The sequence below is a fragment of the Acomys minous genome (assembly GCF_964271855.1).
Source record: "Acomys minous genome assembly, chromosome: 6".
NCBI classification, from domain to species: Eukaryota; Metazoa; Chordata; class Mammalia; order Rodentia; family Muridae; genus Acomys; species Acomys minous.
In genome coordinates, this window is record NC_140487.1 from 111,293,305 (window position 1) to 111,348,879 (window position 55,575).

Genomic DNA, 55,575 nt, shown 5'->3' on the forward strand with positions numbered 1-55,575 from the left:
TTTTTGGCTTGGGTTGGTTTGGTTTTGTTCCCTTTGAGACAGGGTGCAGATCAGTGGAGAGAGCGCTTGCCTAGCGTGCTCCAAGCCTGAGCTCCATCTCTAGCACCATAGATACCAGCTGTGGTGGTTTGAGAGCACAACTCCAGCACTTGGGAGATGGAGACAGATGATCAGGAGTTCAAGGTCATCCTCAGCTACATAGTGAGTCTGAAGCCAGCACAGGCTACATGAGACTCTGGAGAGAGAGAGAGAGAGAGAGAGAGAGAGAGAGAGAGAGAGAGAGAGAGGAGAAAGGGTGTTTGTCAAGGGTCATGGCACACACTTGTAATCTCAACAGTTGGGAGTTTGAGGCACGAGAGTCCCTAAGTTTGAGTCTAGCCTGGACTACACAGTGACAGCCCATCTCGAAATAAAAGGATGAACAAAGGGACAGATAGAGCAAAGTTAATTTTAAAATTAAAAGGTAGGTTGCAGGGGCTGGGCTGTGGCTCAGTGGGTGAGGATTTACCTAGCCTGCTCCAGAGTGGAGGTCTGAACCTCGGCACCACCAAAGGAGTGTGACAAGTTATGAAAACAATGTGCACAGCAAAGCCCCATTTGATACCTATGTGCCCCTCCAAGATGTCCCCAGTGATGGTTTCCTCTCGCTCTGATCATTCGGTGGTAGCTAACTGTGCGTGCTCTCAGGGAAAAGAGACATTTGTATCAACATCAGTAGGAGCCACTACCCACCCTGGCTGACTCATGTGACATCCCCAGGCCATCGCGTGGGCTGACGCCAGGGCCGCCTTCTCTCCAACCACCAGGTGTGTCTCTGTGGTTTAGGACTGCTTTTCATGTTCTTCTTCTTTGTTCACACTGGCAGCAGATGACCTACCGGTGGCATCCCTGTGTCAGAGGCACATGCCAAGGAGTGTGGTTCCCACCCATAGGAGGCCGCAGGAGGGAGGCCAGACCTCCGGGAACTCTATACAACTTGGGCGGGGAGTGCAGCCCTCCCGGCCAAAGCTGAGACCAAAGACGCACCAGGCTTTGGGCACTAAACTAAGAAGGGGTTGGGGGGTCTGGAGGGAGGGGGAGGGACAAAAGAAGGAATTAGAGCTGTGTCCCCAAGTATCTGGCCCTCTGCCAGGGCTTTCCCACGAGGTCACATTTCAAGTGTGCTTGTGCATGTGCCTGTGCGTGCGTGTGTGCGTGCGTGCGTGCGTGTAGGAAAAAACTATATTTGACTAAGTGGGGGAGGCCATAGAGAATGTTGATTGATGGCGAATAATGGGTCCAAGATAGGCCTTTAAAAACTCGAGGCCAGGGCTGGGGTAACAGCACCTGCTGGGCAAACATGAAGACCTGATGTCGACCCCAAAACCCACATCAAAAAGCCAGGCATGGCTGCACATGTGCCTTTAACTCTCTAGCACTGGGGTTGTCAGAGACACGAGGATGCCCAAAGCTGACCGGGCCACCAGTCCAGCTGCAGGTTCAGTGAGAGACCTTGTCTCAAAGGACCATGGTGGAGTGTGAGAGAGCACACAGGAATAAATACATGTGCTAGTAGCCTGGGGGTGCACACCTGTGGTCCCGGCACCTGGGAGGCTAAAGCAGAAAGGTGGAAAGTTCGAGGCCAGCATGGGCTGCATAGCCAGACCCTATTTGAAAAAGAAGGTACATAAGCAACAGGCTCGCGTTTTGTTGAGGCTGTGGTTGCATGGGTCCACCACAAGGCATCCAGAAGTCAAGCTGTGACCGGTGGGCTGCTTGGATGTTCCTCTGTGCCTGGACAGACTGAAGAGCTACAAGGCCAGCCCCTTGTCTCACTCTAGTCACGGCTAGTCTAGGCCAGCACTGGGCAAGGCCCTGACAAGCAGGAGGTGACTGGGGAACGTCGGTGTCTGTAGGTCTCAGAAGACGGAGTGCTTACGGTAGGCTCCTCTCAGCTTGCCCGTACCCCCAGTCAGCACATGCAGGAGAACCCAGGGAAGGCCTCTGCGGAGCCGAGAGGGGAGAAGAACCCACTCTTCACAGGAAAGCAGGATATAGGTGACGTGCCAGATGACAGAGTTTGGGAGGCTGGACAGAAAGGCCAGGTGGGATGGACACCTTAGGGCTTGGCCAGAAGCTATTAGCAAAAAAGAGGCCAAGAGTAGCGTCTAAGAAGAGAGGACCTGGCCCACTGTGGGGGGGGGGGGGAATCCATAAGTTCGTACCCAGAAAGGTTGAGGCCTTAGCTGGGACCATCAACAGGCCCTTTCTCGAGGGAAAACCACCGCCCACTTCCTCGATGTCTGTGGGCAAAGGATGTTAAGAGCGCCTCCTTCTGGACATTCCTGGACTTACACTAACCATGTCGGAAAGGTCAGAAACAGCGGGCAATGGAGTTGATTCTAGAACATTCTGGCTGAACAAACTGCCGCGTTTTCTTTTGCTGATTAGGTGCTCCCGATGACCTCAGCACTGAACTGAGCAATGTTCTTAGATGGTCACGTTTAATCTTCATAACGGCCTGTGAGATAGGAGCTATTAGGTCAGAAGAAAGTGAGGGGGAGACACAATAGTCCCGAGTTCTCAAGTTATTTGGTAGCAATATTAGCCTCCAGCCAACATCTCTCTGACTCAAAAGTCCACTTTTAAACATGTTCTTAGACCTCTGTCAAGTCCAAGGAAAACTGAAAACCTCATCCTTGCCTCAGATCTTGGTAGCAGCTGCCTCGAAGGCTGGGTTGAGGGGGATCCTGAGTGTGGTGATGAATACGTGATGTCTTCCAGGAGAGCTGCAAGGGATTCAACCACAAATGGGTGGTGTTGGGCAGGGTGTGGTGGTTCTCACCTTTAATCCCAGCACTGGGGAGGCAGAGGCAAGTGGATCGCTTGTGAGTTCAAGGCCAGCCTGGTCTACAAAGCGAGTCCAGGACAGCCAAGGCTACGTAGAGAAACCTTGTCTCGAAAAACAAAACAAAACAAAAAGGGTGATGTCTTCCAGGAGAGCTGCAAGGGATTCAGCCACGAATGGGCAAGGAATTCAACCACAAATGTCCGATTGGTCTTAACATCTCACCTAGTCCAAACTATTGAGCCTTGTTATCTTCAGGAGACACTGAGGAAGGGATCAGGTCCAGTTCCCTCACCTCTTGTCTTTCTTCACCTGCTAAAAGACCTCAAAGGCACCTCAAATGTATTACCTTTAAATATGAACCCTTGATCTGTACCCCGAAATCCATCTCCCCCACTCAATAGATGGTCTCGATCCACTGAGGACACAGGCCTTGGTGTCGGACCCCCGCCCCCCCCCCGCCCCCCCCCCGTGCTTTCTTCTTGGGTTCCACACCTGAACTCTTAATCGCTCTCACTGGCTCTCCTTGTGAAGTAAGTTCCTAAATACAACCGCTTAGTCCCACCTCCATCCATAGCTGCTATCACCTGGAGCCGGCTACAGCCTGGCTTTCTCCACAGCTTTGCTACTTACGGCCTGCCCCTCAGCCTGAGGCCTCTTAGTATTCTCAGGGCACTTTTGCATAAAATAAACACAGGTGAGGGTGGGGGTGGTGGGGACACAGAGAGGGGAGGGGAGATCAGGGAATTGTCGCCCCTATCTCACTGATGAGAAAAATCAGTATTGTTGGCTCTAAACACACAACAGAGAAGCTGCCAGTGCTGTTACAGGCCATGGACCCTAGTGTGTCCCTCCGGCCCCCAGAGCCGTCCTATAGGCACATCCAAGTTTCAGGTCAGGTAGGAAGGATGTCAAAGAAGCAGGAAGTTACTCTGTTGGTCTTACTAGGGACCAGCCCAAAACTGACCACGTGATCCAATAGGCTTGCAGCATGGGTCACGTTCCTTTAGTGTATGGTGTCCCCTAGTGTTCACATTAGGAAGTACATACGATTATCAAAGCCGCTTCTGGGCAAAGGAGTGGGATTTGGAGGCTGTGGGAAACCTAGTCTAATCCACTTCCCAGGTGGCTCCCTCCTGGCTGGACTCGTCCATCCCTCAGTGAACAAAGCATGAGCTCAGGTATTTGAAGGGCAGGCTGCTCCAGCAAATTTGAGATTGACCTGGAAAGCAGTCTTTAGAAATGTGAAGTGTTCTTTATAAAAGGTTGAGTGGTATCCTAATGCTATATGCTCAGAGAAAATTCCACACAAAATGTACCTACTATCCATGAAACATGTCTTTGAAAATCACACCTACAAGCTGTAGCAGCCGTCCCTGAAGCCTGGCTTTGTTACTGCACTTGCTCAGCCTCGAAAGGGCTACACTGGCTGGCCATCCAGCGCTCCAATACATCTTTGTTGTTGTTGTTAGTGTGTGTGTGTGTGTGTGTGTGTGTGTGTGTGTGTGTTTGTGTGTGTTTTATTTTTTATTTATCTTTGCGGAGGGGAACAGGGAATATGTATGTGCACGTGTCCGTGTGCGTGTGTGTGCATGGGTGAGCTCAGATGCCCATCAAACTGGGCTTTGGGTAGCCATGAGCAGCCCAACATGGACACTGGGAGCTGAACTCAGATGCCCTGGCAGAACAATAAGTCCTCTTAACAGCTGAGCCTTCTCTCCAGCCCCATTTTCCTCTTCCTAAAGTAAAGTTTCATAAGTGTAAAAAAAACAATCACAAAGCCTCTTCTGCCGACCACCATGATGCACACCTATCGCCCCCGTACTGAGGAAGATGAGACTGTCACTCATTCACAGAGAGCTTGGGCTACTTTAGCAAGCCTCGGGCTAGCCTGGGCTACAGAGTGAGGCCTTGTCTCAAAAGAAAGCTTCCTTCCATCTGGTGTCTGGCCCGCCTGGTACCTGTTTCCATGCTGACAGATTATAAACAAGAACATTGCCGGGACCAGAGAGGTCACTGAATGTGCCTCAGGCCACACAGCAAATATTAATACAATTGGGTTTAGTGCTCAGGTCATCAAACCCTAATTTCCAAGTTCTCCTCTGATTCTAGCCACCCAGAGCCTCTGCAAAAAACTCCAACGGGAACACAAGTGAACAAAACCTTGAGGCGTAACTGTTGACAAGACATTTTAAATCTGGTGAGTTAGTTCCAGATTAGGCCTTGAAGTTGGGGAAAGGGTCTCGATGGTTCTGCCAGTGTCAGTTGGTGGGAACTAAGTTGGTAAAGCCACGGTGGAGAGCAGTTGGCCATGTTTGTTGAAATTTTAAATGTCCACATCCTGTGACCTAGCAGATCCATGTCGGGGCATTTTGTCTGAGCTGGAGGAACACACGCCCAGGTACACAGGGCTGAGTGGAAAGATCACTGGGGTGTAGGCCGTGGTTGGGGGGGGGGGGGAAACTAGACACAGTCAACTATTTATCCATGGGGATGGCTCAACTATGGCACACAGGAACCAGGGACGACCTCAGACTAGAAAGAGCCCTCTCTCGGTGTGAAGGGAGGAAAATTTGTGAGTCAGAGGTATTTTAGCGAGTCTGAAAGAAATTGCATTGGCACACCACTGGTGTAATTTAAATTTCATTTCAGGAAAACGTAGGGCTAAGGGATAGAGAAAGAAAGAATAAAAGAGGTGCAGAGAGGAGGTCCTCAGAAGGCTGGGCCACATCCTAGGTCCAAAACATCAGCCAAGGGCTCCGTCAAGGACGCCAGTGGGAAGTGGGTTTTGGAATAGACTCTGCTTTTCCAGAAGGTTCTGGCAGGCCTTTGAGCATTGAGCTGGATCTGGGCGTTCGAGTGTCTGCCCCTGCATGCCTTTCTTTGGCCTGCACACCTGGCAGCTTTGTCAAGAGCCCGGGAGGGACAGAGAAGGTTTGGAAGAGCTGCAGCTCTTACAGGAAAGAGACGGGAAGGAGGTTTCCGGTGAGAATGGCTCTCGCGGTCCCCTCCCACCATCTCTGCACCGATATCAGAGGCCTCCATATCCTGGGGCCCAGAATGCCTCAGCCCACCCCACCCCCCACCCCCCACCCCCCGCGACTGCACAGCAGGCTGAGGCCGGATGCTGGCCCAAGGTCACACTCGAGACAACATAAGGAGCCGCAGGCTCTTCCTCAAACAGCCACCATGCCCTGAAGCCCCCACTACTACTGTTCTCCAACTGTGGGCCCCCAGGAGTCCGTGATTAACAGAGGCTCCACCCACCCTTACATTTTTATTTACCTCTGCGTGTATGAGTGTTCTGCACTTGCCTGTGTCTACTCGTACCGTCTGTGTTCCCGGTGGCTGAGGAGCCAGAAGAGGGCATCCGATCCCCTGCAACTGGAGCTGCCATGTTGAGTGCTGGGAGCTGAACCCGGGTCCTCTGCAAGAATAGTGCTCTTAGCCACTGAGCCATCCCTCCAGCCCCGGAAGTCACCCTTTTAACAGGCACATCATTGGGCCTATCGACCCATCGCTACAGTCTTACTCAACCGCCCTTTCCTCACTCAGCCAGGAAGGCAACTGAGTACCCAGGGACAGCCACAGACTCGTTCCCTTCCCTGCCCCGGCTGCCTAGCAACAGATGATGGCATTCTTAGGATCTCCACGTTCTCCACGTCATACAAGAAAGCAGAACCCTGCACCATACAGCCTCCTTTTGTACTAGCTTTGATCCCTTGGCACAGTGCTCCCAAAGCTCACCCATGCCGTGGCTAAGTGTCAGGACGTCATTTGTTTGCTGCCGGATGGGAGTCCATTGAATGGACATACCACAACCTGCTTACCCGCTCATTCGTCAGCGAGAGTTTGGCTGTTTCCCCTTGTCAGCTGTGTAAAGAAGGAGACTATGAACATCCACACACGTGCTTTCAAATCTCTAGAACAGATCACAGCTAAGAATACGATGGCCAGGCTGGCTGGTAACTCTGCTCGGTTTTCAGAGAAGCGGACAAACCTGAAGCTGCACATCTCACACCCCTCTGAGCCTCAGCTGCCCTTTGGCAAAGCCTCGGTCTGCAGATTTACCTTCAGCCTGGCTGTGCGTGGCGAAATGAGGACATGGGGAAAGTAATGGATGTGCAGGAGCTACACCGGAAGCAGTGCGTGCATGCGCAGAAGCTACTCCGGAAGCTGAGGCGGGCATGCGCTAGAAATCGCTGAGTCTCTAGGACACCCAGTCTTCCTGCCCACTCCTTCACAGTCTGACAGAACCTACTCTTTCTGTTTCTCGTTTATTTGCCTAAACTTGAATGTCTCTAGATCGTTGCTACTTTTGAAACAAAATTCTGGATACACACACACACGTGCGCGCACACACACGCATGCACGCGCACACACACGCACACACTACACCATCACCCATAGTACATAACAGCAGAAATGCAGGAGTCAGAATCAAATACTAAGTGTTTTCCAAGTGTGAACTGGTCTAGCCTCAAGTTGCCGAGGGCTGAGCTCCTGAAGAAAATTCCCGAGAGAATGGCAAACTCCAAATATGGTGACACCAGTTCACTGGGGGAAACTTTGGGGTTATGAGATTGGTGTGGACAGAGTCGGAGGTCACATGTGAGATGGCCATTGTTTGTCTATACAGCGTCCCGCATCCCGTGCTGTGGCTACTTCCCCGACTGACCAATGAGGGCAGCCCATCCCTCTCTCCCGCAAAGCCTGGCAGGGACATGTGATCCAGGTCAGCCAATCAGAAACTTCTCTACTCCACAAACTCCCCAACCTCGACCTTAGCCACACCCACCTTTGAAGTTTCCAATGCGGTGGATTGTAGAATTTATGTTTTGCCTAAGCAGGTTTGGGGTACGCCCTTCTTCGTGTACCTCACTAGTTGACCCTTAAACTTGCTCTCCAAAACCCAAAGCCCTTGGCATGTGGGGTGTGTTCGGTATACGTGTTCATGTGTGTGCTGGTTTATGTGCTGGAGCGAGTGCGTACAGAGGCCAACTGTCAGCTCCAACGTCATCCTCAATTGTCCGCTTTATTTTTGGAGACAAGAGTCTCTTCACTGAATCTGGAGTTCACTGATTGGCTAGACCGGCCCAGAGACAGAGACCATTTAAGTAAAGACATTTTTATGACTGGTTATGAGGTGGGAGATTGTGTCGCGGGGTAAAGCAGTTCCCTTGCCCTCCCAAATCATAGCTGACCGGATCTTGCTGTTAGAGTGTGTGTCTTCCTGTTAGAGTGTGTATCTTCCTGTTAGAGTGTGTCTTCCCATGACCCTCTTGAAAACACACAGGCAGGAGGGGGCAGAAGAACAACGGAAGTGCTAGCTGGTTATCATAAAGTCTTTTGGCGACATAGTCCGCGGTGGCTGCTGTGGCTGTCAACTTGACCGAATCACCTAGGAGATGGTAGTGCTTCTGGGCATTCCTATAGAGGGTTATTTTGATTACAGTAACTGCCGTGGGAAGGCCCACCTATCCTCTGAGTGGGATGGCCCCTGGGTGGCGGGGGTGGGGTTGGGAGGAATCCTGGTATCTGTAAAATAGAGAAAGTAAACAGAGCGCTCACGCGGGTGCTTCTGCCTCTCTGTGCTTCCTGACTGCGGATGCAGAGTGTCCCGCTGCTGTAAGCCCCTTGACTTTCCTGCCGGAATGGACTTACCTGGAAGGGCGGAGTCAAAAATCAACTCTTTCGGGCCGGGCGTGGTGGCGCACGCACTCGGGAGGCAGAGGCAGGCGGATCGTTGTGAGTTCCTGGCCAGCCTGGTCTACAAAGTGAGTCCAGGACAGCCAAGGCTAACACAGAGAAACCCTGTCTTGAAAAAACAAAACAAAACAAACAAGCAAGCAAAAATCAACCCTTTCTCCTTTAAGCTGCTTTTGTCTGGGTTGTATCACAGAAACAGGGAGAGAAACTATGACGCTGACTCAGCGTAGGTGCATGCCTGTGGCTGCTGGGTAAACACCCTCGTGTCAATTTCTGATATGGCAGGGCAACCAAACCGCAGCTTCAAGGTTGTTTACCCCACCAAAGGGCAGTCTGGCCCCGCTGCACTTTCCTGGGTCTCTCACGTATAACTCCTTTACCTGCCTGATGTCTGATGAGAGCCTGTAAAATCGCAGCTGTGGAAGGAAGCACCACCATGAAGCCGTACTCTCAGACACTGAAGTCTATTAAGATTGAGTCATATGCCAAATTCAGCTCAGTAAACACTGAGTGGCTGTGCTGTGAGCCGGCTAGGAGCCAGGAGGGGCCTGAATCCTCTGCTGTGTGTGGAATGCTCCTGACCAAGCCCCAGACGTCTAAAATTTGCTTATTCACCACTCCCTGGACTGCTGCTATGTGCCAGGCCTTGCCATTGAAGCCGCATCAAGGAAGGGAGCTATTAAAAGCACACCCAAAAGGAATTTCTGTGAATTGTGGCCGAGTGCCACCAAAGGGGCTGTTAGAGTTTATCCCCCAGATCCATATAACCCTGAAGGCATCAGCTTTTGGAAATGAGACTGAATGGGGTGGGGTGGGCACATGGTATTCGGGTTGTGTGGGCTCAGCCCTCACAAATGGGTTTCTTTCTTTCTTTTTTTTTGTTTGTTTTTGTTTTTGTTTTTTGTTTTTTTGAGACAGGGTGTCTCTGTGTAGCCTTGGCTGTCTTAGACTCGCTTTCTAAACCAGGTTGGCCTCAAACTCACAGTGATCCACCTGCCTTTGCCTCCCGAGTGCTGGGATTAAAGGCGTGCGCCACCATGCCCGGCTCACAAATGGGTTTCTTGCCACCATAAAAATGGCTTCCATGAGGAGGGTTCTCCCTGCTCTTCTCCACCTAAGAACACGGTGTATCTTAAAGCATGATGCTGGCATACTGACCTTGGATTTCCCAGCCTCCAGAACAGAGAACCAAATCTCCGTGATTTAGACATTACCAGGTATTACAGTTTGAATATGAAATGTCCCCACGGCCCGACTTCACGGTGCTTTAGTTTGGTTTGGTAGCAGTTGTTGAGACATGGTTTCATGTAGCCCAGGCTGGCCTCCAACTCACAGTGTAGCCACAGATAAGCTTAGATTCTTGCCCCTTCTGCCTTCACCTCCTGATGTCTTGGGTTTCAGTCACAAGCCACTGTGTGTGTTTCATGCGTGCTGGAGAATCTAAGGCAGCGCTTCATGCATGCTAAGCGAGCGCTCTACTGCCCGAACCCCCATGCCAGGCTGCAGGCTCATGGTTTGAATGTTCAGCCCCCTGTTTGTGATGCTGTTTCTGGAGGGTGTGGGCTGGAAGAAATCGGTCAATGAGGATGGGCCCCTGGTTCCGACCCATTCGCTCTACTTCCTGGGATGCTACCATGTGGCCAGCCTCTAGCAGCCAGCATAAACTCTCACCCCCAGGAACAGGAGCCCACGTCACACTCTTGCTGCTATTCTACCATGCCCCCCTTTCCCCCCATCCCCCAATCCCCACCCCCATCCTCCCTACCCCCCCCTCCCCCGCTAGTGTCAAGTGAAGGCTTGGCTTAGGGAGTGTCATAAAATCTGAGACCCTGAGCAAGAATGGACAAAGGGACGGTAAACCAGGGAGGGAATTCTAGACACAGACACTAGTATTAGACAAGAGCAAAGACATGAGAGAGAGAAAGGGGAACTTTGTGACTGTGCCAGCGGGGAACTTGTGGGGTAGGCTGTAGCCTTTCGGCTACTAGGAAGTGACCCAGAATCTCTTTGTGGACTGGAGACTCCATGTAAGCCCCCAAGTCCTCAAGGTACAGGGTAGAGTCTGTGTTGGGGGGGGGGATGGTCTGATGTAGTTTTATGCTAATTACTGCTTGCTGTCTGTGTGACCTACTTTTTGTTTAATAAAAAGTCATCCCACCTGGGCAGGGAAAAGGAGATAGGTGGGGCTTAGAGAGAAAGGAATCCTGGGAAGAAGAAAAAGAGAAAGGAGAGAGACCTGAAGGGGAGAGAGGAAGGCCGCCATGGGTTAGATGGAGGAGAAGCACATGGCCGGCGTGGATGGAGAATCCGGCCCAGATGAAGAACATGAACAAGTATGTGGGATTATGGGTGGGAGGGAGCTTGACAGAAGTTATTGGAAGCAGATGGTATGGGATTGAGGCAGGGATCCCGTGCCCGAGGCCCTACTATGGAAAGCAGTTTAGAGGATTGAGATCTGCCCTGCCCCAGGTTAACTAAGGCTATTTTAAAATATAACAAGTGTCCGTGTCTTGATTGACTGCTAGCCAGACCTACAGGTAATACAGATAATTTTAAAAGCAATAGGCCTGTTCTATATGGATACGCTGAGATGGCGCTGCCACAGATGGAAAGTGCCCCTGTGACCCAGCAGCGGGAGTGGGGTGAGGGGTGGGGTGAGGGGTGACCCACATAAACCCTGGCGTGGCTTGTGCACACTGGCCTAGTGCTTCAAATAAGCCACAGGCTGGCTGTTCAGACTGGCTGTTCATACCCTGAGATTGGCTGACCCAGTCACACAGGCCTGCCAATGTCCCTGCCCCAGACAGCTGCCTAGGGCCCTGCTCTGTCAGACAGCTGGTATTGGTACCCACGGGGCAACGGGCCACAGCCAGGGGCTGTGATCTTTGCAAATCAGGAAGAGGTTAAAACTGAGGATTTTCCTTAACCGTCTAGAGAATGAATAGCAGAAGTCTAAAAAGCCACAGGTTTTGGGGGGGACAGACAGACAGGGTTCAAATGCAGCTGTCATTATAATTAGCTGTGCTACATATAAGCCATGGGTTTCACTGGGCAATGAGAAAATATCAACACTCCTCACTGTGTGGGGTCACAGGAGCAAACGTTAAAACATCTGTCTTGTGGCATTCTGCAGTGCCTCGGGGACAACAAGGACCAATAAAAAGTGCCACCAATGCTTATCAATAAAGTGACATCAGTAAAAAGGGCTGAGAATGTGGCTCGGTTTGTAGACCGCATGGCTGGCCACCCCCCACCTTCCCCTAAATCACATGCTTGTAACCCCAGCTTTCCCCAGAGGAGGAGGCAGGAGGATTGGAGGTACAAGATCACCAATCGGGTAAAATTCGCTTGTGCACTTTTAATGTATCCAAACTGTGGTCACAATAGTGTACTCTCAAAGACCAAGTGATACCTGGACACAGTTTCCTAACTGAAATGATGAGTTTCGGGCAGGGGATCATGGGAGAACACACAAGGCAGATTTGTGGGCAAAGAGCCAGAGGCAGACGCAGAGGCGGGGGAGGAAGACACCTCTGCCCCACAGCCACAGTGTCCTGGCTCAGTGGGCTTTCGGGTCTGAAAGAGTAAGACACTGAACGGCCCATGAGCCAATGTAAAGAAAGGCTGCTGAGACTGAAGACACAAAACTCATTTCTTTGTCTAAAACCTATAAAAGGCCCGTGCCTCTGCTTCTCAGGGTCTCCAACTCAAAAGAGCTTGGCAGACCCCACCGCGTCGGCTCAATAAATTTCTATGCATTTGCATCGACAACGGACTCCAACTCCGGAAATAGACTAGAAATTGCTCTAAAGGCCTCAGTCTTTTTTTTTTTTTTTTTTTTTTTTTTTAAGATTTATTTATTATGTACACAATGTTCTGTCTGCCAGAAGAGGGCGCCAAATCTCATTATAGATGGTTGGGAGCCACCATGTGGTTTCTTGGACTTGAACTCAGGACCTTTGGAAGAACAGCCAGTGCTCTTAACCTCTGAGCCATCTCTCTAGCCCCAAGGCCTCAGTCTTACACATGGTCTGCTGCCCTGGCCAAACTCAGGGCAACTTTTGGCTCCCACAAGTTCTGTGAAAATGCATCTCTCCCGGGAGCTGATGAGACACGGACTGAGAGCCAGGTGGGATCCAGGCTGAGAGCCAGCTCAGCGGCAGGACTGAGGCTCAGACCTTCCTCTCCTTAGCCTGGCCCTCTTTCATAGGCTTGGTCCCACCTGACCAGCTGCCACCAGTACCCAGGCAGGGGACTGAGTAGTGACCTGGGGCAGTGTGACCGTGGAATCGCAGGTTCTGAATGGGACTGAGTCTGAGTTTTATGCCTTCCAGCTGCATCAGCTCGCTGGGCACTCAGAAGGTAGTTTCCACATCCCGTAGAGGGGAAAGAGAAGAGAGGGACTAGGAGGAAAAGGAGGGGGAGAGAAAAGAAGGGGTAAGGGGTAAGGGGAGAAGGAAGGGGAAGAGAGGAAGGGGAGGGAACGAGATAGGGGAAGGAAGGGAAAATTCTGAATGCTCCATCATCAATCCTCCATCAAGGACCGTGTAATAAGAAGGAAGTGGCTCAGAACAGCTTCAGACAGAACCTTGGACAGATGTCCTGACCCGCCTTCTCTGAAGAGAACTAAGATGGGTTAATTAGGAACTTTCTAGACTTAACCTCATATACTGCAGAAGCTGCACTCCTCCCGTGGACTGTCCCATCCCAAAGCTTCGGCCCTCTTGTCTGTAGCTGCTTGGATTCACAGGAAGCAGCTTGTGCTTTTTCTAGCCAGCGCCCGGTTAGACTCAGTAAATAAAACTTTTCATTTCAGAAATCCCTCCACCTCAAGGGTTTGAGATTATCACAGCTTTGATTAATTTTAGAATTAAAACTGACTTCTCTCGTTGAAAATTGGGACCTGTTACTTTGTACACAGATTTAATTTTTTTTTTAAATCAAAAATTTTAAACTTGATCAGAGAGAAGAGGCCTTTAAAAGAAAACACCGGGAGCCAGTTGTGGTGGCGCACACCTTTAATCCCAGCATTTGGGAGGCAGAGACTGGCAGATCGCTGTGAGTTTGAGGCCAGCCTGGTCTACAAAGTGAGTCCAGGACAGCCCTACACAGGGAAACCCTGTCTCAAAAAATCAAAACCAACCAACCAACCAAGCAAACAAACAAAAAACACTGCATGGGGTGGTGACACAGACTAGCAATTGGAGCTATGTGTGGGGGGGGGCGGTGGGGTGTGTGTGAGACAAAAGCAAAGCCTGTCTGGGTGACAGAGTGAGTTCAAGGCATGAGACACGGCCTCAAAATAAAAGATAAAAAGAGCCCTGGATGTACATCTGGGTGGCACGATGCTTGCCTAGCATGCCTGGGGCCTTGGATTCAATCCTCAATACTGCCAAATAAATAATGTTTTAAAATCCTGTTAGGCGGGGCGGGGGGAAAAAAATCCTGTTAGGGCTGGAAAGATGGCTCAGGGGTTAAGAGCACTGGCTGCTTTCCCAAAGGACTTGGGGTTCAATTCCCAGCATGCACTTGGCTGCTCACAACCATCTCCGACTCCAATCCCAGGGGATCTGATACCTCCCTCTGGATTAAAATTCCTCTACAGGATGGCTAGCCCAGCGACCTAGGATAGAATCAAACACAACCAGGTTGAGGCTGGGGGTGGGGGATGGGGGAGTGAGTGTGTGTGTGTGTGTGAAGTCAATGAAATGATTCCTAATGCGCTATCACTGTAGCCCAGAACCTGGCACAATTGTCATCGTTGTGTTGGATGAAAAGAGGCACCTTCCAGCAACTGGTGGGAGCAGACGCAGAGACCCACAGCAAGGAGGATCCTGAGGAAGAGGGGAAGGGAGGATTGTAGGAGCCAGAGGCCACAGAATCCATTAACCGGGGCTCACAAGGGCTCGCAGAGGCTGGAGTGGGAAATCCGGGAGCCGTATGGATCTGATCTCAGTCCTCTGCATACATGTTATGTAGCTTAGTGTTTTTATGGGACTCCTAACAGCGGAAGCAGGGGCTGCCTCTGCCTCTGCCTCTTCTGCCTGCTTTTGGGACCCTTGTCCTACTCCTGGGCTGCCTTGTCCAGCCTTACTGTGAGGGGAGGCGCCTAGTCTTACTGCAGCAGTTTGATGTGCCATGTTTGGTTGCTATCCCTGGGAGGCCTGCCCTTTTCTGAAGGGAACCAGAGGAGGGGGGAGTGGATCTGGGAAAGAGGGAAGGCGGGAGGGAGGGGGAAGAGCTGGGAGGGGTGGAGGGAGGGGAAACTGCAGTAAGGATGTAATATATGGGAGAAGAATAAAAGATGGGTGGAAACCAATAAATTAGCCTTTGGAGTGAAATAGCTAACTACTGCCTTTAAGATGCTTCCTCTCTGGGGCATTGCTTGAGTTTCTGTGGAAGAACAAGCAAAAAGCCAAACCTGTAGCCGGGCATGGTGGCACACGCCTTTGATCCCAGCACTTGGGAGGCAGAGGCAGGCGGATCGCTGTGAGTTCAAGGCCAGCCTGGTCTACAAAGTGAGTCCAGGACAGCTAAGTTTACACAGAGAAACCCTGTCTTGAATAACAAAACAAACAAAAAGCCAAACTTGTTTTTTCTGAGTCGGAAGGGAACACATAAGGATGATGTTGAATACAGCCAGGAGCCAGAGCCCAAGTTTTGTAGGATTACAAGAAAAAAATTAACTGTGTTTCTTGTCTTTTTCAATTACTTCACCACTATCATGCTCATATTAAACAGTTACTACTTACTATGGTGGTAGCTAAGGTCCTCCCTGGGGTGTCTTCAAAGACACAGCTTGATCTAGGTTTTGTTTGTTTTGGTTTGGTGGAAACAAAGTCTTAAGTAGATCAGGCTAGATCAACTTAATGTAAAGCCGAGAGAAGCAATGATCTTCGCTTCATAATAAGAGTCCTGGAGACACAGCAGCACATCAGTTTGTTTTATGAACTTGCAAAGTAGACATCAGCCTTGAGAAAAGACAACTGTTTGGCGCACAAAATTTAACACCAAACTAGTCTTTATGCCCCAATCACATTTCTCTGCCCTTGTTTGTTCTTACTGACTGAATTCTTCAGATAGCTACAATGTTCCTGATGTCTAGAACTGCCCCCTCCCCAAATTCCTCATCCTAATGGTTCAGGATACAAACTCCTCCTTTTCTAATATGTGGGCTTGGTCAGGCGGGCAGGCTACCCCTAGTCTTTCAACCCTAGCATGCATTGAGGATGTCTAGGCAAGCAGGCATCAGCTGAGGAGACAGGAGCTTAGTGCCCCTGCTTGTCTCTGATGAACCCTAAGCACCTCATACTGAAAATGGACCATAAGGATGGATTGCTTACATTGTCTGGGTTGACCTTGAACTCCTGGCTCCTCTGCCTCTATCTAATCCCAGTGCTGGGATTACAGGTGTCCACCTTAAAGGGCTCATATTTTTAGGATATGTTTTTCTGCTTTGTAGGCTTTCTTTGATCTTTAAAAAAAACCTACTTTGGTCTCAGCTGAATAATAATAATAATAATAATAATAATAATAATAATAATAATAATAATAATAATAATAATAATAATAATATCCCCTCATTGGACAGAGCAGACTCAAAACAAAAAATAAAACCAAAAGAAGTCAAAATAGATCCACTCATGTTAAATTTTGGTCCCCAGACAGAAACTAAGCTGTTTATTGACCTCCCAGAAAACCAAGAGAATCCTGAGCTAATGCCTGGCTTTTGTCTTTTTTTTTTTTCTGTCCTGTACTTATTCTCCAACAATTCCATATACGTATCAATGTATCTTGGTGATATCTACCTCCCAATTCCCCACTCCCACTCCCCGAGAAAAAAGGCAGAAAATGAAGGTCCGCACCCTTAATCCTCACACACACAAAAGGACCCCATGATGGTGTCCTACCCTTGCCCCCACTGTGCAAACAGGAAGAGTAACTTTGAAAGAACCGGCTCTCCCTTCCGTGGTTCCGCGGTTTTCAGCCATTCTCTCTTTACAAAACCAGCCTCTCCCGCTTGCCTGGTTAAAACATTTTGAGTGATGGAATGAAGAAAACAAAGTCTTAAGGGACGTCCTTTCTTAGAAGGACAGTCTCCTCCGAGCCTCAAGATTAAAGTAGGCGGGCAGTAACCGGAATTCCTTCAGAAACTCGGCTAGGAGACTCGCGGGACGCTCTGGGTGCCTTCCTCCTCCTCCTGCAAAACAGGAGATTTGCCGGTGATCTCGAACTCTGCCCTGGGTGCTGATTATTTAGTTCTCGTCGGAACCCCAGAGTTGGATTTCTTGCCCGATTTACAGAAAATGTTACTGATGCCCCGCCCCCACCCACGGCGGGCGACGCGGGGCGGCCCTAGGTGAATTCCCTTGGGTGGCACCGCCCGAGGCTCCGCCTCCCTGGGCCGACGCCCTCGTCACCTGTCGCCGGTGGGCCTGGCGGCCGGCGCCGGGGCAACGGGCGCCCGGGACTCCCCCGGGATCGAGATGTGGCAGGCTGGCCGGTGGGCGCCCCTATTCCTGTGCCTGCTGCAGAGCGCCCCAGGTAAGCACGGGCCGCGGGGACGACGAGGGCGGGCCACCTACCCGAGGTCCTGAGAGGGGACGTGGTGCTGGGCCTCAGGGACCAAGTGCACCCTCGGCGGGTTTCCTTGGTCCCAGAAAGAAACAATCCTGAGCTGGGGCGGACGAAAGGATCTGGGTTACCTTACTCCAGGCAGCTCCAGATAGGCCTGGAGACAGAGGCGGGGACATCGGGAAGTGTTTACTGTATTTGTCGAATCCCACACTGCAAACCTGATTGACCCTTATAAGCGAGGGACATACCGGGAGCTGGCCTCCCTCTCCTGGGGACTCAGCTCTGGGTGATCTGGTCCCTGCTCTGAGACTCTTTAACCGGACGTTTTCTCTCTTCCTCTCTCACCTGGTTAAAAACAAAATAAAACAAACAAAAGACAGTGGGACACAAAATACCCGAGGCCAGGACCCCAGCACAGAACCCCAACTTTCCACGGATCAACTGCCCTGGAAGGAGAACCCCTCTAGGTAGCCATGAGCGTACCTCGTGAACTTAGCCTGGCAGTAGAAAGGGCTCCCGAAAGCCCATATTATCTTCGGTTGCTTCTTCGTATTGGTCATTGTGCTGTCATTAAGGTTTTCAGCCCAGTTGTCCCATGAGCCTGATAGTCAGCATTTCCAGCATTTCCAGGCGAGGGGAGCTGAGCACTGAAGAGGTTGCCTTAGAAGTACCCCCACAGTGGGACACACAGGGCAAAAGAGCAAGGCTGAGCAGTGTTTTGAGTTAATGAGGGTCCTGTTCTAGCCTCAACACAAACTGGCTTAGTTCACACACACACACACACACACACACACACACACACACACACACACACACTCTAAGGGTGTGAGTGACACCTGCCCCGAGGAGTGATCTGTCCTGGGGACTGAGTGACATTTTGTACAGCCCCACACCAATCTAAACTGTGACTTTTCCCTTGTGACTAAGCTCGAACTTTGGGCCTGTCCTGCTCACGGGTGGCTTAAAAGTAAGGGGCTTAGGCACCGACTGGCCTCCTGCTGGGTTCCTGCCCGGCAGACTGAGAGTTAGGTTTAAGGACAGTGGGAGCTTCTCAGTGAATCAGCTTCAGGGCGCAGGACAGGATAGAAATAGACACCCCCAGGCATGGGGTTGAGCTGAGAGACGTCGCGTAGAGGTTGGTTTATCCTGCATGGTGCCTAAAAATGTATGGGTCGGTCTCCATCACTGAGTCATGTGACTGAATTCCCCATGTGACTGTGAGCTCCTGGGGGAGGAGGGGACGCAGGAGAAGGAGCCGTTCCCTTCTGTTCCCTGACACGCTGAGGAACATGGGAAGCGTGGCCAATGGGCGTGGTTGCTCATGCTTCTCATTCTAGGACCCAAGGTGCTGAGTCAAGAGAACCATCACACAATCCCAGTGAGCCATGGTCTCTATCGTAGTCAAAGGGGGGCTGGCAAGGTGGCTCAGAGTAATGGTTCTTGACTGGAGTCTGCATGGTGGAAGGAAAGAATCAACTCCTGCAAGTTGTCCTTTACCTCCACATAGAAGCTTGTGCGTGTGAACACACACACACACACACACACACACACACACACACACACACACACACACACACAAACCATACATGTATAAAGCAGTCAAGCCGGGTGGTGGTGACAGCACTCTGGAGGCAGAGGCAGATGGATCTCTGAGTTCAAGGCCAACCTGGTCTACAGAACAAGTTCCAGGACTGCCAGGGTTACAAGAAGAAACCTTGTCTCAAAAAACAAAACAAAACAAGACTGTTTTTTTTTTTAAGTGATCACTAGACAGAATAAGACTGAGCCCCAGGAGAAACTGGAAGAGGAAGTTAGCCCAGAGCTCAGACCTGAGAGTCGCCTTGATCTAGACTTGAGTATCTGAGAAGGCCTTGGTTTCCCCATCTGTCCCGGGAAGCTCCTAGAATACTCAAAAGTGCTCGGCTCAGCTACCCGGAAGTTACAACCCAATACACAGGGGCTGTTGTTACTCTGTTGTCATCATCAGCATCTCCTCTTAGAGATGGCGAGGCAGGCCGCTGGAGGAAGTGGCATTTGAATAAAACCTTTCAAAGGTTAGATGGTGAACTCCAGGCAACCCAAGACACCAAGGTTCAAAGACATTCGAGCCAGAGGGTATCCTCAGCTGTGTGAGCCTGTGAGCCGGGGCCACCCAGACAAGTCCTCAGACACCCGGATGAGGAGTATGAACTTTATTCCGAAGGCAGAGGAAGGGCAGGAAGCCTGGGCAGGAAGCAATCCGCTGAGGTAATCAGTGGTATAGCTGGTTATCTGTGAAGGAGGAGGTAGGGAGAGGCCAATAAAAGGTAGCCAGGGAACATGTCACAGAGAGACGATGCTACCCTCCCCGTAGGAAGGGATGTGGCCACACCCGGACCTTGTCCCTGAAGGTGCTGCAAAGGGAGCCAGCCGGTCATGGTGCTTTTAATGTGGATTTCATGTGATTTAATTCCCTTTCCATTGGGACAAAACACCTGAAGGAAGTCACTTAGAGGAGAAAGAATATGCTGGAGCTCAGGGTTCTAGGAGGCCTAGGGCCATCGTGGTGAGGAAAGGCATGGCAGAGTGACTTTACTGTACGGCAGCCAGAGAGTGTGGTGAGGGCTGCTCTCTTGGGCTGGACGCAAAACAGAGAGAAAGGGACTGGAATAGGGCTGGATATAACGCTCACAGGCCGACGCCCTGGTTACCTATTCCACCAGCCAGCTCCCACCTCGTACAGGCACCGCAGCTTTCAAAATGACACTAAGAGCTGGGGACCAAACATTACAAATATAAGCCCTTGGGGGGCATTTCAGGATGAGACCCGGACACGTAGGATACTTCACGTACCTGCCAGAGCGCCTAGGACCTAGGAACCAGATGCCCCTCGCAGAAGAAATCCGTTTTCCCTGGCAAATCTTTCTGTGGCTCTCGCATGAGTGACGGGCTTTGGGCTCACAGGGCGACCCCCTACACGTGTGCCAATGGCACGCACACATCCACACCCACACAGACATGTCATGCAGGCACAAACACACATGCCCATACACACACACTAATAATAAATTAAAAGTTTAAAAACAGAACAACAAAAACAGAATGCCTGCTCCAAGAATCTTCTGGGGTCCCGGAGGGGTATGAGGTCATTCATTGGCTCCTGCCTCATGGCAATCAAGTGGAACCCACCCTCAGGTGTCAGAGGAGGTAGACTCTGCTCTCGTGGCACAGACGGGACACTGAGGGCTGGCCAAGGGAAGGGGCTGCAATACAGCAGCCGGCAGCTGCCGGGTCCGGTGCCAAGGAACCGAACCCCCTAACAGGCTTCTTTCTCTTTCTTCAGCTGTTTATACCTGTGCCAAGCACAGCCAAGAACGAGCTCCCAGGTTTCATGACCTCTTTCTCTCCCGCAGGAAGGCCCTGTCTAGCCCCACCCAGAAATGTGACCCTGCTCTCCCAGAACTTCTCTGTATACCTGACGTGGCTCCCAGGGCTTGGTAGCCCCCCAGACGTGACCTATTCCGTGACTTACCAAGGGTATAGGGGAGCCTCCACGCTGGTGGGTGGGGAGATGGAGACGGGGGGGGGGGGGGAGGGGGGCTTCCCCGGGCTAGCTGCACTCTATGTGGTCAGCGCTCAGAAGTTCTCCTGGTTACTGGGAGATGGCATGTGTCAGGTCCTTGTTGGGGACGGGCTTTTGATATAGGGCTCAGAGGTGGTAGGAGAGCGACTCGGTGGAGAATGGCGTATGAGACTTTGTGTAACGTTGGAGTAAGGCTTGAGTGAAGCTGTGAGGGCCAAGACACCGGGGGGACAGAATTATTTGGAGTCTGTAGTGGTCACTTTTCTGTTGCTGTGATAAAACACCACAACCAAGGCAACTTATGGAAGAAAGAGTTTATGTTTCAGCTTATACCTGCAGAGGAAGGGAGTCCATGGTGGTGGAGGAAACCCAGCAGCAAGGGGCCGGAATGGGAAGTGGGCATCTTCGACACAAAGTGCAGAGAGGCTAGAAGCTTTCAAAGCCCCTCCCCCAGGCATGTCCTTCCACCAGCAAGGTGGCACCGCCTCCCCCAAACAGCGTCACCAGCAGGGTACCACATGTTCAAATGTCTGGACTGATGAGGGACATTTTTTTTTTCACTCAAACCGCCAAAAAGGTCGTTCTAGCTAATGAGTGAGATTCAAGTGGTCAAAGATCTGGTTCTGCTTCCTATGGAACCCGGTCATTGAGCTGGACAGGGCTGCAGGGTATGATCTTGGAAGCCCAGGCTGTCTCTGCTAATTTGGAGGAGTCTGAAAAGGGAAACTAATGAGCCATCTTTCAACCACGCCCAACTTAAATCCTTCTATCTTCCCTCCTTCCTTCCTTCCTTCCTTCCTTCCTTCCTTCCTTCCCTCCTTCCTTGTTGGTAATCAAATCCAGTCACCCTCATGCATGTTAGGCAAGCACGTGACCATTGAGCTACACACCCAACCCAGAGGAAGGGTTTTTTTTAACTCTTGGCTTTGGTTTTTTGGTTGATTGGTTGATTGGTTGGTTTGCTTTTTCGAGACAGGGTTTCTCTGTATAGCCTTGGCTGTCCTGGAACTCTCTCTCTCCGTAGACCAGGCTGGTCTGAAATCACATCGATCCGCCTGCCTCTGCCTCCGGAGGGCTGGGACTCAAGGCGTGAGCCATCCCCCCCACCCCCCCATCCCCCCACCTCCCCCACCCCCGGCTCCCGGAGGAAGGGCTTTAAAGACCAGACTCTGTTCCGTGGCTGCGCTGGGCTCTCCAAGCTCTCTGGCTTCAGCTTTGCAGGGGACAGTGGTGTCCATCGCAGACTCGATGTGTGTAACTGTTCAGATAGAAGGACTGATGCTTTCATTCAACCACCTCTTTCCACCCGAACTCAGTTGTTCTTTGGGATTTTTGCTTAGTTTCTCCTGTGGACTGTATTTCTTTCTTTTAGACGACAATCTTAGTTGTCCTGGTGATGGGAGAGGATAGTTTTAGAGGAACCTATAACAACGCATTACTCGTTTCCTTTATCCCAAAGTCTGTCGGAGAGCCTCCTGTACGTTGTCCCCCAACCTTCCTCACGCCGCAGCCCTCTAAATACAGTGCCTCGTGCTGCGGTGACCCGGCCAACCATAGAGTTGCCTTCGCTGTTACTTCATGACTGTAATTTTGTTCCTGTGATGAATCAGAATGCAAATCTCCGTGTTTTCCGATGGTCTCAGGCGACCCCTGTGAAAAAGTCGTTCAGTGCCTACCCCCCATCTCCCATGGTCGCGACCCACAGGTTGAGAACCGCTGCTCTAGGATCTGCTGATTTTACAGGACTGCCGTGACGCCTTTCGTCCGTTCTGAGCTGACGTCTTTAGGTGTTCAAAGTCTCTAGCAAGATCTCTTTCCGAGTCTTGTTTTTAATACAGAAAATTCCCCTTGGTCGTTCGTTCTGTTCCCTTGCTTTGATTTTCTTCTTCAGGAACTCCCATCCTTTCTGTGTTTGGTGGGCTTTTGCTCCCTTAGGTGGTTGTCTTTTTCTAGAACATTCCATTTAGTTGTTTAATGTGTGTATCTTTTGTTCACTTATGCTGTTCTCCAAACAATATAGAGTTCGCTATTGATTGCTTTTAATTCCATGTGCCTTCATGCTCTGGATTATTTCCCATCTTAAATGTTTATTTATGAGTTAGGGGTGTACATGGCATGTGTGTGGGCCAGGGGATTCCCCCAAACTCATGTTCTCCTCATAGACGAAATGCATCCTCTTGTGTCTCAACAAGGTCTTTCCTCACTCCAGTATGGAGGTCAGAGGACAGTTTTATGGAGTCAGTTCTCTCCTTCCACATGGGTTTTGGGGGACTGGGTTTGAGTCACCAGGCACGTGCAGCGAGCACTTTGCCAGCTGAGCTAGTTTTTCTTAAGATCTATCTAACAAGGTTGCAAGTGGAAGTGCTATTTTTATTGTTCCCTGGCTGAGCTCATATTTTCTGTTTAAGACAGCACTTTTGAGTTAAAGTGTGCATAGCGATAGAACAAAATGCTGCCAGGGGAAGTATCCGGGCAACCTCCCGGACAACGAATGTATGAAGCACCCCCGTTAGTCACAGAGCTTCTCTCAGGCCATTCGGTCCCCAAGCCCCATGTCTGGACAGCTGCCCATCTGCCTCTGGCACTAGGGATCAGCCTTGCTGCGTGTTCCCAAAGTTCGTATCAGTGGACTTGTGACCATGTGGTGCACCATGCCTGTAATCCCAGAACTAAGGAGACTGAGGCAGGAGGATTGTCCTGAGTATGCAATCAGCATAAACTACATAGTGAATTCCAGACCAGGCTGACTACTGTATATGGTCCTTGTTGCCAAGAGAGAAAGCGAGTTTGTGTAGTGTGCTCCTTTTGTGCAGGACTGGTTTTGCTTAGCACCTTTCTGGGATGTGCTCATATCGTTGCATTTGTCTGTTCGTTTCTTCTTTATCACTGAGTAGTATTTCAGTTGGGAGAGAGAGTTGGGGGGAGAAAGGAGAGAGAGACAGAGAGAGACAGAGAAAGAGAGAGAGAGAGAGAGGCTCTTAACCACTGCACCATTTCTCCTGTCTTGTTTCTCTGTTTTCCCCTTAGTGGGTTTCGGGGTTCTTCCCAGTTTGGGGTGTGTATCAGTTTGCTATGGCTGTTGCATACACTTGCCATGTTCTCCTCACAGACAAAGTACACCCGCTGTGTCTCAACAGCCCCAAAGGTCTTTCCTCACTCCAGCACGCACTGTAAGTCCAAAGTTGCACCTAAATATTATCTAAGGTGTGGGCGTAACTTAGAATATGACTCATGCTGAGGCAGGATTACCCTCCGTCGGTGGACCTCAGGCACCAGATGAAGTCATGTGCATCTGAACTGAAATGGTAGGGCAGGTGCGAGATAAATGCATCCGTTCTGAGGAGAGCAGCAGGTGGCAGTCAAACCTGGTGAGGCAGCCTCCAGTAAGGTTTTTTGTTTGTTTGTTTGTTTGTTTGTTTAATTGATTTTTTGAAAAAAATATTTATTGCTGGGGATGATGGCACATGCCTTTAATCCCAGCACTCAGGAGGCAGAGGCAGGTGGATTTCTAAGTTTGGGGCCAGGCTGGTCTACACAGTGAGTCCCAGGAAAGCCAGGGTTACACAGAGAGACCCTATCTTTAAAAACCAAAAGCCAGCAAACAAACAAAAACCCACCCACCTCCCAAAAAAGATCCTCCCCCCCCCCCTCTCTATGGAGGCCAGAAGAGGGTTTGGATACCCAGGAAATAGACTTACAAGTGACCGTGGGCTGTCTGAAGTGGGTGCTCGGCAAGAGCACCAAGTACTCATAACCGCTAACCCCTCTAAGCCAAAAATCAAACCCAGCCCCTGCTTATTTGATTTTTGAGACGAGGTTTCAGTCCGTAGCTCGGGGTGGCCTCAAACTGAGAGGTTCTACCTCTCAAATACTGGGAATAACAAGCGTCTGCCACACTGCCCAGTTTTGCTGATTATATATATATATATATATATATATATTTTTTTTTTTTTTTTTTTTTTTTTTTTTTAAAGACAGGATCTCTCTATGTAGTCTAAACTGGCTTAGAATTCACAATGTAGATCACGCTGGCTTGGGGCTCATGACCTTCCTGTCTCTGACTCCCAAGTGCTGGGACCAGAGGTGCACTCCATCAACACCTGGCTCCATTTAAGGCCCCGGAAACAATGTGTTTTATCTCAGTGCTCTGGCCTTGGGCCCACTGGGCAGGCTGCCCTGAATTTTGACCCCAGCAGGCTGGCTGGCTCTTCCCTTATCCCTTCCCTAGGGCAGCCCTGTCTCTGAGATGACTGGGTCCCGAAGTTTGGGGAGACAGTCTTGCCTTCACCCACTGTTGATCTCTCAGTCGCCTCCATGGTCCATCTTCCCTTGTCCTAAATAAAAGTGCAAGTTAATACACAAATAACTCTTTTGTTCCCTCTGACCAACTTACTTCATTTTCTTTAGTCTCTGTGCCCTTCAGTCAAAGTCTACCGGATTAATTCCACCTGCAGTTGTGTTTTCTGCTGAGGGAGCTGACTGCATTCATGTGTTGCATCCACCTGTAATTCTCTTTTTAAAATAGTTATTTATTTCCATGTGTGTACGTGTCTTGCCTGTATGTATGTAAGCGTTCTAGCATCTGGGGCCGTTAGATGCCAGAAGAGGGATCCTCTGGAACTGGAGTTACATGTGGTTGTGAGCTGCCATGTGGGTTCTGGGACCTGAACTCGGGTCCTCTGCAAGAGTTAACACATGCTCTAGCACTTGGTGGAGCATGCCTGTAATCCCAGCACTTGGGAGGCAGAGGCAGGCAAATCTCTAAGTTTGGTATTTGTCTATAATGAGAGTTCCAGGACAGCCAGGGCTACACAGAGAAACAATGTGTAAAGTGAAAAAAAACTGAGAGAGAGAGAGAGAGAGAGAGAGAGAGAGAGAGAGAGAGAGATCCTCTTAACCACTAAGCCATTTCTCCTGTCTCAAAATCCATGATTTCTTTATCGAAGAATCTTTCAGCCGTAATGTTGAAGTTCTCTCAAGAACACTTGTTTTTAGACAGGGTTGCATGTAGCCCGGGCTAGCTTTGAACTCACTGAGTTGCTGAGGATAACCATGAACTCTCAATCCTCTTTCCTCTACTTCCCAAGTGCTGGGATTACAGACATTCACTGCCACACGCAACTCTTTATTTATTTATTTATTTATTTATTTATTTATTTATTCGCTCATTCATTCATTCAGTCATTTTGCTGTATGGATAAGCTGAGACTTTGGGCTTTTCCAAATCATCAAGTTCTGGTTCCTTTTTTGGGGGAGGGGGGGGAGACGGGTTCCAGACAGGGTTTCTCTGTGTAGCCCTGGCTGTCCTGGACTCACTTTGTACACCAGGCTGGCCTCGAATTTACAGCTATCTGCCTGCCTCTGCCTCCCAAGTGCTGGGATTAAAGGTGTGCACCACCACGCCCGGCCTTGGTTCCTTTTTACATTAACAACCTCTCACATTTTATAGGAAGCTAAAATTGGACCATACTTTGAACAATGTGCTTAGGATTTCTTCAGGTAAATATTCAAGTTCAGCTCTCTTATTGTTTATTTTTGACAAAACACTAGAACACACACACATGCACACACATGCACACACACACACAAAATGCTAGAACACAATTCAGCCAAGTGTCCAGCCACTATGTAAGAGGGACAGGCCTTCCCTCTACTTGTCAGTACCAGCGGGTGTCCTTTCTGCCCGAGGACCTAACCAGAACCACCCTCTGCGGTAGTTTGAGCAGTGTTCCCTGTAGGTTCGGGTTTTGAACACTTGGTCCCCAGTTGGTGATGCTGACCTCTGCATCACCCTTACCTTAGCCTCCTTGATCCCCTAGGGCTCATCCATCAAGCCCAGGAACATGCTTGACTTCCTGCCCCGCACACTCCACATCCAGGCTCTGAGCACATTCAACAGGTTTCACCTCCGAAATGTCCCCTGGATCCCCCTGCTCTTGCTCTCTGTGCCGCCTGTTCTCTCACTGCTGCAGCCTCCTACTCTGCTTCCACAGTCATCTTTGAAAAAGCATTTTAATGAATTAGTGTGTGAAGGTCGGAAGATAACTTTGTAGGGTCAGTTCTCCTTCCCGTGTGTGTGTGTGTGTGTGTGTGTGTGTGTGTGCGCGCGCACGCGCGCGCGAGTATGTGTTGGGTTTTTTCTTTTCTTTTCCTTTCATTTTGTTTGTTTGATTTTCAAGACAGGGTTTCTCTATGTAGCCCTGGTTGTCCTGAAACTTGTTCTGTAGACCCGGTTAGTCTCGAACTCAGAGATAACCTGCCTCTTCCTCCCAAGGGCTGGGATTAAAGGGGAGTGCCACCATCCCTCTGCTGCCTGCTGGTTTTTGTTTGTTTGGTTATTTTCTATCTATCTATCTATCTATCTATCTATCTATCTATCTATCTATCTATAAGCTATCTGTCCATAAATTTACTGTCTGTCTATCTATCTATCTATCTATCTTAGAGACAGGGCCTCACTAGCCCTGGCTGGCTGGACCTCTTTGTGTAGACCAGGTTGGCCTCGAACTCACAGAGATCATCAGCCTATGTGTGTGCTGGGATTAAAGGCGTGCGCCACCATACCCAGCCTCTACTTGCATCTTGACATGAGTTCTAGGGATCAGACATACGTGGCCAGGGTTGTGTGGCAAGCACCTTTACCTGTGAGACCATCTTGCCAGCTCCAGGGGTGACTTTTTACAATTATAAGTTAAATCCCCCTCAGTGTGCCTCAGCCTGTTCTTGATGCTCTAACGAAGCACCTTAGTCTGGGTGAGTTAGAAATAGTAACCATTTGTTTCTCACATTTCTGGAGGCTACGGAGCCCAAGGTCAAGGCACTAGCAGATCTAGTATCTGAAGAGAGACAATCCTAAGATCAGGCCTTCTCACTGTGTCTTTACACAACAGAGATGCCAACCCTGTGTCCTCTCGTGGGAAGAATCAGGGTGTCCAAACAGCTCTCTGAAGGCATATTTAGATAGCCATCCTTACCAGGCCTCTTGTCCTCATGGCTTAATACCCAGGAGGCATCACTTCGGGGTTTAAATCCCAGCATTCATTTGGAGTAACACTTGCCTTCAAACCAGAGCAGTCCCCGTTTAAGCGTCCAGTGGCTTTCCATCACACTTGGGATAAATTCACATTCCTAACCAAGACCCGCAAGGCCCCTGACCTGATGCCACCTCCCAGTCCCCCTGGCCACCTGGCCTCACCCGCCCTTACCTACCGGGCTTTGGCTCTCTGGCCTTCTTGCATCTCTCTGGATATACCAAACTCCTGCCCATCCGTCCTAGTGCCCTTTCCATTGCTGCAATAAACACCAGGACCAAAAGCAACTCAAGAAAGAAAGGATTTATTTGGCTTCCATGTCAGGATCATGATGGGTCATTAAGAGAAGTCGGGGCAGGAACGGAAGCCTTTACCCATGGAGGAACGCTACCTACACCTGGCACTTCATGGTTTGCTCGCTCTGCTTTCTTATACAACCCAGGACCACCTGCTGATAAGTGGCACGGCCCACAGTGGGCTTTTTCCTCTCACGTCAACCATTGGCCAAGAAAACGCCCCGCCCACTTGCCCACGGGCCAATCTGATGGAGCCATTTTCTCCTCTGAAGTTCCCTCTTCCTGGATGGTCCTGGCTTGTACTAAGTTGACAAGAACTACCCAGCGCGCTGCCTCAGGCCTTTGCTCTCTTGCTCTCCCACTCCACAGCCCAGTTTCCTCTTCCTCCTCGCTGGAGAGTACCATCTCCCTGGCCTTTTTTTTTGAGCTGCCCTTTGAAAGCATTTTTATCAGTGCAACTGCTAAGCTCCTGGATTCATCTTGTGGTTGTGACGACAGCCCCTTGTTCCCTCCTAACAGCTTCGAGGAGCTTGGGGAGGCAGGGATCTCACCTGCCACCTTTCGCTGACTCCTCGGTACCTGGAATAGTGCCTGGGGTTAGATCACCTCTTTGACCTCTGTGTTCTGAGGATGTTGCAGTTCTATGAAGCCCTATATGTTCCCCTCCGACATCCATCAGCACCCGACGTGGCCCCTGGCGTGCAGAGAGTGGCTTCTAGACGCCTGAGCAAGTCAACACACAAGAAACACCCACTGCCATTAGCAAACGAGGTTCCACCACAGCCTTATGAGGAAGAACTGCAGATAGGAGACTGGGAGTGAGGGGCAGAGGCAGGATGCCCATCCACATCTGTCTGCCAGTGGCTGCCTGGCTCAGGAGATGGGCAGGCAGCTGGACCAGCGGCATCTGGCTGGGAGGGTGGGATAAATATTTGGTAGGTCCTTTAGCCCAGAGGTGAGTCCGCGGCCTGATTTCTTCGGTCTCTTCCCTCAGCTATCCCAACCCCCGCCGTTGGCGAAAAGTGGAGCAGTGTGCGGGCATCAAGGCTCGGGTGTGTCCCCTGATGTGCCTGAAGAAACAGGATCTGTACAACAAGTTCAAAGGGCGAGTGCAGGCGGTGTCTGCATGTGGCAGGTCCCCACAGGTGGAGTCCAAGTACCTGGCGTACCTTTTTGAAGGTAGGTCCCAAGGCTGAAGAAGCGCATGCGACTTTTGCAGAGGACCAGCATTTGGTTCCCAGGACCCATGTCAGACGGCTCACAAGAAACTCTAACTCCAGTCCTGTGGAATTTGACACCTTCTTCTGGCCTCCTTTGCTCTCCTGCATACACATGCACGCACACACACACATGCACACATACACACATGCACACATACACGTGCACACAAATAAATATTTTTAAAGGTAGGCCCTTTTAATGGAGAGGCTAAGTGAAAACATGGCCCATTACAATTATCATGTGTGTGTGTGTGTGTGTGTGTGTGTGTGTGTGTATTAATGTGTCAATGTGTGTTCATGTATGTGCACATGTATGCATGTGTGCGCACATGTATGCATGTGTGCATGTAGGGGTCATAGGGTAATCTCTAGTGTCGTTCCTCAGGCATCTCTTTCTTCCTACATAACATCTCTTACTGACCAGGAACTTACCAGGTAGGCCAGACTGGCTTCTCCAGGCCAGAGATCCAGGGAGCTCAATGGCCTCTCTGCCCTAGTCTCTACCGCCCTTCAGACTGGGCCTCACCATAGACCAGGGCAGAATGAACTTCTTAGCGCATTCTGCTTGCCAGGCTAAGGTCCTTGGTCCCTCGTTGCTGCGTTTCTCCTCATGCCTACCCCACTCCTTCAAACCGGAAGTGACGCAATCGTGTCCTAATCATATTTGGCATCTCAACACCATCCCCTCTGCTCTGTGTCTTCTGTTACCAACAGCAGACAGCCCTTTGCTCTTCAAAGCCCTGGGCCCCTCACCATGTTAAGGTTATAAACCCTAGCTGAAATTCCTTTTTCTGCTCAGCAGTGACACAGCAGACTGGCCGTGTGCACGGTTCCACCTGCCGTGGGCTTTCTTCCTGGCCCTCAAATTCACATCTTTTGCAAGTACAGAATTCATTCGCCCCATGTAAAGGTCTCCCAAAGTTGCTTTTTATTACAACATCAACTCAAATTCCAAGATCTCCCAGGCAGTGTCTGAAACAGACTGCCAGGTGGCTGGGGTGTAATCCACTTCTCAACATGATTCCTCCGCACCTATGAACCAGCGAGGCTGAAGGAAACGATCTCTGTTCCCCATATAAAGTGTGGGAGGGGAACGGTAACACTAATAAAAATAGAGGAGACCCGGGAAATGGGGACATTGGTCCAAAACAGCTTTAAATCCAGCCAGGGAGACAAATGCCGCTCAGGTTGACATAGGACAATTCTCCTGAAAACCCGGAGAAGAACTTTGAGTGCCGCTTCCCAGGCAGGCTTCCTTCTCCACCACGGGCCACAGCACCCGCAAGCCAAGGAGGTTTGCCAGGCTCTGTCTTGTCAGCAGCAATGAAATCAACAGCTTTCTTCGATGTCATACTCGAAAGGCCAGGTGTCAATGCGTCTGTGGATAAACAAGTCTCAGGAATTATGGGCCTTCTGCCACGGCTTGAAGAGCCACCCCTGTGGGACACCTGGTGTCGTGTCTAGGTGCATTGTGCTGGGTTGCTCTCCCTGGACATCTTTGACTGACCCACCTCCCATATGTCGTCTTCTCTCTGGGACAGCAAGAGACAGACCTAAGTTTTGGGAGGTTACCGTCTGGTGTTCACAGTCTTCCTCACCTAGACTTGGGTAAAGTCAGAAGGGTCCAGACTCCCATCCAACATCCACCCACTACTAATAGTGTATCCTGGCAACTTGTGCCTTCTAGGGCAGCTGTTCTCAACCTGTGGGTCACGACCCCCACGGGGGTCGCATATCAGATCTTTGCATTACGACTCATAACGGTAGCAAAAGTACAGTTCTGAAGTAGCAACAAAAATGTTTTATGTTTGAGTGTCACCGCCACATGAGGAACTGTATTAAAAGGTTGCAGCATCTGGTCTAGGATCTTTAAAAAAAAAAAAAGAAAGAAAGAAAGAATTGAGCTGGGCGTGGTGGCGCACGCCTTTAATCCCAGCACTCGGGAGGCAGAGGCAGGCGGATCGCTGTGAGTTCGAGGCCAGCCTGGTCTACAAAGTGAGTCCAGGATGGCCAAGGCTAACACAGAGAAACCCTGTCTCGAAAAACCAAAAATAAATAAATAAAATGATTTGGTGAAGGCTTGGGAAAGAGTTCAGAAGTCAAATGCTTCAGTGAGCCTCAGGGCCAGTGGGAGACCCTGACTCAAAACATAAGGTGGAGTTCAACGGGAGGTTCACTGACTGGGCGTGCTCGCCCACACATACACATGCATACACATGTGGGATTGTGCTGCAATCCAGGGTCAGCGAGAGGCCAGTGAAAAAGGTGTAAGGGGCTTGCAGCACAGCAGATATTTGAAAAATGGGCAGGACAGGACAGAGACAAGACTATGGAGACTGGGTTCCTGGAGGGTTTTTTTTTTTTTTGACTGGTCCAATCCTGTCTCTGACAGTGGAGCCGGCCCCTCCCACCCTTGAGCTCACCCAGATGGAGAAGATGCTGCGGGTCAATGCCACCTACCAGCTGCCTCCTTGCATGCCTTCTTCCATGGAACTGAAGTACGAGGTGAAATTCTGGAAGGAGGGCGTGGGAAACAAGGTAAGGAAGAGTGCCTGTGCTGTCCCCAGCCAGGTCCCCTCCCCACCTCTGACACCGCCTCCTGCACTGTCCTCCAAGAAGCCCTCCATTGTTTCCTGACTCCAGTCAGCCCTTGATGGTGTACAGCACCCAAGGCCTGGCCAACGTCCTGTGCAATGGGAGTGTTCTACCACAAGATGGAGCACGAGGCACTTTGCCCTTCAAGGAACAGGTCTCAGCCGCACCATAGTTTTCAATCCTTTTGAAAATTGCGAGCCTTATCCCCGAGTGAGTGGGGGAGGCGTGCAAGCCCAGGGATGTGTGCATTTGAGTGTGCCAGTCAATATCCGTGTGTACCTGGGTTCATATGGCAGCCCCAAGGTATTATCATCACTTACTTTTCATCTGTATTTATTACAGGGTCTCACCATGGAACCCAGGCTGGCCTGGAACTCATTATGTGGACCAGGCTGTCCTCAAACTCATAAAGATCCGAATGCTAGGATGGATGCTCTACCTTATTTTTTGAGACAGGGTCTCTCAGTGAACCAGGTGCTCTAGATTACGCTAGGCTAAGTGGCCAGCAAGCCCAAGGGTGATGTTCCTCCTGGCCCTGACTGCCTAGTTCTGGGATTATAGGCGTGGCCATCTTTTCATGTGGGTGCCTGGGATCGAACTCACGTCCTCACGCTAGCACAGAAAACACTCCACTGAGTGAAGTCCCCCCCCCATGCCAGCTATTTCTCCCCCGCCCCCCCCCCAACACACACACACACACACACACACACACACACACACACACACACACAGTAAAAGTTTGACTAAAATATTTTGGGCTGCAGGAAATTGATTCTCCAAATTACCAGATTGATTTCAGAAAGCTCTGAAAATCCAGATGAGCAGCTCCAAGCCAAGAAAAAGCAGCCAGAGGTGACCACGAACCGCTCTTTGTGCCTCCAGCTGCAGACCTGTTTCCAGCACCTACCAGGACCAGGCCTGAGTATTCATTTATGACAGACTAATAAGCCAGCAATATGTTTGCCACTTGCGGCCCCGTGCTCTGAGCTCTGCAGCCGTAACTCGAAAAGTGGCCACTCACAGACAATATGGAAGAAAGCACATCTTGCAAGGCTCCCATTTATACAAGTAGGCAGTGGGGTAGAACGGCTGTAGCAGGGGCTCTTCTGCCTTCTTCTAACATTCTCTGACCCCCGGGATGTGAACGTAAGGTGGCTTCTGCCTTCCCACCAACACACACAATTTGTTCAAGTCTGGGTCTCATGATATAGTCTAGGTTAGCCCAAACCCAATCCTCCTGCCTCAGGCTCCTGAATGAATCTTGAGATTACAGGCATATCTCACCATGCTTGGATTAAATGTGTGTATAATGGGCCGGGCGGTGGTGGTGCACACCTTTAATCCCAGCACTTGGGCGGCAGAGGCAGGTGGATCTCTGTGAGTTCGAGACCAGCCTGATCCATAGAGTGAGTCCAGGACTGCCAGAGCTTTACAGAGAAACCCTGTCTCAAAAAAACATATATATAATGTTTATAAGTCAATAAAAAATTAATATCCTAACTAGAGCTGTCCAACAGAAACATAATATGAGACATGTGCGTCATTTAACTTTTAATTGCATATATTTATTGTGTGTGTGTGAGAGTCTGTGGGGGCAGGGCAGGCATGTGTGCCACAGCTTGTGTCTGGAAGTCAGAGGACAACTTTGTGAAGCTGGTTCTCCCCTTCCACTTGCTGTTTTTTAGGGGCTGAACTCAGATCAATCAGGCTTGGCAGCAAGCCACGTCACTAAAGTCATCTCACTGGCCCCCAAGTCACTTAAAATACTCCTCATTAAATTAAACGTTGGGCTAGATTTGAGGGGAAGGGAGGTAGTTGAGATGGCCCAGGCTGGCCTTGAACTTGCTATGTAGGCAGGAATGACCTTGAACTCCTGATCCTCCTGCCTCCACCTTTAGGTGTTGATATTACAGACCCGACTTTATTTTTTTTATTTTTTATTTATTTTTTTATTTTTGGTCTGGAACTGGAGATTCTCCTGCCCTTTATCCCATAGCATATTGCCGGGAAATAATACAACCGCTGAGCTGTTTGCCTTTCTTTTTTCTCCTCTGACTTTGGAACTGATAGGCATTTTGTATTCAGGGCAAATCTCTGTTCGCACTAGCCACCTGCCCCCACCTGGGACTGCCCTGGGCAGCTGGGGCAGCTTCTGAGCCTGCTCTGATTGAATGACCCTCACCCCCAGCAGACTGGGGGGCCCGAGGGCTGGGAACCTGTAGAAACTCTTCTTGAAGCAGGGACCCCTTGGTGAGCTACACAGGAGTGACCCCCAAGTAGCAGGCCGCTTTTGAACCCCCAGTGGTCTGTAAGAAGAGACATGAAAAGTTCCCAGGTCCCCACCTTACCTCACCTGGCCACCCCACTGCCTGTGCCCATCAGCCCCTCGTGTGCACCATGGATGCTTTGCTTCTCCAAACAGACCCTGTTTCCTGCCGCTGCACACGGCCAGCCAGTGCTCATCCCTCTCCAGCAAGGTGCCAGCGGGCGCCACTGCCTCAGCGCCCGCACCGTCTATACCTCCACTGCCCCCAAGTACAGCCTCTTCTCTGAGCCCAGCTGCCTCTTCCTAAGGGCCCCAGGTGGGTGCAAAGCAGCCAAGTTGCGTGATACGAATGGGTGGAAGTATAAACTGAGAGACGGGTTCACAGAGAACCCCAGCTCTACCACAGTGGCTGTGTGGGTCTTTGGGTAGTTTATAGACCCTCTCTGAGCCTTGGCTTCCACCAGAATAGGTTTATTCTCCTAGGGGTGAGTGGGATGGTACCTGAACGACCTGGGACTGCAAGGGGGGGCGGGGGCGGGCTGAGGCCATTGTTCCTATGCAATTTGTGTGTTCTCTCCTCCCTAGGGGCCAGCTGGCCTGTCCTGGCACTGCCCCTACTCTTGCCTCTGCTGGTAGCAGCTGCCACAGCAGGTGTGGTCTGGAAGAGACTGGAAGGGAACCCCTGGTTTCAGTGGGTGAAGATGCCTCAAGCACTGGTACAGCATATCTGGGGGGGGTACATAGATGGCATGGAGGGGTGTATAGAAGTGGGGGGGAGGGGCGTTGAGAAGCAGGAAGTGGGGCTAAGGTTCCGGTGCTTCCGACAGAGTGGGCCAGACGGTAACATTGCCTGTCATGCCTCAGTGTCTAAGTTCCGACCCTGGCAGCCCCAAACCCAACAGCAAACCTGCCAACCAGGGAGATGTGCTTACACCCATTTCTGTGGAAGCACTTCGTCACTTTTAGGGATTTGTCAGGAACAAAGAGTAGCACCTGACCCTGAGACCCAGGAGAGGAGAAGGCCAGAGTGTGTGCGTTGGTAGGTGGTACAGATGAGGGGCATTAAGGCTCAAAATGCTTAGTTTGATTTTGATTCCCCCCCCACCCCCCCACCCACCCCCACCCCACCCCACCCCCACCCCCGAGGACAGGGTTTCTCTGTGTAGCCTTAGCTGTCCTAGACTCACTTTGTACACCAGGCTGGCCTCGAACTCACAGCGATCTGCCTGCCTCTGCCTCCCGAGTGCTGGGATTAAAGGCGAGTTAGTTTACATTTTGGCCAAGGTCAGTCTTGGGGTGCTGAGTCCTCTGTCAGAATCCAGGAGCTACCTGGGGGAAGGGAGAGGCCTAGAGAGGTCAGTGAGGAGGTGGATCACAGGTCCACAGGAAGTGAGGGCCTTTGAGGATCGAGTCCCCTGTGTCCCTGTCTCATAACAGGGAGTAGCTTCAAAGGCCTTTAGTGAACTCACATACATGCCTGGCCAACTGCCTGGGCAGTGACCTCTGCTGGTCAGTGCATTGACCCAGCCCTGAGGCTGCGTATTTATGGAGGTCAGCAGCATCTCTCATGTCGATGGCATCTCCCACACCATCTGTGTCTCCCATAATAATCCAAGCACTCTCCTCCACCTCAGTGGGGAAGCTCTGAGGTGCGTGTATACAAAGGCTCCTCAGAACACTTAAGGGTTTTGCTAGAGAACAGCCCCCCCCCTTCAAATCAGTACCCCTTCTCGCGCTGTGCTTGGCCCTGGAGTTTCCTGGAAACGCCTCCCAAAGAAACAGCTTCCACTTAAACCCATCTGGACTATTGTCAGGGGGCCCCAGATTCAACTAGCCATGCCTCAAGAAGCCCAAATCATCTGCCCCGTCTCCTTCCTACAACAGGACTTTTCTGAATACAGACACCCAATGGCAGCCTTTCAGCCCAGCGGGCCTGAGGTCCCAGATGACTTGACCATCTATCCCCAAAAGGAACCGACCATAAGGATCAGACCAGTCCCTCGGATCAGGGACCCTGCCACACGACAGACAGGATCAGAAAAGGACAGCACCGAGGATGAAGATGAGGATGCCGAAGACAGTGACAGCGTCAGCGTCCTGCCCTACCTGGAACGGCCCCTCTTCCTGAAGGAGCAGTTCCAGGTTATGGGGCACTCGGAGGCAGATGAATCTGGGATGGATTCAGGGGGGCCCTGGACACCCTCAGTTGGGAGCAAAGGCTCCTCTGCCTGGGACTCCTCAGGCAGGAGCTGGCCCAGCACTGTGGACTCCTTGCTTAAAGATGAAGCTGGGTCTTCCAGCGGTTTGGACAAGGAAGAGCCAGAGCAGGAGCCTAGTGGAGATGAACACCAGGAGGCTCTCCCGTGCCTGGAATTTTCTGAGGACTTGGGCACTAGGGAAGAGCTTCTGAAAGATGACCTCTCCGGATGGAGAAATGGGGGCTCTTTATCCCCACAGAAATTTCTGGTTCCTGGAGATTCCCCAGTTTCTCTTCAGACACTGACTTTCTGCTGGGTCAGCAATCCTGAGGAAGAGGAGGGGGAGGAAGAAGAGGAGGAGGAGGAGGAGGAGGAGGAGGAGGAAGATGACTGGGAATCAGAACCCAGGGGCAGCAGCACCAGCTGCTGGGGCACTTCAAGCCTGCAGAGGACTGAGGTCAGGGCTGGGATGCTGAGAGATTACATGGCCAGGTGAGCTAGCCCTGGTGCTCTACTCATGCCATCTCCCCTGCACTTCCCAGGGACCAGAGACACCTCCAAGACTCATAAATCATGTCCCTTCCTGAGACGGCCAAGGTCCTGGCCGTTCTCTGTGGATCACTCAGAGGCTCTTGGCCACTGGAGTGAGCTGTAAGATGGCAGCATTTCCAATGACCCACCTGCTGTAGGTGACCTGTGAGAGGGATGGCGCTGTGGTCAGAGACTTGTTGAGTTCCAGTCTGCCCAAATTGTCCCTGGGATGACAGACCTGGTGGAAAATCACCCTTTGGACCAAATGAAAACAGGTGAAGCCAGGTAGTTGTGGGCACCAAGGGCAGACACGCCCTAGTCCATAAGTCATGTGTAGCGCTGCACAAAACAGACCTGGGTCCAAATCCCAGCTCTGCGGTTTGCCAGTAGTAACCTCAGCAAGCCACTCTTAATCTGTATGCCTCCTCTGCTGCTGTCACGTGGGCATGGTAAGGATTCAGGGAGTTTTGGGGGCCACCAATGCCATTTGTACTGTCCATGCATTAGAATCCTCCATCTGTCCAGACTCCTGGGAGACCCCTACCTTCCAACCTGACTACCCCCTAGGTCACCTCATTTCTTCCTTGCCACCCTTACACCTTCTCATCAAGGTCCCCCCTGAAACCAGAACCCAACCAACTTTGTTCCTTTTTCAAACGTGGTCCACCCTCCAAGGCCCAGATTTGTTGGGGGCAGGGCAGAAATGCACTCCTGGCCTGGTGTCCTGTTTGAATGGCATTGTGACAGTTTTGTTTTGTTTTACTGTTGTGGTCATAATGAGGTCCTAGTGTTTGAGAAACTAGTGTCTTTTGGAAACGGAGGGGGGGGGGCTGTCCTCGCTCTGCAGTGTGTGTCCTTGGCTTACAGGTGAGCACAGCTGTCACTCATAGAACCAAAGTCTTTGTGGCTAAGGATCTAAACAGTCCATGATGCAGAAAAGAGCCCACAGCAGCTTTACCCATAGGCCTGTGCAGTGTTAAGACTTGCATAAAGCCACAGCCTTCCAGACCCCATGTGAGGGCATCCCTTAAAACAGTGGTTCTCAACCTTCCCAGTGCTTTGACCCTTTATACAGTTACTCATGCTGTGCTGACCCCGAACTATAAACTTATTTATTTGCCACTTCATAACTGTAATTTTGCTACGGTTATGGATAGTAATATAAGTGTCTCTGTTTTCCAATAGTCTTAGACAACCTCTGGGAAGGGGGTCATTTGATCTCCCCAAAGGGGTCAGGACCCACAGGGTGAGAAATGCTGCCTTAAGGTCATTTGATGCAGGGGTTCTCCAACTCACTGTCAAAGGCCCTTGGGGGGCGGGGTCCTAGGCCAGTAACCTCACTGAGCTGATGTACACACAGTGGCTTTGCATAGAAGGTGTGTCACAGCTAACAAAAAGTTCTTAAAGCACTGTCCTCCTTACAGTATCTGTCTTGTTTCAAACAAAGGGCCCAAGGTACACCAAGGCAAGACTTTTTTTTTTTTAAGTCACCTGGGTGCTCCAGTGACTTAATATGTGTGTCCCCAAGAGTTCCTAGAGTCGTTCAAACTGACAGGAGGTCTTTGCGGCCACCTCTGGGACACATACACATATACACACAACACACACCTACCTCTCTGGAGTCTCCCTGAAATGATGCTTGACCGTCTCACTGAGCCCAGAAGAACGAATGCGCATGCGTGAAGATGCCCATAGCGCAAGCTCAGGACCAGCTCCCGGAAATGTCCCAGCCAAGACCCAGCTGAGCTGCTCAGTGGAGGCTCTGTCAGAAATCCTTCAAAATGATCATGACAGCGTCCTCGCTTTATGCGCTTACTTCCTGCTTGTCCACCTTAATTGTTTAAAAGAACGGTTCCCAAAGTTTACTCTCATCTAGCCTGTGCCTTTAGGTCCTTCTAAATCCCAGCTCCTTTCTAAATCCCAGCTCCTTTCAGCCATTAGGTCGTTGACAAAAAGCCTGTGGGAAACCCAAGGATCGAAACAAAAGTTCCTGAGGTGTGTTCCCCACTTTGCTTACATAACAGCCCTGTGCCCAGCATCTGCGGACTGCCAGGATACCAAGGTCAAAGTGACGGACTTGAGTCACAGTGGTGTGCGGTTTCAGCACGCTGAGGCTATACACCTTTCTTACATATTTGTATTTTTGTAGAATTTTTGTACTGTATTTTATATCCTATTTAAATAATACTTTAATATCTGTTAATATAATATCCAAAACCTTAAATAAAGAGACCTATTTTTAGAAAAAAAAATCTATAATTGGTGGAAACTAATGTGCATTCAGCAGTTTGGAACACACGGATCTTGTTTTGCGTCCCCAAAAGGAGACTCAGGGGAAAGGGTCGGGGAATACAGCTTCCAGATGACACCATACAGAATGGGGAATTGAGGCGGGCGGTGGTGGCGCACGCCTTAAACCCCAGCACTTGGGAGGCAGAGGCGGGCGGATCGCTGTGAGTTCGAGGCCAGCCTGGTCTACAGAGTGAGTCCAGACAGGCAAGGCTACACAGAAAAACACTGCCTCGAAAAACCAAAAAAAAGAAAGAAAGAAAGAAAGAAAGAAAGAAAGAAAGAAAGAAAGAAAGAAAAATGGGGGACCCCATTGGGGAGAAGGACCTCCCCCCAGTTGAGGTACAAAACAAAACAGGTCCCTGATTCTGGAGATGGGGGCTCCACATCCCTGGGAATCTTCTGATGTCAGTGCCTGGCCCATCAAATTTGGCCCCCTACAAAGCCAGGAGCTGGAGGGCTCAGCCACCAAGCGGCACTCCTGCTGTGTGGAGGTTGCACTTGCTTGGTTTTGAACCGAGGCTCTCACAGGTGCTAGGCAAGTGCTGCAGCACTGAGCTGTACAGTGGGGGAGGGGGGGCCTACCATGTGGGCTCCAGGGATTGAACTCAGGTCCGTGGGTTTACACAGCAAACGTCTTTGGCTTCCACCCCTTAGTTTTGGTACAGGGTCTCACTAAGTTGGCAGTGCTAGCCTTGAGCTCACCCTTCTGCCCAGGCTGGTCTTGAACTTGTGTCTGTCGGGATCTACAGGCATGGTATGAGAAGGATGAATGTCATGGGTCTGGGTCTCCAGTGTCAGCCGCTGCCGTGGGGCTGGAGCTTGCTCACCACCCTGGGAGCTCACCCGGTGGAGCCTGGTTCTCAGAAGGATGTCTTGGTGTGGCCAGCCTGGCAATCCTAACCTCACTCCAGCAGCTCTCCGCTAGGGAGGATGCCAGCCCAGTGACACTCCTGGAGACACACAGTGATCGTATGACATTGTACCTGCAGGTGTCACCGTAGACTGCTGCCTGTCAGATGCCAGACACAGGTTGAGCAGATCCAAGTTTCTTTTCAATTCAGTCTTCCTGAGCAGTGAGTGAGTGAGACCAGGCACAAGTGCTTCAATGCCTCCCCGCCTCTTTACCGAGTATGAGCTTCCTACGCCGGGGTGTGGACGGCTCAGGCTACAGCAAGAATGGGGTCATTGGAGTGAGAAGCCATGCCATGCCTGGTGCCACGGATCCTCTGAAAACTGGAGTTGCCGTGTGGGCGCTGGGAGCTGCACCTAGGTGTTCAGGAAGGGCAGCCTGTGCTCTTAACCTCTGAGCCGGTGATAACTATCATTTTTAACCCAACGGCTTTCCAGTTCACAGGCACAGGCAGTGGCCAGCACAGTTTGTGGGCAGGCTAAGGTGTGTGGCCCACTGGACTGCTGTGCAAGGGAGACCTTTCCAGAAAGCGCGCCCCGCCCCCCCCCCCCCCCCCCCGCTTCCTGTTCTCTACCACTTTGAACGCCTGGGCCTGTGTGCTGCCCCCTTCTGGACAATGGTGGGATGGCAGGACAGCCGGAGGATTCTCCACCACCCCCTTTCAAGTCTGCTTTGACAAGCACCCGGCTCAGCATGAATATAAAAGGAATAGTAAGACCCCTAGGTAAGAGGGCTGACTGGAGGGAAGGAGAGAATTTGAATGAGAAAAACAGTCTTCATTCCAAGCATAAAAACAGGTAGAGCTTCAGAAAGTCACAAGGAAGTGATACTGGGAAAGAGCAGGCCAAAAGGGAGAGTGACTGGGAGGTGGGAACTGACCGTGAACTCAGCCATGCCTTCCCCATGGGGAGAGAGGGAACAAGCCGCTTCTAAGGGATGCTGCCTGAGAGATGGACTGACCACCTTAGGACACGCTCCCAGCTGCCAGATTAGCGATGCTCGCTCAGTGAGACCCTGACTCCCTAGCCTACGAATCACAGGAAAGAAATCCCATTCGGCCACACCATCCTGAGAGAGACTCTGTTGGTTTTATTTTTTCAAACAAACAAACGAACAAACAACAGCAACAAAAACAAAAACAGATCTACTCTGGGGCCTGAGATCAGGGTTTATCCACGGTAGCGAGCAGAGGCTTCTCCAGAGAGGACCCAGCCTTATGGCTGTCCTATCTTGTGCTTTCCCGAAGCTGCTCAACTCCTGCCCAGTAGAAGGACAGAGTTAACTCGTGAGTTTGTACTGTAGGCAGCAGGTACCTCCACCAAACCACTAGACTCAGAGACCCTCTCCTCTCACGGCTACAAAATTATGGGATGCCCTGCACTCTCTAAGTTTCTGTTGAATCTCCCAGATCAGCCCCGAGGCGTTCCTAAAAGGTATTTCACTTGGAATCCACCTCAGCTGTTCTCTCTACCAACCCTGGAAAGAATCTTTATTGTTTAAGATAATCCACAGGCTCCCGAGAGCATTAACCACTCCTGTTGTGGCTCCTGTGGGAGCTATGGAAAGCAGGAGGGCCACAGGCTGACAGGCCCCAGGGTCCCCTGAATAATCTTTTTGTTTTCTCCCTGTTTTCCTATTGTTCTAGCTGTTTCTAACCTCTTTCCCTGGCTGCTCCTTTGGTTTCATTTAACCCTTTGTCTCCTCTTTTCTCCCAGTTCCCTGCCCCCTTCCTGGGTCTCATCTGAGCTGACCCTCACTGACCTTTAACCCCACAGCATACACTGCAGTCTCCCACGGATCTCACCTACGCTGTTTGTTTTCTCCTTGCCAAGCGGGCGCTGGGGAATTGAGCCTTGAAGAGGGGACCACCCGGTAAGATCCTCCCCCACACCCCACAACCAGGCCTATCCAAAGCATCTCATGAAAACCATCAAAATGCAGATATGCAAGAAGCAGGCTCAGCTTCCCCAGGTGCTCCTAGCTCCACAGTGCCTGAGCTCAGACACACTAAACTAGGTCAAATGTCAGGTGAGTGAGCCAAAGGTTTCCTGGTAAAAAAAAAAAATGATGAATGACCCTGAAAGCACACGCCTTTAATCCCAGCACTCAGGAGGCAGAGGCAGGCAGATCGCTGTAAGTTCGAGGCCAGCCTGGTCTACAAAGGGAATCCAGGACAGCCAAAGCTACACAGAGAAACTCTGTCTCAAAAAACAAAAACAAACAAACAAACAAAAAAGCTAGGCACATATGGAGACCCCTCTGTTATGTCAGCACTCAGGAGGCAGAGACAGGCTTTTCTGAGCAAGTGGGCTAGCTACACCACCTCCAGGATGCTTCATGAACAGAGCTTGAGGAAGACACCTGATGTCAACTTCAGGCCTACACACACACACATACAAAGGCACATGCACCCACACATGTGTAAATGAACACACACACACATACCACCACCACCACCACCACCACTCATGCCAAAGTAACTGATTAGATGACTGAATATGAGGCCAGTTATCTGGGGCTGACTTATATATAAGACAGGCTGGGATCCCCAAGTCCTGTCTCACAAAGGTGTCCTCTGTCACCCACATCTGCTCTGGGTGGTGGGGGCTGGGGTGGGGGTAGGTCACAGCACAGGTGTGGGGCAGTGGGGGGCGGGGGCAGGAGACAACTCAATTGTCTGACTGTGACCTGTAACATACAGTATTACTGTCTGTGTGACCCACAGCACCGTCTATGCCGGTATGCTACGGTCTTCCCTCAGCTTATTCTTGTGTGTGCAAAGTGATCTCATTTCCTTAAAAAAAAAAAAAAGCCACAGGTTTTTTTTTTTTCTATATCTAAAGGAATGAGTCAGCCCTTATGAGTCATTGCTCAAAGACAGCGTGGGACCCAGTCCAGCCCAAGGAGCAGGCTCCTCAGTGGGAATGCACATCTCCATGAAGTGCAGCGTCTGTGCTGGGTTTGTTTGTTTGTTTGTTTGTTGCCCGCCTCCCGATTTACGTGAATTAGAAGAGGAGGGGAGCATCCGGTCAGGCCCTGTCCGGGTGCATAAAAGCACCAGGTCAGCAGGTGGGGGCAGCCTCCCTTCGTATTGTCTCATAATACTCCAACCTCAGCTTCTCCGGAAGCCAAATTCCCATGGTGCCCTGGGGCCCCACACTCCCACTGCTCAGCCTTAAGCCAAGTTCTCCCTCTTCTAAATTTCAGTATTCTCCGCCCCCCCCCCCCCATGGGGACGTTACATAACTGCATGAAGAGCGTTGCAAAGAGGTCGTCAGCAGTAGAGTTTCTGGCATGCAGCATGCACTGGCTCTGAGGTGTTTTCCGCTCTGTTCACCCGTGTCGCGTGTGTCGCCGCCTTGGCACTTGGCACCATGAGCGCTGTCATGCCACACAGTGCCAGGGACCCCCCCCCCACCACCACTCCTGAAACACATCGAGTCAGATATAAGTGATAAGTTGTGGGGTTTTATTTTGTAGTTCTATTTATGTATTTGTATAGCTGTGACAGAAGTGTGGAGGTCCAAGGACAACCTGAGGGAATGGGTTTTCTCCTCCTGCCCTGTGGGTCCCGGGAATCAAACGTAAGGTCGTCAAGTCAAGCCGGCTGGCAAGTGCCTGGACCTGCTGAGCCATCTCACCGGCCACATAATATAGGGTTTTTACTGTACACTAGAAGTTTTCTACTCTTAGAGAAACATAATGGATTAATGATGAAGAAAAAGAAAAAAAGAAAAAAAAGATGGGGCTGGAGAGATGGCTCAGTGGTTAAGAGCACTGCCTGCTCTTCCAAAGGCCCCGGGTTCAATTCCCAGCACTCACATGGCAGCTCACAACTGTCTGTAACTCCAAGATCTGACACCCTCACACCAACACACATAAATTAAAAATAAAAAAAAAATTAAAAAAAAAAAAAAAAGACTTACAGGGACACCCAGAGGCCTACCTGCCACTATGCTACACCAGGAGGAATGGCCTGGGATTCATGAGGTCCAGGCCGGGGAGGACACAAAGAGGCCCACAGCAAGACCTACTCTGATGTACAATTATGTTGTGGAGAGATTGGAAAACAGTTTGAACTCTATGAAGAGAGGCAGAACTGGAGATTCTCGGGTGGAGAGGAACAGCCTGATGCGAGTGTCCTGCCCTGCCACCTGTGAGACCACGGTGAAGTCCCCGCCTGTGCTGCCACTGAGGGCCATGTCTGTCCGTTGTCAGGCCTGTGTTGATGTCCGTGCCTCATGTCACCAATAAAGTCCCTCGTCTGAGCTGTCACCTGGAACCATGTTGATGTCTGAGGGCTGTGCAGAGCTGGCCCTGCCCCTCACTGGCTGCAGCACTTGGGAGAGTAGACCCTACACCTCACCGGGGTAGCCCAGTAGAGCTGGCCATGGTGAGAGCACAGGAAAGCTGGCCCTGCCACTTGCCTGCCATGAGGTATCGTGGGCACTAGGGAGATGCCCCTCCCTGCCCCACCCCTCACCACCTGCAGCAGTCAGGAGTGCTGATTCCGGGAGTCGTGAGAGTGGGAGAGCTGGCCCTACCCTTTGCTGGCTATAGCTCCTGGAAGAGTGGGCCTCGTGTCTGGGCAACACAGCAGAGCCGGCCCTGATGGCAAAGGCAGAGTGAGCCAGCCCCAAGGGTGTGAATGTGGGAGAACTGGCCCAGCCCGTCAATAGCTGCAGCATTAGGGTAGCTGGCTGGGGCAGTTCTGTAGATCTGGCCCTGGTGGTGTAGGCTAGGGCAGGATTGGCAGACGGACCAACTCAGCTACCACCCAGGCTTAGATCCAGGGATCTGAGCTGGCCCCACCCAACATCTACCCCATCTATCTATGAATTGATGGAGCAAGTGAAATGGCCAGTCCTACAGATCCAAAGCTACAGGACCTCCATGACACAGGGCAACAGCTGCATAGCCGAGAGGCATCCTGGGAGGATCCAGTATTGATGGTATAACAGAAGCCAGAGGCCTTGAGCCAGACCAGTGACTCATTGCAATGAATGAACATTTGCAAGTAAGGCTGTGTAGGAAAAAGGATAATACCGCGTGACACACTGTGACGACGCAGCTTCCAGGACAAGATGCTTTTATGCTTTGTTTCGTTTGTTTGTCTTGTTTTTATTTTCTTTGGCGGGGAGAGGTTGCAAGGGCAGGGGGTGGGTACAAAGGGACTGCAAGATGAGTGGGATGGGGGTGCATGGTGTGAAACTCACAAAGGATAAATAAAACTTTTTTAAAAAAAGACTCAGGATATTTCTATCGTCATTTCTCTGCAGGCATAAAATTATCACATCTTTGGATTGCATTGTGATAGACTACTTGATATTAAGATTGATTTGATTTGATTATTTTACTGATAGGTTGTCTGTGGGGGGTGGGCATGTGCATGCGAGTGCAGGAGCCCACAGGTGCAGAAAAGCACATTGGATCCCCTGAGGTCAGAGTTCTGGGCAGTCGTGAGCTGCTCAGCATGGGTCCTGGGAGCTGAACTCAGATCTTCTGTGAGGGCAGCCAGTGCTCTTTACCACTGAGCCATCTCTCCAGCTCCAGGCCACTTGGTTTTAAAAAAGTGGTGTTTGAAAAAAAAAAATGGTGTTTGAATTGCTGACTTGAGCTTCATTTTAAAACAATACATCCATTTTTCAAAAATGTTAAAGAAACCTTGTCTTGGCATTAGGAAAGGATTCCCAAGACTTCCTGAAACAGCCCCCCAAAATGATCTGCTGTTTTGTTCTGTGTGCTTACATGAAAGGTGACTTGACAACTTTAAGACTGAAATGTAAGCCAATTCTGATGAACACTGAAGGTGTTTCTGGGCCCTGCAGTAGCAAGCACTCCACCAAGATTCAATCATTTCTATAAAAAACAATCAAGCATGTCCATCTCATTAATATGCAAATCTGCTTTTGTATGCTAATGAACGGCCGAGGTCGGCTGTTGGCGGACTTTTTGTAAAAATAACGTCAACAGTATGTATATAGAAAATTGCTTTTTAAATGGTCTCTAATTTTTTTAAATCAGTAAACAGTTTGTAGACCACTCACACACACACACACACACACACACACACACACACACACTCAGTTACCTGAAAATTTCCCAGGAGGAAAGGGGTCACAGGTGGGAAAAATTTAAGAAGCCCCATTTTAAGTAATGAACCAGCCAGAGGCCTGATCAGCAGGACGTAAGAGCATCCCACCCCTGAACTTGCCCTCAGAAGCCTGCCAACTTGAGCTCCTGGGTAAACATACATCACTATGTTCTTTATTGGTGCATGTACAAAAGTCTCTCCTAGTCCTTGGTTCCTCATGTGTAACAAGAGTGTCCTAGTTAGGGTTACTGTTGCTGTGAGGAAACACCATGACCAAAGCAACTCGGGGAGGAAAGGGTTTATTTCACTGAACATTTCTAGGAAACACTGGGGGAAGTCAAGGCAGGAACTCAAACAAGACAGGCACCTCAAGGCAGGAACTGACGCAGAGGCCATGGAGGGGTGCTGCTTACCGGCTTGCTCCCCATGCCTTGCTTAGCCTGCTTTCTTATAGAACCCAGGACCACCAGGCGAGGGATGGCCCCGCCCACAATGGGCTGGGCCCTTACCATCCATCACCAATTAAGAAAAGGCCTTACAACTGGATCGTATGAAGGCATTTTTCTCAACTGAGGGTCCCTCCTTTCAGATGACTCTAGCTTGTGTCAAGTTGACCTACAACTAGCCAGGAGAAGGGGCTACGCACGCCGTACGCTCACTTCTTCAAGAACCATCCCAAGGCAACAGAATAGCTGCCGAGGAGTGGAGAGCTTCACTTCCATGTTGTAGCTAGGAAAGTTGAGTGGGAGGGATTAAGCGAGCTACACACAGGGAGAAGAGGGAGAGCCGGGGCTTGGACCCTCTCGGTCTGTACGGGCACCCGCACGCACGCGTCATTACCCATCACCAGAGCTGTTCCCACCCTTACAGCACAAGACACGGGTGGACTGATTTTTTTTTTTAATGTATTTTAACTTTTTAAAAAACTGGGGGTGGGGGCGGGGGCGGGGGCGGTGAGAGCACATGAGTGACACCAACCAAGGAGAGAATTCCAGGTCTTCAGGCAGTTTCTGACCCCAAAGCAACACTGGAGCCATGCCGCAAACGTAGACACCGAGGTCTGCACATGGTCGCTTAGAGGCGAGTGCTTGAGCTAGCCCCGGGCGCCTAAGCTGGGATGTCTCTTCAGAGGCTCCTGATTGATGCAGCCAAGACTGTGCCCAGATGCCCACGTGTCAGGACGGATACCCCCAGGAAGAGGGAGGAAGCATCGTGCCTGTGCCTCCTCTCCACTCCTGCGCCCAGGGCTCAGATGAGGTTCTGAGGTCTCTGAGAGATGAGGGAAGGAATGGAAACATGTCATATTTCTGAGTATTTATCATTTTAGGACATTTCTTAAAAAATATTTTCTCAGGCCGGGCGTGGTGGCGCATGCCTTTAATCCCAGCACTCGGGAGGCAGAGGTAGGCGGATTGCTGTGAGTTCGAGGCCAACCTGGTCTACAAAGTGAGTCCAGGACAGCCAAGGCTACACAGAGAAACCCTGTCTCGAAAAACCAAAAAAATAAAACTAATTTTAAGAAATATATATATATATATATATATATATATATATATATATATATATGTATGTATATTTTCTCTTTGCTATTGTTTTGTTCTTGACCCAGGGTCTTGTTATACAGCCCCGTCTACCCTGGAACTTGCCAGCTAATCCAGACTAGACTCAAACTCAAGATCCTGTTGCCTCAACCTCCCAGTGCTGGGATTGTCCTAGCTCTCTAGCTAGGGCAAGCTTTTTCTGTCACTTAAGGGTAGTGTTTCAAAGAGGACTAGCAGTGAGCCAGCTCCCTCTCACAGTCAATCAACAAATATGACCCAGTATCTACTGTGTCAGCCCACACAGTAGGCCTCGACTCCAAGTCAGCACTAAAGGTGCCGAAAATGGTGGCGTGCCCTCTGCGTGTGCTCAGGAAACGGCGCTTACAGCAGACAGGCTGGCTCACACAGCGAAGCTTTCCTGGAGGAAGATTTAAATAATGAACAAAAAGATGACAGGGAAAGGGGGTGGAAAGGATGCTCTAGGCGGTGGGAACATTTTGTGCAAAGGCTCAGCGGTACGCTAATAGGCAGGATGATGGAGCTTTCAGACAGAGAACGAGGGCTTTTCCTGATGGTCCAGGCTGGAATCGGGATAATGCGCCGCCATGGGGCTCATCCTGCTAGCTGACGTTAGGCATCTGGTCTCCTAGAGTTCAGCCAAAGGGTGTTCGCTGCACTCGCGACACTTCCTTCCCAGGAATTAAAGAACCCATCCGCTTTTGGAGACCCAGGAGTGAAAACATCCAGGGACCTCATGTGCACCTACGCCTCACTTTACACAGAGAGAAAGATGTTTACCACATTAGGCAGCGAAACCTAAATTAGTTCAGTAGGAAGAGCTGGCTCCTTAAGGTGGGAAGCACATCTCCCCTCAACAGCCTTCACTTCTTCTCTAAAACTGGTTGTGCAAAAAAGGTTCTCCTGCATTCAGCAGCCTCTAAGTGTTTATAAAATGGCTCACGGATCTCCCCTCCACCCCAACCCAGGCGTCTTCAGTAGTGTATCACACTGGCAAGTTACACTGGACAGTGTCACGTGTGGGGTAGACTATAGTTCTGGGAGGGTTTTTTAAAGGTGGTAGTGGTGGTAGTGGTTGTTGTTGTTAATGGGTACTTTGCCTACATGTGTTTGTGCACCACATGCATACAATACCGGCATCGGCCAGAAGAGGGCGTCAGATCCTCCTGGAGCCGAAGTTACAGGAAGATGTGAGGTATCACGTGGGTGCCAGGAACCCAATGCAGGTCGTCTGCAAAGGCAGTAAGTGTTTTTAGCCACTGAGCTATTTCTTCTCTACATCCTCTGGGAAGGATTTTAAAGATGAGATTATTTTGGGCTGGAGAAGTGAGAATTTGGCTAAGGGGAGGGAGACAGCATTCCAGGAAGGGCTCGGCACCAGCAAAGGTCCTTCTTGGCTACCTGTTTGCTTGTCTGGTAACCTTGTGTTTCCCTTACAGAGGGTAACACGGCTCCTCATAGTGGTTTGAGTAAGAAATGCCCCCCGCCCCCCCCCACCCCCACAGCAACAGCTGGTGGCACTGTTTTGGGGGAGGTTAGGAGACATGGCCTTGCTGGAGGAAATGCGTCACTGGGGGCGGGCTTTAAGAGCTCATAGCCTGGTCCTACTTCCAGTTTGCTCTCTCTCTCTCTGCTTCAGGTTCACAGCCACGATGTGATCTCTCAGCTGCCTGCGCCCTGTGCCTTGCCACTGGGATGGGCTCTTATCCCTCTGGAACTGTGAGACAAAAACAATAATCTCTTTCTTCCATACGTTCCATAGTGTTTTACCACAGCAACAGAAAAGTAATTAATAGACTCTGTTATAGTACAAGAGTTGCAACACAAGCCACTCAAGCACCAATCTCAGTGAGGTATTATTGATGGTTTATTAGGATGCCACGCCTCAAGACTGGCCGTGACTGCCAGCGACACAGAAAGAACTTGGGAGCCTAACTGTGACGCTGGTCTGCTTCTAAGGTAGGCTTCCCCAACCCTCAGCTCTCCCCCACCCCTAGGTAGGCTTTTTTTTTTTTTAATGAAAACTGGTAACAAGTGGGAAGCGAAGGGGAGAGCCGAGTTGCATCATTTTGACCAGTTAAACACAAGAAGAATCAATTTTGTTCTTGAGCACCATGTCCAGGTGGCTACACAAAGTATTTTAAGCTGGTTGGCTGGGGTTTAGGGTAGAAGAGCTACTGGGGGCTTTCCAGCTCTCTGGGTTGCTGTCTTAACTCTAATAGAACATCGTTTATCTTAAGCCCAAGCAGAACATGCTTTTACCATCTCTTGTTTTATTCTAAGAAGCAAGCGTTGAACCTTCCCGGTTTCAGGCACGTAGGGCCTGAGAACTTGAACTATCATTTCACCTTATGATCAAAATGGAGACTTGGAGGCAAAATGGCTTCCGATATGCTAAAGAGCCAGTGTTAAGGGAAGAGCTAGAGTCACGCCAGGAGCGAAAGTAGGTCTCAGCAGAGCGGCTAGAGAGTTTAAGCAGGTCAAGCAGGTTACACCAGACTCCGATAACAATTTTAGAGAATGCATGGGAAGAAAATAAAATGGCTTCTAAATCCATGACCACCCAGAGGTGGTGGTTCCATTCCTGTCCTCATGTCCTTCGAGGCTCCATGTCTGTCAGTGGGATGACGTGCTTTACCAGGCTGGTGCCGTCTGTGGGTGTTATCTCTTCTTCTCCTTCTTCTTCTCCTTCTTCTTCTCCTTCTTCTTCTTCTTCTCCTTCTGTTTGTTTTTGGAGACAGGGTTTCTCTCTGTAGCCTTGGCTGTCCTGGACTCCCTTTGTAGACCAGGCTGGCCTCGAACCCACAGCGATCTGTCTGCCTCTGCCTCCCGAGTGCGGGGGCTAAAGGCATGCGCCACCATGCCCGTCATCTGTGCTGCTTCTCATTTCCGGGTTCAGCGAATCTTTACCAGGACGTAGGTGGCTCCTACCACTATAGTTGCAAGGTCTGTGCTTGTGATTGGTTACTTACTCATCGCTCAGACAGAACACTGGCAGAAGCACCCTAACGGAGGAAGGGCTTCCTGTGGCTCAGCACGTCACGGCAGGGAAGGTATGGGGCCGGAGAGTGTGTGATTGGTCACTTTGTCTCTGCAGCCTAGAAGCAGAGGGCGATTAAAAACTGGAGTTCAGCTCACTTCCTAAAATAATTTGTATTTAGCCGAGCAGTGGTGGCACACGCTTTTAATCCCAGCACTCAGGAGGTAGAGGCAGGCGGATCACTGTTAAGTTTGAGGCCAGCCTGGTCTACAAAGTGAGTCCAGGACAGCCAAGACTACACTATTCAGTCTGGGCCCCCAGCCCACAAAACGGGCTCTTCCCGATCCAATTAGTCTAATCTAGATGCTCCCTCACAGGTATGTCCACGGACTTATTTCCATGGCGAGTGTCTTGGTCGCTGTTAAGAAAGCATTTAATTGGGACTTTGCTTACAGTTTCAGAGAGTGAGTCCATTGTCATCATGGCAGGGAACATGGAGGTAAGAGTGGTGCTGGAAGATTAGCTAAGAGCTACATCTTGATCCTTAAACAGAGAAAAGAGAGAGAGAGAGAGAGAGAGAGAGAGAGAGAGAGAGAAGGAGAGGAGAGAGGGAGAGACTAGGCCTGACATTTTTAAAAAAGATTTATTTATTTATTTATTTATTTATTTATTTATTTATTATGCATACAGTGTTCTATCCATGTACACCTGCAGGCCGGAAGAGGGCACCAGATCACATTACAGATGGTTGTGAGCCACCATGTGGTTGCTGGGAATTGACCTTGGGACCTCTGGAAGAGCAGCCAGTGCTCTTAACCTCTGAGCCCTCTCTCCAGGCCCTGACATGGGTTTTTGAAAGCTTAAAGCCCATCTCCAGTGACACACTTTCTCCAACAAGGCCACACCTCCCAATCTTTCTAATCCTATCAAAGACTTCTACTCGCTGGTGTAGGGGAACTTTAATTCAGAACATGGCTGGTCTGGCAAGAGATCACATCCAAAAACCTTCTTAAGTCTATATGATCTTGATGGAATACAAATACACCTTTAATCCAGGAGACAGAGGCAAGTAGATGTGAGTGCAAGGCCAGCTTGGTATAGCGCATGTTTTAGGTAAAAAAAAAAAAAAAAAAAAAAAAAAAGTTTAGGTTCATCCAGGAGTGGTGGTACATACCTTTATCTCAAATTCTCAAGTAATAAAGGTAAAGTTAGTTTGTAGAGGGAAGTACCCATGTTTGAAAGTGGTGTTTAATTGAGTGGCAGAAAAAGGGACAAATCAGAAAGATTTGACAGAATAGGATACACCCAACTCTCTCGAGAAGAGAGAGGAAAGGGAAGCTACTCTGGGGCAATTCAGAGCGAGAGAGAGAAGGAGCCAGGAGATTAGAGCAGATCGCTGGAGTTAGTTTGAGGCCAGGCAGAACCATTCAGAGGCCGAGAGAGAAGCCAGGTTGAATAGGTCATCTGGGAGAGGAGTTTGAGCCAGAACAGCTGAGTTGAACCAGCCAGCCCAGAGCTCAGAAAGAACGAGAAAGGGTGAGCTGATTGAGCAATAAGTCTCAGAGGCTGAAAACATTCTAGGCCTAGGTTAGATGGTATAGAGTCTAGAACCTTCCAGGACTGGGCCTAGGTTAGCAGACAGCGGCAATAAGCCTCAGAGACAACAATTACCTCGGGAAAATAAAAGACTCTTCTATACCTTGATGACTAACATCAAATGTCTGAGCCTCTGGGGGCCATTTTCATTTAGCCATCACAGTGAGCCTGAATCCAATGAAGCTGACAGTCAAGAGTAACTATCCCATCTTATCTTGCATGGAAACTCTGCTATTCATTTAAGCGAAGCCCTGTTGTGATGTTCAGAGTTTCTCTCTCTCTCTCTCTCTCTCTCTCTCTCTCTCTCTCTCTCTCTCTCTCTGTGTGTGTGTGTGTGTGTGTGTGTGTCTGTCTGTCTGTCTGTCTGTCTGTCTGTCTGTCTGCCATCTGTCTGTCTAGCTGTCTGCCAGTCTGTCCTCTGTCTCTCTGTGTCTGTCTTTTTCTGTAGTGGTCCTAATTTATTTTTAAGCTGTTTGTTTATTTTGTTTGTTTGTTTGTTTTGGGGGCCATGCATGCCATGGCACCTGAGTGTGGAGTTCAGTCAGAGTTGGTTCCTTTCTTCCACCATGTGAGTCCCAGGGATCCAACTCAGGATGTTTGGATGGGCAGCAAGTGCATTTACATGCAGGACCATTTTGCCAGGCCCCAAATTATTACACATCTTACTTCCTGTTCTAGCTTGCCTTCCGTTGCTATGACGGACACCGAGACCAAAACAACCTAGAGGAGGAAGCGTTTGTTTCGGCTCACACTTCCAGGTAGGTCACAGTCCATCACTGCGGCCTTGGCTGAGTGCTGGCTCCATCAGCGGCTTATGCTTACCTAGCTCTCTCAGGCAGCCCAGGCCCCGTCTTGCCTAGGGATAGCGCTGCCCACAGTGGGCAAGGCTCTCCCAAGCAATCATCATCCAAAACCATCTTCCAGAGGCCTGGCTGCAGGCCAATCTGATCTGGTCGGTCCTTCAACTGAGACTCCCTCAGATGATGCTAGGCTGTGTCAAGCCGACAGCTGATGGCACACCTCCCCTCACTCCTGCACAGACCTACACAATCACAGCTAGAGAACCTCATCGGGTTCCGTCCCCTCCTGCACCCCAGAAACCCCAAGGAAACCCTTTGTGCTCCACAGGTCCTATGTGGCTGCAGCTCGTCCTCTGGGCCAGCCACCTTGGTCCAAAGTCCACCTGTCTCCTCTCAGCGTGAGTCTCTTCTTGGCACTTTGTAACCCAGCCCTCCGGATGTGGCCTTCCCACTCCACCTTGTCCACTACGTCACTAAAGCTTCTTCCTCTGCCACAGGCCATTCCCAAGGGACTTTACTCCAGAGGGGTTGGCTCCCAAGTGACAAGAGACTGTGAGTCCCAGCCAGCGTGCCCACAGCAAAGTGCTATTCAACCCTTCCACCCACAAGGAAAGACGAAGGCCCAGTGGTAACTGCTGCTACTGGGTTGTTTTTCTTTCTGCGTGGGGGTGGGGTTCTTGTTTGTTCATGTGTTTGTTTGTTTGTTTGTTTTTGTCAACTTGCCATAAAGTAGAGTCATTTGAGAGGAGGGACCCTCAAGCAAAAAAATAACTCCATCAGATGGTTCTGAAAAGCAGTTTTTTCATTAACAGTTGGGATGGGAGGGCCCAGATCACTGTGCGCAGTGTCATCCTGGATGGCAGATGGTCCTGCATGCTGTCAGAAAGCAGACTGAGCAAGCCATGTAAAGAAAGCCAGGAAGCAGCCCTCCTCCATGGCTTCTGCATCAGCCCCTGCCTCCAGGTTCCTCCTGTTCTGCCTGTGGTCCTGCCTAGCTTCCTGCCAACCTGTAAGCTGTAACCTGCAAGCTAAATTAACCCTTTCCTTCCCAAGGTACATTTAGCCCTGGTGGTTATCCCAGCCAAGAAAACAAATGAGGATTGTACCAGGACTGGCCATATGATGGGGCTGGAAAAACAAAAACAAAAACAAGGTTGGAAGAGGCAGGGGAGGGACACAGTCACCCCCGGGGTACCACTCAGATGAGGTCACAGTGAGTGAGACGTATCTGGCGTCTCCAGCCCTCCAATGTCTCCATGAGCTCAGCTTATGAGGAAGCAGCTGGCAAATCTAAGATCTAAGAGATGTAGTCTCTGCAAATGATCGATAATGTAGACCTGGCTCTCGGGATAGATAAGCTTTAGCAGCATTAACAATTGTAACACAGAAAAAAAAGTAAGCACAAATTCTCGTGTATCTGAGCCCATTCCAACTAAAGCACCGGTCCCAGGGCTGAGGGCCCGGCTCAGTGTAACTTACCACGTTCTCATGTGAGGTGGATGGCTTTGATTGCCTTGGCCTGGCTCTGCAGTTGATAATGGGGTCAGGCAAATGTGCTACGGGGCAGGGTCCTTTATTGTGTGCACGCTAAACCTAGCCCGAGCAGGCTTCTCCCATCATCTCTGGGGCCCAGCAAGGAGAAAAACATGTCTTAAGCATCCGCACTTTTGTTACCATGAAGTCCGCGTTCAAGTCCACAGGCACAGATATCAAGGGAGACTCCCCGGGGTGGAAGAGGGCTGGGGGAACAGTTTCTTTCGGCACTGCCCCTACTGCTGGATTCTGGCCTCCTCTCTGATGAAACAGAAGGGATCCCCCTTTGTTATTTTTCTCTCTGTGCATGCACATGCATGTTTGTAAGTGGAGGCAGGCACATATGTGTGCAGGTTAAAGGACAGTCTCAGCATCAAGATCAGAAAATGTTTCCTTTTTTTTTTTTTTGAGACAGAATCTTTCTCTTTTTTAAAGATTTTATTTATTTACTACATATACTGTGTTCTGCCTGCACACCAGAAGAGGGCAGCAGATTTCATTATAGATGGTTATGAGCCACCATGTGGTTGCTGGGAATTGAACTCAAGACCTCTGGAAAAGCAGACAGTGCTCTTACCCGCTGAGCCATCTCTCCAGGCCGAGACACCATCTCTTGTTGCTCTCTGCTCCATGCACAGGCTGGCCAGGCCCACCACTTTGCAGAGATCCCTGTCTCTGCCTTCAACCCACCCACACGAGTGCTGGGATTCAAAATGCTGGACCTGCACATCCACCCAGCCTCACTTCTCCCCCTAATTTTTATAGATTCTTCGTCCAAGGTTCAAGCTTTAAATTGCCTGGGCCTCGCATTTCAGCAGCCTTGCCAGGAGGCAGCTGCTTCAATTGTAGTGTTCAGTCTTGGGGGACAGGGTAGGTGCGGGGAGGGGGAGGGGAAATGGGGAGGTAAGGAGGCTTCAAGCTCCGTGCTTTTCCTCTAGCCCAGAATCAAGCCAGGAAGTCACTGCTGAAGATACACTCTGACTTGTCCCCTCAAGTGCC

The 55,575-nt window shown here is 50.4% G+C and overlaps 1 protein-coding gene and 1 long non-coding RNA gene across 6 annotated transcripts; one reads left to right on the forward strand and one right to left on the reverse strand.

Moving 5' to 3' along the window:
- Positions 1-1,274: 1,274 nt before the first annotated feature.
- On the reverse strand, positions 1,275-6,400 carry LOC311601053. Of its 3 annotated transcripts, none has more exons than XR_014780443.1 (3): positions 6,142-6,400; positions 2,335-2,500; positions 1,275-2,067 (listed from the first exon to the last, which is right to left on the reverse strand). It is a non-coding gene; the product is annotated as an uncharacterized lncRNA (long non-coding RNA). The 3 variants fall into 3 exon arrangements; XR_014780444.1 differs by having other exon boundaries at positions 1,275-2,116; XR_014780445.1 differs by having other exon boundaries at positions 1,275-2,116; positions 6,113-6,400.
- Positions 6,401-16,936: 10,536 nt separating this feature from the next.
- Positions 16,937-39,056, forward strand: IFNLR1 (interferon lambda receptor 1). Of its 3 annotated transcripts, XM_084788306.1 has the most exons (7): positions 16,937-17,080; positions 20,506-20,629; positions 28,997-29,181; positions 31,615-31,760; positions 34,240-34,399; positions 34,669-34,799; positions 35,968-39,056. In XM_084788306.1, exons 1-7 carry the CDS (start codon positions 17,023-17,025, stop codon positions 36,775-36,777), a joined length of 1,614 nt encoding a protein of 537 aa, XP_084644432.1. In that variant the 5' UTR covers positions 16,937-17,022; the 3' UTR covers positions 36,778-39,056. The 3 variants fall into 3 exon arrangements, with proteins under 3 accessions (XP_084644432.1, XP_084644434.1, XP_084644433.1); XM_084788307.1 differs by lacking the exon at positions 16,937-17,080 and having other exon boundaries at positions 20,522-20,651; XM_084788308.1 differs by lacking the exons at positions 20,506-20,629; positions 28,997-29,181.
- The last annotated feature ends 16,519 nt before the right edge of the window (positions 39,057-55,575 follow it).

Excerpts from the sequence above, each read along its gene's own strand:
- IFNLR1 (XM_084788306.1), top strand. The coding sequence starts at position 17,023 with ATGTGGCAGGCTGGCCGGTGGGCGCCCCTATTCCTGTGCCTGCTGCAG. Across the intron at positions 17,081-20,505 it reads CCTGCTGCAGAGCGCCCCAG|GAAGGCCCTGTCTAGCCCCA; the intron begins GTAAGCACGGGC and ends TCTCTCCCGCAG. Across the intron at positions 20,630-28,996 it reads TATTCCGTGACTTACCAAGG|CTATCCCAACCCCCGCCGTT; the intron begins GTATAGGGGAGC and ends CTCTTCCCTCAG.